Source organism: Lolium perenne, chromosome 5 (genome assembly GCF_019359855.2).
Source record: "Lolium perenne isolate Kyuss_39 chromosome 5, Kyuss_2.0, whole genome shotgun sequence".
Lineage (NCBI taxonomy): Eukaryota > Viridiplantae > Streptophyta > Magnoliopsida > Poales > Poaceae > Lolium > Lolium perenne.
Genome location: NC_067248.2, coordinates 125,329,659 through 125,401,458, shown reverse-complemented (window position 1 = coordinate 125,401,458; position 71,800 = coordinate 125,329,659). Strand labels below are relative to the sequence as shown.

Sequence of the window (71,800 nt, the reverse complement as noted above, 5' to 3'; positions counted from 1 at the left end):
ATGAAGCGACTTTCAACTTTCGCCATGAACATTAAAAGTAAAACTAAGAACACCAGTGTTCAATATGAAAAAGCGGAGCGTGTCTTTTTCCCACACAATGAATGCTAGGATCCGATTTTATTCAAACACAAACAAAAATAAAAGCACACAGACGCTCCAAGTAAAGCACATAAGATGTGACGGAATAAAAATATAGTTTCACTAGAAGTGACCTGATAAGTTGTTGATGAAGAAGGGGATGCCTTGGGCATCCCCAAGCTTAGATGCTTGAGTCTTCTTGAAATATGCAGAGATGAACCACGGGGGCATCCCCAAGCTTAGACTTTTCACTCTTCTTGATCATATCATATCATCATCCTCTCTTGATCCTTGAAAACTTCCTTCACACCAGACTCAAAACAATCTCATTAGAGGGTTAGTGCATAATCAAAAATTCACATGTTCAGCGAGGACACAATCATTCCCAACACTTCTGGACATTACCCAACGCTACTGAAAGTTAATGGAGCAAAGAAATCCACTCAACACAGTAATAGAGGCAATGTGAAATAAAAGGCAGAATCTGTCAAAACAGAACAGTCCGTAAAGACGAATTTTTTCGAGTCACTTAACAGGCTCAGATGGAAAAGCTCCAGTTGAATGAAAGTTGCGTACATATCTGAGGATCACGCATGAATTTTTTCAGCATTTTACGAGTTTCCTACAGAGAGATCAACTCAAATTCGTGACAGCTAAAAATCTGTTTCTGCGCAGAAATCCAAATCTAGTATCAACTTTACTATCAAAGACTTTACTTGGCACAACAATGCAATAAAATAAAGATACAAAGGTATTGCTACAGTAGTAACAAGCACCTTGACTTAAATATAAAACAAAAATTGCAGAAATAAAATAATGGGTTGTCTCCCATAAGCGCTTTTCTTTAACGCCTTTCAGCTAGGCGCAGAAAGAGTAAATCAAGTAACATCAAGAGAAGAAGCATCAACATCATAATTTGTTCTAATAATAGAATTAAAAGGCAACTTCATTCTTTTTCTAGGGAAGTGTTCCATACCTTTCTTAAGAGGGAATTGATATTTAATATTTCCTTCTTTCATATCAATAATAGCACCAACAGTTCGAAGAAAGGGTCTTCCCAAAATAATAGGACAAGACGCATTGCATTGAATATCCAAGACAACAAAATCAACGGGCATAAGGTTATTGTTAACCGTAATGTGAACATTGTCAATCCTCCCCAAAGGTTTCTTTATAGAATTATCAGCAAAATTAACATCCAAATAACAATATTTCAATGGTGGCAAGTCAAGCATATCATAGAGTTTCTTAGACATAACAGAAATACTTGCACCAAGATCACATAAAGCATTACAATCAAAATCATTGACCTTTATTTTAATGATGGGCTCCCAACCATCTTCTAACTTCCTAGGAATAGAAGCTTCATGTTTTAATTCCTCTTCTCTAGCTTTAATGAGAGCATTTGTAATATGTTTTGTAAAGGCCAAGTTTATAGCACTAGCATTAGGACTTCTAGCAAGTTTTTGCAAGAACTTAATAACTTCAGAGATATGACAATTATCAAAATCAAAACCATTATGATCTAAAGTAATGGGTCATTGTCCCCAATACTCTGAAAAATTTCAGCACTTTTATCACAAACAGTTTCAGCAGTTTCAGGCAATTTTACATGCTTTGTATTAGAAGTAGAAACATTGCCAACACCAATTATTTTACCATTGATAGTAGGAGGTTTAGCAACACGTGAAGCATCAACATTACTAGTAGTGGTAATAGTCCAAACTTTAGCTACATTATTCTCTTTAGCAAGTTTTTCTTCTCTTTCCCACCTAGCATGCAATTCAGCCATCATTCTAATATTATCATTAATTCGAACATGGATAGCGTTTGCTGTAGCAAATGACTTAATATCTTTATCTTCATTAGGCATAACTTTCAATTTTAAAAGATCAACATCAGCAGCAAGACTATCAACCTTAGAAGCAAGAACATCAATTTTACCAAGCTTTTCTTCAACAGATTTGTTAAAAGCAGTTTGTGTACTAATAAATTCTTTAAGCATGACTTCAAGACCAGAGGGTGCACTCCTACTATTGTTGTAAGAATTACCATAAGAATTACCATAACCACTACCACTGTTAGAAGGATATGGCCTATAGTTGTTGTTACCAAAATTATTCGTATAAGCATTGTTGTTGAAATTACTATTTTTAATAAAGTTCACATCAACATGCTCTTCTTGAGCAACCAATGATGCTAAAGGAACATTATTAGGATCATCATTAGATCTACCATTAACAAGCATAGACATAATAACATCAATCTTATCACTCAAGGAGGAGGTTTCTTCAACAGAATTTACCTTCTTACCTTGAGGAGTCCTTTCAGTGTGCCATTCAGATTAGTTGATCATCATATCATCAAGAAGCTTTGTTGCAGCACCCAAAGTGATGGACATAAAAGTACCTCCAGCAGCTGAATCCAATAGGTTCCTTGAAGAAAAATTTAATCCTGCATAAAAGGTTTGGATGATCATCCAAGTAGTTAGTCCATGGGTAGGGCAATTCTTTACCAAAGATTTCATTCTTTCCCATGCTTGGGCAACATGTTCATTATCCAATTGATTAAAATTCATAATGCTACTTCTCAAAGATATAATTTTAGCAGGAGGATAATATCTTCCAATGAAAGCATCTTTACATTTAGTCCATGAATCAATACTATTCTTAGGCAAAGATAGCAACCAATCTTTAGCTCTTCCTCTTAAGGAGAAAGGAAAAAATTTCAGTTTTATAATATCCCCATCTACATCCTTATACTTTTGCATTTCACAAAGTTCAACAAAATTATTAAGATGGGCAGCAGCATCATCAGTACTAACACCAGAAAATTGCTCTCTCATAACAAGATTTAGTAAAGCAGGTTTAATTTCATAAAATTCTGCTGTAGTGGCAGGTGGAACAATAGGAGTGCATATGAAATCATTATTATTGGTGCTAGTGAAATCACACAACTTAGTGTTCTCAGGAGTATTCATTTTAACAATAATAAAAATAAGTAAAGCAAAACCGAATTAAGTAAAGTAAAACAGGTAACTAATTTTTGTGTGTTTTTAATATAAAGAAAGCAAACAAGACAGAAAATAAAATAAAGCAAGACAATAAACAAAGTAAAGAGATTGGGTGTGAGAGACTCCCCTTGCAGCGTGTCTTGATCTCCCCGGCAACGGCGCCAGAAAAATGCTTGATGGCGCATGAAGCACACGTCCGTTGGGAACCCCGAGAGGAAGGTGTGATGCGTACAGCAGCAAGTTTTCCCTCAGTAAGAAACCAAGGTTATCGAACCAGTAGGAGATGAAGGCCATGTGAAGGTTGTTGGTGAAGGAGTGTAGTGCGGCGCAACACCAGGGATTCCGGCGCCAACGTGGAACCTTCACAACACAATCAAAATACTTTGCCCCAACTTAACAGTGAGGTTGTCAATCTCACCGGCTTGCTGTAAACAAAGGATTAAACGTATGGTGTGGAGAATGATGTTTGCTTGCAAAGAACAACAGAGAACAATCATTGCAGTAGGTTGTATTTCAGATGTAAAAGAATGGACCGGGGTCCACAGTTCACTAGTGGTGTCTCTCCAATAAGATAAATAACATGTTGGGTGAACAAATTACAGTTGGGCAATTGACAAATAGAGAGGGCATAACAATGCACATACATATCATGATGAGTACTATGAGATTTACTTAGGGCATTACGACAAAGAACATAGACCGCTATCCAGCATGCATCTATGCCTAAAAAGTACACCTTCGGGTTAGCATCCGCACCCCTTCCAGTATTAAGTTGCAAACAGCAGACAATTGCATTAAGTACTGTGCGTAATGTAAACAATACAAATATCCTTAGACAAAGCATTGATGTTTTATCCCTAGTGGCAACAGTACATCCACAACCTTAGGGGTTGCTGTCACTCCCCCAGATTCAATGGAGACATGAACCCACTATCGAGCATAAATACTCCCTCTTGGAGTCACAAGTATCAACTTGGCCAGAGCCTCTACTAGCAACGGAGAGCATGCAAGATTATAAACAACACATATATGATAGATCGATAATCAACTTGACATAGTATTCCATATTCATCGGATCCCAACAAACACAACATGTAGCATTACAAATAGATGATCTTGATCATGATAGGCAGCTCACAAGATCTAAACATGATAACACAAGAGGAGAAGACAACCATCTAGCTACTGCTATGGACCCATGGTCCAAGGATGAACTACTCACGCATCAGTCCGGAGGCGGGCATGGTGATGTAGAGCCCTCCGGTGATGATTCCCCTCTCCGGCAGGGTGCCGGAAGCGATCTTCAGAACCCCCCGAGATGGGGTTGACGGCGGCGGCGTCTCAGTAACTTTTCTCGTATCGTGGCTCTCGGTACTAGGGTTTTCGCGACGGAAGGATTATATAGGCGAAGGGGCAGATTCGGGGGACGCCCGAGGGGCCCACTCCATATGGCCGCGCGGCCAGGGGTGGGGCCGCACCCCCCGATGGTGTGGCCGCCTCGTGGCCCCTCTTCGTCTCCTCTTCGGTGTTCTGGAAGGCTCCGTGGAAAATAAGACCGTGGGTTTTTGTTTCGTCCAATTCCGAGAATATTTCCTGTGTAGGAATTCTGAAACCAAAAACAGCAGAAAACAGGAACTGGCGCTTCGGCATCTTGTTAATAGGTTAGTACCGGAAAATGCATCAAAATGATGTAAAGTGTATATAAAACATGTGAGTATTGTTATAAAACTAGCATGGAACATAAGAAATTATAGATACGTTTGAGACGTATCAGTAGCGCAGGCGGGGGCCACGGTAGGCCATGACGCTCTGGAGAGTCCGGCCGCGCCACCACAGCCGACGGCCGGCCTCGTTGAAGTTCGAACGAGGCGGGCCGTCCTCCTCGTGCCTGGCAAGCGCACTCTCACGCCGATTGATGAAGAAGTCATCCCAAGTCGGGTTGTAGTCGGGATGCCACTGGGGATTCCTCCGCTGCTCTAGCGTGAGATCGAAGTAGTAGTGGTTCGTGATGGCCATCTCGTGCACCACACCTAGAGGGACAGGAGGGACCGGTACGCCTCCGACGCTCAGCATCCAGCCGGTGGGGACGCGGTAGCCCGGCGGGCAGGGGTAGTTCAAGGCGCAAAGCGCCTCCCCTCCCGTGGAGTTAGAGATACGATGGAAGCCATGAGAGAGAGTGATTAGGTTTTGCAGATACGAGTCTAGATCTGATATGGAAATGGAGGCCAACCCTACATATAATATAGTGAAAAATGGCGGGAAGACGGAGGCGGGAAGCGGTGGAAAGCGCGGGAAGAAAACAGGAGGAAACGCAGTTTCACGGGAAACTTTCATCCTGGGTGGGGGCTCAAACCGGGTCAAAAGATGGGGGGCTTAATCTAGGGGAGGCTTATTTGGTGTTTGCCCTTTTATCCTGGGTGGGGGCTCAAACCGGGACAAAAGATGGAGGGATTAATCTGGGGAGGCTTATCTGGTGTTTGCCTTATCTGGGAGGGCCTTATCTGGGGGGGGGGGGGGGGATTATCTGAGGCATGCCGCTATATATAGCCCCTCCAGGGAGAGTAGAGAGAGCAGCCCGGGAGCAGAGAGAGGAGAGGAAAGATCCTCTACGGCGGAGCTTCTCGAAGATGTCTTAGATGGTCGGCCGTCTTAGACATCTTCAGAAGCTCCACCCGAGGCAACTCTTCCCGCAAGCAGGACTCCCGCCTGGAAGGTGCTGATATACATCCAACAACCAGTAGCTCAGGGTACAAAAGGAGGGGAGAGCAGAGAAAGCTTCCTGGGAGCTGGTGTACACCCGGCGACGGTGACTGGAAGGAAAGAGCCTCTCCGGCGGAGCTTCTCGAATATGTCTTAGATGGCCGACCGTCTTAGACATATTCGGAAGCTCCGCCCGAGCGAACTCTTCCCGCAAGCAGGACTCCCGTCCGAAAACTGGTAGTATACACCTAACAACGTTGTCGAAAGGGTTGGGAAATCTCCCGTGGCGAAACTTCTCGATGATGTCGTTGGTGCTCACGCCCTAGGATACCTTCAGAAGTTCCGCCTCGGAAAAATTTCCCTGCAAGCCCGTGAAATCTACTTAACTAGTAAAACAAGGCAACCATCTCCATTGTTAATATCTTACATACAGTAACATCATTACACAAAAATAAATGGGAAAGTGATTTCCATATTGAGATACACAAATTATGATCGCTTCGGCCGTAACCATGGAGCATCTTCATCATTTAACTTGATGCTTGGTTCTTCATCATTGTTTCTTTTTTCTTCTAGGTCTTAGCCATGAAGAATCTTCATCATTCAACAGGATGCTTGGGTCAGTTTTCACTTTGAAGGGCGGAATTTCATTAAACTTATTATAATCTTCTGACATGTCTGTCTTGTCATCTACTCCGACGATGTTTCTTTTCCTAGAAAGAACTATGTGGCGCTTTGGCTCATCGGATGCAGTATTCTTTTGATGATTTCTTTTTCTCGTTTTTGTAGACATGTCCTTCACATAGAAAACCTGAGCCACATCGTTGGCTAGGACGAATGGTTCATCCAAGTACGCAAGATTGTTGAGATCCACTGTTGGCATGCCGTACTTTTGGTCTACTTGTACCCCGCCTCCTGCTAGCTTGACCCATTTTCATCAAAACAAAGGGATCTTAAAAGTAGGTCCATAGTCAAGTTCCCATATCTCCTCTATGTACCCATAATATGTGTCCTTGTGCCCATTCTCGTCTGTTGCATCAAAGCAGACACCACTGTTTTGGTTGGTGCTCTTTTTATCTTGGGCGACAGTAAAATGTATTCCCATTTATCTCTTACCCTTGGAAAGTACATATAGTCGAAGATGGTGACCTGGCCAACCAGTACAGCGGATCTCCAACTTTGGTGTTATTCATGAGATGTGTCTGCCACCAACTGCCAAAAGTCTTCTTGTGTTCCCCTTTAATCCAGGAGTCAGCCTTCCCCGGGTTTTCGGAGCGTAGAATATTCTTGTGTGGCTCGCCCTCTTTCTGTGTGGCTCGCCCTCAGTATCACCAGGGTCATCTTTTCTGATTTTATACCGCAACGCATTGCATACCGGGAATTTATCCATATTCTCGTACTCCTCACCGCGGTAGAGGATGCAGTCATTAGGACATGCATGTATCTTCTGCACGTCTAATCCTAGAGGGCAGATAAGCTTCTTTGCTTCATACATACTAGCAGACAATTCGTTCTTTCTTGGAAGCATCTTCTTCATTATTAGCAGCAACTTTTCAAATGCCGAGACAACCACACAACTCTCTGCCTTCCACTTCAGCAATTCTAGTGTGCTGCCTAGCTTCTTCTGGCCATCTTCACAAGTTGGGTACAACAATTTATTGTGGTCCTGTAACATCTGCTCGAACTGCAACCGCTCCTTTTTTGTTTCGCAGCCTCGCCGTGCATCAGAAATGACCCGACCAAAATCTTCAGCGGGCTCATCTGGTTCCTTTTCTTCACCCTGGCCTTCTTCTTCATTGTCTTTCATTGCCGTATCAGCGTACTCAGGAAACATAGATCGGTAGTCATCATCGTTCTCTTCTTCATCGCCATCTTCCATCATAACCCCTCTTTCTCCATTCTTCGTCCAAACATTATAGCCAGACATGAAACCGGAATGAAGGAGGTGGCTCTGAATGAATCTTGAGGAAGTGTGATCCTTCAAATTCCGACAATCAACACATGGACAATACATAAAGCCATCACCATGCTTGTTCGCCTCGGCCACATCACGAAAAGAATGCACGCCTTTTCTATAAGAGGGTGTGCGTCGGTCACCATACATCCATGGATGGCTCATCTGCATCAAACAACTGTATATCAAACACAATCATGATCCTAAAATTAGTACCGCACGGTCCAAACGAGAAAATAGTTGCTAACCTTGTAGGACATGTGGAAATTAAGAGGATGAAGCTTAAGTGTGGCTCGGGCACCTCATGTCATGCTTGTCTAACACACATTTCAACAAACACCTCTAGTGCATACTAGCAAAAAAAAAGACAAGCACAAAGCCACACTCCTCCACCAACAAAAACAACAAGAGAGTGGGGAGGGGGGCTGCCATATATATATGGCTCGCCCATTTGTCACGGTTTGAGATACAACCCGGAACTAAAGGGGTAGCACCTGGTCGCAGCATGTGGCAGAACCCTTTAGTCCCGGTTTGTATCTCAAACCGTGACAAAAGGATTCTAACGAACCGGGACTAATGGGTACTGTACGCTTGGACGTTTTCGGGTCGACGTGGTCAGGCCTTAGGTCCCGGCCCAGGACACGGCCGGGACAAAAGGTGCATGACCAAAGGCCTATTTTCTACTAGTGTTGTGGGTCTAAAAAATTCGGTGACAGTGGACTATTTGCAGGCATCACGGGTGAACAGTGACGCCAAATGTGTTAATTGGACGTCCTTGGCTGGATTCCAAAACTAGCTAGTGACGTTCGTGTTTACTTTGTGTTGCCGATTTTGTGTATAACTATAACGTGCGGATTTTAGAACCCGTCGTGGGTTAAGGACCAACAAGTAGTGATGTGTCCGTTCTAGTGTTTGGCACTGCTTTTTTGGTACACAAGTACTACGCAAAAAAAAGCTTACCGGTGACGGACATGTTTTCCGTCCTGCTGACACGTCACCAGCATACATCCACTGGTAATGTGTACCCATTTGAAATGTCGTTAGAACCACGTATTCGTGACTATCAATTGCAGAAAAGAGCATCATCGATGGGCGTCCAATTGAAGAGGCGGGAATTCACAATAAAGTACTAATGACAATTATGTAACAAAATGATAGCCAGCAAAAGCCATATCTGACGAGGATGAACAATATTACCGTTAATTATAGATATTTTGTGACAGACTATTTGTTTCGACAACCGTCAGATGTGAAGTCATTAGTGACATACCAGTAACATAACCGCCTGCCATGAATAATGTACCTCTGGCAGTCTTACAACCGTTTTTTCATGGGTGGGGATATTCGAAATCTTCATTGACAATCAGAATTATCAGGTTGGCACTGATACCGCGTGACCAACGATGTACGTATTGTGGGTTATGACGTTTATATTAGATGTTGTTCATCACTTTTGATGTGACATGGTGTCGTGATTGTATTTAGTTATCCGGTCGTCGGTGCTTTACTTATCAGAGTTAAAATGAATCGAAATTATAAATCAAGGCTGGCTAGCCGGTTCCTATATAATAGTAAAATAATATTTTAGCATATTAATGCAATCCAACGTGATTCATTGTTCGATTTAGAGTAATACAATAATTTATCTATTATATACTAAAAGCATAATACAGGGCTCTAAAACAGAGACACCACATTAATCCACATCATCAGAATTATTTTAATAGTTAGATCTGAAATTTATGGCTAGGATTTAACGAAGTATTAATAGTTACGTAACTAAAAAGCAGTTCAATTTATTCAGCCTGACACGATCAATTGTGAAAGGAAAGTCCATATTGGATAAACGTGAAATAAAACTAAACGTATGATTGGTCAAAAGTGGTGCACCAGGAGGTACACACAAAAAATTGTCTCACGTGCGTGTAGTTCAAAAAAATATAGAGATAGAGTCCCTCTCATCTACGTACTGGCTTTTTATGGTGGGTTGCAGTTTATTGTTATTAGGAAAAAATAATATATCATGTCTGTGTTGTTTAAGGGAACAAAGAGACAATATCTATTTATATTACACGTGAAAGCAAAGATATACATGCACATTGTACTCCAATTTTTGAATCTACGTGTATTATGTGCGTATAAAAGAATATAAGGTGATCTCACAATTTATGTGCATGTCATCAGTATCGAATTTGTCGATCACATATGTGAATTTTCTGCCAAATTCTTTTCACTATATACATAATTAATTATAGATATGTACATTTGAATATATTCTAAATATTATACTAATAAAAGTAAAGCATGTTTAGCGGCTAATTTTTTTATTTTAACGGCTGAGATTAAAAAATATAATAAATAGTATGTACAACAATAAATATGTACACATGAATACCTGACACGTAAGTATAAAATAAAATTTTAGCCATGTAAAACAAAGATTGAAATAAATATGACCGAAACGTGCAAGAAAACAATTGGCCGGAGTACACCTGTATTTCATGGGCCGTGGGCGTGCAAAGGAAAGATTGCAAGAAATAGGATGGGAACATGTACCAAAAATCTGATTGGACTGCAGTATTTCATGGGACATGCAAAGAAAATCCGATTTACAGTTTGAAGGAAAAAAAGTACTGATCCTATTGTTTGTGTTCAAGCCATAGTAGCGTATCAAGATAAAACTCATATTTGAAGTAAAAAATGTGAAACTTATCTCCAAAAGAACCTAGCCGCGACCGTTAAAAAAGGAAACCACCTATTCCCTAGCTAGAACTAGAGCAAAAACATGGTGTGTCCATCAAATGGATATGGTAGAATAAAAGGACTTCTGAATCATAGAAAAAAAAAAGAATTCTTGCCAATGTGAAAGAGAATAAGAGAAAAAGATAGTACGCGATAAAGCATTTAATTAAGTTTCCAAAGATACAAATGATATATTTGCATGTAAGAAAACCCGATACAAGATATAAGTGACAATAAGGTAAGAAGAGTAGTCTCTTCGATAACACAGAGATATGAGTTTAATCATATGAGTACGTAGAAATAAACAAATCCTCCAAAATATGCAATTTACGCTATTTCAAATTTTCCAAGCATATGGGTCGGCATAAAATGAACAATTTGTGGCGAGTGTACATGAAAATGGACACTTCTAAAATTTCTAATCAAAAAAAGTCGGTAACTACAATATTTTGTAAGGGAAAAATATGTAAATAAAATTGAGAACAGAAGAAAAGTATAAAAAAGCTTGATCGGACAGAACAAGGATTTATTAAAGTAATTTAGAAAGTATTTTAGGGAAGATGTGATAAGGCATGAATCATTCAGTTAAGGAATAATATATTTTGGAGCAATAAAAATCCCGATAAAAAACACTCCGTCAAGCTTCATTGTAGTCAACAAATTCCTGAAATCTTTATTGTATTCATAAATATCACTATAAATCTTACAGTTGAGTCAATTTTTTTTTAAATGGCGTATTCTCCTACCATGTACACATTCAAAACAAAAACTAAAACACATACTCTCTTTAAATTTATGATTATCTTTTAAAATTTTAAGTTTGATTTACAGAAGTGAGGCGGTAATTCATGTTAATATTTAGTGTTGGATACGTCCATTTCACAATTAGTATTGAAATGGTTGGCGCGGTGTTGATTATTCCCCAATTAAAGATGGTTAAATTAAGTTTTCCCTATTTTTTATTGACCATGAATTTGTCATCACTAGAGCATATTAAATCTAATAGCACACATAGCTCTCCACAATTTCCAAACCATCTTTTTTTTGCAAAAAAGAGGCTAAGAGAACATTATAGTTTTATAAGATAATTAATTAATATTACTTCCTTCGATTTATAATAAAGGTCATGGTTTCACTTGGATCGGATAGAGTAGTTCTTTTGTATAAGTTAAATATTATGCCCTCGCATTTGCGAGGGCCACAATGCTAGTTATACTAGTAATACAATTCAGGCTGACGTAAAGTATAAATACACTCAAACTCACGCAATTGGTTTCTAGCACATATGCATACTCTGAACTAGTAGGCTTTGGCGCGGTGGCACGCCGCGCCCGTGCAGTAATCCATCTGAAATAGTGGGTTGTTTTAGCATTATGAAACTATTGTAGCGATTTCTGTGTTTTCTTAGCACAATTACAAATCGGTTCTATTGAATAGAAGCTGGGGGTAATTGTATGTAGAAAATTATTGTAGCACTTAGGTGGGCTTAAACCTGATGTCTAATTTGTTTGGCCTACCATTTTCCTCTCAGTTGGACTTTCATGGCTTAAAATGTGCTCCTAAACTGCGCTCAGATTGAGCATAACTAACAACTAACCATAATCTATTGATTCGTTCATTCCTTATTTTCGTGATTCTTCAATTAAAAGTCGGACAACGTCGGTCGCGTTGGTTGATGCAGGCATTGTATAAAGGTTTTTTTAGTTGTGTGAAAAGTAGTATATTTGAAAATTTGGCAGTTTATAATAAATAAAAATGTGGTATGGGGAAGGAAGATACTTCCGCTGAACCTTTTTATTGTTTGATTTCACAAGTGAGGGTTAGTAAATATTTTGCTACTAAAAACATTTTTTATTGATAGATAAATAAAATAACTTACATGCATTTTTATAGTCAGTTTAATTCTATCTATCTATTGATTTTCTATATCTAATCTGGCGCCATTATTGATTGGCCGCGAGTTATTTGCTTGATGTATATATATATATATATATCGAAAGCTATGGACAGACATTACATACAAGATGCAGCATTGTAGACGTTACTCCAGTAGAGGGTAGTATGTATAGGTTATAGTAGTGCAAGTAAGTATGCATGTCAATATACTGTCATGGATGGCTTATTTCTTGTTGTTACACGTATTGTTTGTGTGGCGGAAAAAGTGAAATGGGTTGGGACAGCTGCGACGATGATTCCTACCTGTAGATTTTTTCTTTCAAAAAAATACCTACAGAATTTTTAGTAAACATGTGCTTATATTGCTTAATATTAGGAAGGAGAGCCGAGCTTTCATTTCCTCTGTTTAGCATACAGGGCAGTAGTACCCAGGTATTCTTTCTTTTTCTGAGACAAATATGGGCATTCTTGGCAAAGCCTGGTGGTAGCCCGTCCAGCCCAGCAGCACAAACAATGTTTATACCTAGGCGTAAGAGCATCTCCACTCGTCCCCCCGACGAGGCCCCCGAGCGACGTTTTTTCCATCCGGACGGCGAAATTCGGCCCAGTCGCGCCCCCGGTTCCTCGTTTTCGTCCGGATTTGGCCCTTAATCCATCCGGCGAGCCCACGCCACCCCCGGCCCCCCGGGGCGCGCTCGGGGACTCCGGACGAAAGATTTTGGCGCGAAACGGCGTGTGGACCCGTGTAGTCGGCGACTGGAAAACCAAATCCTGTCGATTTTCCCTCCAATTTGCTTGCATATCCCCATTCCCTCCAATTTGCTTGCATATCCCCATTCTCTCCCGCCGAAATCCCCCAATCTCCTCGTCTTCCAGCTCCAGTTCCTGGCGGCGTCTTCTCGTCCACCACCACTCTCCTCCTCGTCTTCTCGTCCACCACAATGCCGCCGAAGGCGCCGGCGAGGAAGATGCGGGCGAAGAAGACGAAGCCGCCGGGCATGTCGAACGCCGAGTGGGCGGCGGACGAGCAACGGCGCGACGTGGAAACAAGCGCCAGGGCGGAGAGGGTGAAAAGAGCCGCCGCCAAGAGGTCGGCGGAGGCGGCCCAGGAGGAACAAGCGAGGCTGATCAGCATGGCCTATAGCGGCGGTATGTTCCCCGGCCAATGGCCGACGCAAGGTACAACAAGTTCCCCGTCTTCCTTCTCGTCTTCGCTGTACTCGCCGTCGCCGACTGCCGTGTTCCAAGAGGGCGCCTACGTCCAACCGTCCAAGCCCACACCGTCGCCGCCCGAGGTTGACGTCGGCGGCGGCGGCCTGTTCGAGGGCACCTCGCCGGCCCTGCGACGAGGGCCGCTCACGTTCGGTGCGATGGCGGCGCCGAACGAAGAGGAGATCCACGAGATGATCACCTCCGGCACCACCGCCGCCGCTGCGAGCCCGGGGTTCTTCATGACCGCCGCCGCTGCGTGCCCGGGGTTCTTCACGCAAGAGGAGACGAGGGCGACGGCAGCTGTGGCGGCGCGCAACGAGCATCGGGAGGATGTTGCCGACGGAAGCCAAGCCGTCGAAGAAGAAGGCGAGGAAGAAGAAGAGCCAACTCAATCCGCCGCCAACCTGTCGAAGGGGAAGAAGAAGAGGAAGAAGGACTCGCCGCCTGCCGAACCGCGTATCAAATGGACGCCGAAGGAAGAGGAGTGCCTCGCCGAAGCTTGGATGACCGTGTCCACGAACGGCATAATCGGGGCCAATCAGTCGTTCGACACATATTGGCTTCGAGTGAAGCAGGCGTACGAGGAGCGCAAACTCGTCGATCCCTACTTCAAGAAGACGAACATGAACGTGTTCCGGGGAGACAAGGCAATGGCCACCCATTGGGGGCTCATGCAGACGGCGTGCAGCAAATGGCACGGCATACAGGAGGAGTGCGAGAAACGGCCGATCAGCGGCCACGACTTGGAGCAAAAGGTATGCTCCGTCGACCCTGCATCACCGAGGTACATCGTCGTTAGCTGACCCGTATCGCCGTGTTCTTTTTTCCCCAGCTGCGCCGAGCTTTGGACATGTACACGGACGACACCGGCCTGCAGTTTAAGTTCCTCAACGTCTACGCCCGCCTCGAGAACTGCGAGAAGTGGAAGGAAGTCCGCACGACCCTCTCGAAGAGCAAGACCGAGCAGTACAACCCCGACGCTCCGGCGGCAAGCGCGGCGGAAGGGCGCCCTGAACTCGGCCAGAAGAAGCTCAAAGAGCTCAAAAAGACGGGCAATCCCGCCGACAGGATGCAGGCGTCGATCGACAAGTGCTGGGCCGACTTGAGGACGCACGCCGACGGGAGGAACGACAAGTTCGACGGCAGGTGGCGGGAGATGCTCGCCAACCAAGGCGTCCGGATCGCCCTGCTGAAGACGACGGCGGCGGCGAAGAAGAGGAACACAGACTTGGCGTTCCTCATGGGCGGCGGCGACATGGAACTGATGGACGAGGAGACGAGGAATTGGTACCAGGGCCACCGCAACGACATCCTCCGAGCCACTCCGGCCAGTCCTTCGTCGTCTCCGCCGGCTCCTACCTCGTCTGCCTCACCATCTACCTCGTCGACTGCGGCTGCTTCGACGTCCACTGCCGCTGGTTCATCATCCGCCGCCGCAGCCGCTTCGGCCACGACGTGTGAGGAAACTGGTCCGTCGGACGAAGCCGTGCCGGCCGGGACTGCCGACGAGCCTGTTTCCGTGTAATTTCCCTCCGATCGCCGATCTGTGGCTGATCCTTTTGCTCCTTTTGCCGATCATCTGGCCGTACTTGTAGCGCGGGACGGCGGTTTGTTTGAATTTAAACTCTATCCGCCGAACTCCGGGTGGACGACTGGAAATACGGTACTCCCCACGCCTTAATTTCGTCCAATCCGGAGGTAGTTTCGTCCGGATTTGGGCGTGGGGAGCCCAAACGAGTGGGGATGCTCTAAAGCCCAGTCTAGTCCAGCAGCAGAATCAGTTCGTTGTTCTGATAAAAAAAAATCAGTTCGTTGTCCTCCTCGGTCGGCAAGGCGGCAGCCATGGCGGTCGACGGTAGTTTAGCTCAGCAGCGTCGAACCGGCGACTGAGGGGCGGTGAGCAGCGACCCTCCAGTGAGTAGCGGTAGCGAGCAGGCGAGGGTTCCCACCACCCAATCGACCAGACCCAAAGTGCCATGCGGCCAGGTAGCTAGCTAGCCAGCTAGGGCTAGAAGCGGCAAGCCGGTGACCCAGTCCCTGTCTGTGGGCACCTCCTTCTCAATATTTCTGCTGGCTGCTTCAAGCCTGTAGCTGCTCCTGGATGCAAGACCGCCCGGAGGCACAGGCACATCCATACAGGTAATTTACTTTCCCCATTCCCCAAATTACTTAACATTGTCATCTTGATTCTCAATAATAATCCCTCTATAGGTTATAGTAATTGAAATTATTAGTTGCCAATTTGGTAGCATGGCCAACTCAATCTCAATCAACTGTAAACACAATCCATTGTTGTTTACAAACTGAAATTTAGGTACTACGTAGCCATGGTTTAGATTTTATTTTAATTGTGATCTTCTTTGGATTGGTCAGCCCAACAAATTCTTTGTAGATCTGCCACAAGAATTAGCGCCTTTACATACCCATGGCAATTTGTGTTAAAAATGGGTGGCCTATTCTATTTTAACAGTAACATTCCCATTTTTCCAGGATACTATTATGTTGACACGCATACATATATATATGAATTTGGATTCTTTTTAAAAGGCACCAAGTACTGCTAAAAGAGTAGGAATCAAATACCAGTAAAAAGCATGCATTACAATGCAAGATGAATCCAATTGTACAAACTATGCGCACACCAACAAATATAATATTGTGAATGATATATACAATATACTGTCCTGAGTAAATCAAAAGCTTGGACATAGCCCATCAAACTGACGTTTTCTATAGGAGGTAATTACCATACATGAACTGTTCATGGCACTAAAAGAGCGAGAAAAGTACTTGCCAAGAGGAGGGAAACTGTAAGAAACAATCTGATATGTCTAATTACAGTAGCAAATTAAATTGAGAAAGTAACTCTATGAAGAGTTTGTCCTTGACTCTTATCGATTGTCATTGCATAAAAATTTAAGACGTATTTGATACTGCCAACATTGCGAAGTAAAAGTCTACCTTGAAGCAAGAGCATATATTTAGCACAATCTATGGAATGCAAGTATGTTGACGAATGTGACTGCCAGTACGAATCTCTGCCTCAGGAACCCAATCACCTAGTTGTGTTACAATCAAATGTGTCCAATTGCATAGACCCATTGACTGATAAATAGTCCTCAATAACATAATAGGCACACCAAGCTTAAGCTGGATCTTCTGATGAGCAAATAATCTGGAGAATAAAGGAGGTGAGCATCAACAACATAGTCCATATATTTAGAGATAGTGCCGAAATAATCATACACTATGATAAGGGCTAAGCCCAAGGATGTGCCCGATCTTCACGGATTTGGGTGGATTTCGTGGGGGAGGTGGAAGAACGCGAAGAACACGACGAACACGGAGGGGATTCGCGGGATACAAACTCACACACACACACATCGGTTTGTCCTCGTTGGCCCGAACCACCAACTCGATAGAGGTTGCAGGAAAAGACCTTCCGGTAGAAGTCCCGCAAAGAGATCGACGAATCGAACCCGAGAGATCTAGAAGGGTGAAAAGACCGGAAGGTTGATGGAAGTGCAAGAAAAAGACCAAAAGGTAGAAGTGCAAGCAAAAGATCAACAACCAGTAGAAGTCACCAAAGAGTTCCACAAGGATTCGGTAAGGAGATCGAGTGATACAATATCTAGGATCTATGGTTTCCCTCAAGGGGGTAAGAGCAAAGCTCAAGTTCTTCTTGGTTCTAATTCTACCCCTAATTCGTGGCTGGGGCAAGCCTATATATAGCCCAGATCTGGGAAGGGGTAACTTAGTCATTTGCGAAAAGTACACAGCCACAGGATTTGAATGAACGGCCCAGATGTAGTTGACTTTGAGGGGGGCCGGCAGTGCCGGTGGTCCTGGGGCGGCAGTGTCGGCCTGGGGCGGATCTTGGCATCGACGGCGTCAGACCGGCAGTGCCGGCGTGCTTGGACCGGCAGTGCCGGGGTGCTTAGGCCGGCAGTGCCGGGCTGTTTCGGCCGGCAGTGCCGGGGTGCTCCGGGCGGCAGTGCCGGCCCTGGGTTGTTCCCTCCGTTGGCAGCGCTCCTTCTTCTTCTCCGATTCCTTGGTGCGTGAGCAGCGTTCCTTCTTCTTCTCCAGTTCCATGGTGAGCTTGGTACCTGATGACACATAGAGCATTTGCATGAGGTATCATTCCATCCAATGAGGTGTTCGATGCATATGTTGAAAGGAGCGAATTCACCTCTTGGTGTATGGCTTTGGCCCGAGCTCGTGTCATTGGGCCACGAGGAGGGCTTGTCGGTCTTGAGGAGGAGGTATCCAAAAGCCATCCCGTATCATCTCCCCCCCCCCTTGGAAAAGAGTCGTCCTTGACTCTAGAGTGTCATCATCTCCTTGACGTGGCATCCTATCCTTGATGTTGATGGCGTACTTGGTCTTGAGTGTTGTACCCTTGACGTTTATGAAGCACGTGTCTTGGTCCGTGGCGATGGTTGTTGGTCGTCCATGTAGTCGAATGTTCTCCCTAAGCAACATTGTATGCATGTGTGAAGCATTTTAACCGTTCTAGAGCATGGCTTGCATTGATCTAAAGGATGAACTCTAGCTACCACATCAAAAGTTTGAGCATTGGTATAGGGGTTGGAAATGGACTTAGCTTGAAAACACATGGGGTGTTGTATGCATTGAAGCTCGATGTCTCTCATCATCTTGTTGTCATGGTGGTGTGTGGGGAGCATGGCAAGTGTCTTATCTCGTCCCTTCTTCTTGGCATTGAGGCGGGTAGCTTGGCGACGTACATGTTCTTGTATGATTGCTCTTGTGTCTTCATGTAGTTTCTTCATGGTAATGGCGTGCTTGTTGAAGTCCATGTTGGTTCTCTCATGAAGAATTGGAGGTGGGGTGTTGCTTCCGAACAAGATCTTGGATAAAAGCAACTTTCGCATAGAAGAATCGAGTATGCCAATTTTGTTTTCCTTGGATAAGAAATCATCATGCGGAAGGAAATCAACCAATTCTTTTTCAATGGAACACTTGGCAAAAATGGGAACAAATATTGTGTCGATGTAGTCAACCTTTGGTAGGACAAGGAGTGGTGTATAGTGAAGTTTCATTTTCAAGTCATAAAAAGCGTGTTGTGTAGCGTTGTCCCAAACAAACGGAACATTCAAAAGGCAAACAATGGTGCTAATGTTGTTCGTAGGGCTAGTATGGAAAATGTCAATGGCATGGAAACTTCGAGCTTGCGCAATTGTGGTTGGCGTGGGCCACTTATGTATATCCTCAAAGTTTGAATAATCCACTTCAATGCCAATGGAGGAAACCGCAAATCCAAAGGAAATCAACTTTTTGTGTGTAAATGGCCATAAGATGCATAATGCTTCTCTCACATATATAATATGATCCTTGAGATTTATGGGACACATGAGGGTATCCTCAAGGTTTACAATGACACTCTTGTCAACAAGATGTTTTAAGACATGTTGCATAAGACGCAAAAAGAGTGACAAGGAAATGGAACAACCCAAAGGCATGACAAGAATCGTCGAAACCACACTTGGCCTAAGGTTTTCATGAACATACCCGTGTGCTTGACGCTCATGAGTTTGACGTTGCCTTTCTTCTTGGTCGTCGGGTTTGGTGCGGTAAGCGGTACATGTTGGTATTGTGGCGCCTTGCATGCGGTCTATGTGGTGCTCTATGCCTTGGAGGGGTTGTAGTCCTAGAGGAATATTGTTGAGGAAGACATCTTGAGACTCCTTCAAAAGAGACAACAAAGACGAAGAAAGTGTTGTTAAGTTGTTAGTCTCCGTCTCCGAGGATGGTCCCTTGCAAGTGAGCACATAGTGCAATTTGGTGGATGGGTTGTGGTTCACTTCTCTCATCTCACTCTTGGTGGCTAGGAGGACACTCGTCATTTCGCTCACATATGGCTTGTGGCGCTCACTCTCTTTTTGGTGGATCACTCTCTCACCTCTCATCTCACTATTGATGGTAGCTTCCTTAGCCCTCGCTAAAGCCTTTGCATTGTCCGCAATTACTTGGCTAGGAGTCATTAGGCGTAGGATGTAGGTCTTGTCGTCGACCTTAAAGCTATAGGCATTTGTGTAGCCATCATGGTTTGCTTTCTTTTCATATTGCCAAGGGCGACCAAGTAGCATGTGGCACACGGTCATTGGGACTACGTCACACTCAACGGTGTCTTGATAGGCGCTGATGTTGAAGGATGTTTTGACGATGTGTTGTATCTTCACATTTCCGTTGTCACTAAGCCATTGTATATGGTAAGGATGGTTGTGCTTCCGGAGCGGAAGGTTGAGCTTGGAGCATAGTTCGGTGCTTGCAAGGTTGTGGCAACTACCTCCATCGATGATGACCTTGATTGACTTGTCATTGATTTTGGCTCTTGTTTGGAAGATGTTGCACCTTTGGTCTTCATTGGAAATTGCATGGGTTGTCAAAACTTTGGTCACCACAAGTGATGGGCTTGCATCATGCTCGCATAAGACATTCTCATGGTTTTCCAACTCCTCATCTTCAAGTGTTGTTGCGGCTTTCACCAAGGCTTCATATGCATCTTCACTTAAGTAGTCCACATTTCCATCATTCCGAGTTATCATGACTCTTGTGTTTGTGCACTCAAAAGATTTATGTCCTTGGGCACCACACTTGAAGCAAGTGATGTTACTAGATCCGGTGGAAGCTTTGGTGGACATAGTTGATTGCTCCGGCTTGAAGCTTGTTGTCTTGATGACACTTCTTGCTTGCTTTGGAGGATCCTTGGAGGCAATTGCACTTGTATTCGTGATGCTTGAAGAGGTATTCGTTGCATTTCTTGCGGCGAAGAAGTTCTTGGACTTTGCACTTGCTAAGTCTTCTCGCACTTGGCGCTCGACCCTTGTAGCTTGATGAAGTAGCTCAACCATGTTGGTGTAAGGCAAGAATTCCACTATCCTCTTGACGGGAATGTTCAATCCATTCAAGAATCGTGCCATTGTTTGCTCTTCTCGCTCATCCACATTCGCACTCATCATGGTCATGTGCATCTCCTTGTAATATTCCTCAACGGACTTGAAGCTTTGCTTGAGTTGAGTGAGCTTGTTGAAGAGGTCACGTTTGTGGTGGGTGGGCACAAAGCGGGTGTGCATGACTTCTTGCATCTCTTCCCATGTGTCAATGGGCTCTAAGTCTTCCTTCTCACGCTTCTTGTTTACTTCTTCCCACCAAACATTTGCATATCCCTCAAATTCAAGAGATGCCATGGCAACTTTCTTTGCTTCGGAGAAGTTGTGGATGCGGAAGATCTTGTCAACCTTGAGGACCCAAGACAAGTATGCATCGGGCACTACAAGGAAAACAGCTACTGCCGGTGCACCAAATATGGCTACTGCCGGCGCACCTCAGCCCGCCGTTGCGAACGGGCCGGTGATAACTGGTCACTGCCGGCGCATCACCATGTGCGCCGGCGGTTGGTCAGTTACTGCCGGCGCACCAGCCCAGCTTCGCCGGCAAAAGGCTTGTTCCACCGGCGCACGTGCCGCTGCGCCGGCAGTAGTGCTGCCAGCACTGGCGCGTGCCATGTGCGCCGGCAGAAGGGCATTGAGGTGCGCCAGCAGTAATATTCGAAAATTCAATTTTTCCACTTTTTCCAGCATATTACAATTCATATTTGCATATTTATACAGCAGTATATATTTACAACACAGTTCATATTTATAGACCAGTACATGCAATATGAGAAGCACATAGAGAGCCAAGTCTCATTTCTGTATCAATACAACACATGTGCATATGCAACACCGAAGGACGAAGTTTCACAAAGTTAGAAGTCTCGGTACATAGTCGTCGCAAGTGTCGTTATACACCTCACATAACCTAAACTACAATCACATAGAACATGACCAACATGGTCACGATGACCATCATCACGAAGGCCATGGTCTTCAACCGGTTCCTCCTCATGTCCCTCATCTCTCCCGCTAGATAACGGGCGTATCTTCCTTCCGCCTCCACCCTAGTAGGGTATCCCTTGTAGTTGTTGCCGCTGAAACGGTGCACCTGTCTCCGACAGTCCTCCCAGTCATCGTAGACTCCAGGAACCCTCCCCTTGTACACGACATATGTCGTCGGCATCTCCATGCACAAGACAAGTAAAACGTTAGTACCAATGCAATGAACAAGTGCCAACTCAAATAAGAGACAAGTAGTATGAACTAAATAGCATGTGCCTCATACTTTGTTGGTCGAAATAAATAATAACATACATGGATGGGGTCAGCGAGGCTAGGTAGGATGCACAATAGATTGATATTTGTGGCCATCACACCAAGCCTCACTGGCCCCACCCCGGAGTGTACAAGTGACCAAACATTTTAATCATCGGCCAATGCAATTAAGAAGTGCGAACTCAAATAAAAGACAAGTAGTACGAATTAAATAGCGTGCCTCATACTTTGTCGGTCGAAACACATATTAACATCCAGGGATGGAGTCAGTGAGGCTAGGTCACAATAGATTGATACTTATGGCCATCGCACCAAGGCTCACTGGCTCCACCCCCGAGTGTACGAGTGACCGAACATTCTAATCATCGGCGAACTCCAAATACGAGGCAAGTAGGGGTCGAGTAAATGCAAATAATTATTAAGGTATCTACGCCATAATCTTGAAATATATAGCAAAGTAAATGAAACTATAGACACATGTTCACATGCACATCCATACAACTAAATAAAAGCAACAAGTCGATTCTATGGGAATATGTAGCAAGTATTACAATACGGAAGTTCAAAGACATATCGTTCAAGCTTTAGCAATAGTGTTCCCGTCGTATAGGATCAGGTTGTACGCCTAGGGGGGAATGGACGGCAGCCCTCAAGCGTGTTGAACGGCCTCTCATTACGCGACATCTCCAAGCGGAGTTCTATCTCGTCATTAGGTGGTAGACCGTAGCCGTAGAAGAACTCGCCAGACCTTTTGTTGACATCCTGCACGAGTATCGTGCAAATGAACTGCTGGATGCGACCCCAGTTCTTCCTAATCTCTCTATCATGGGCATCCGCCATGTTTCCAAACCTCTTTCTGAGATTCTCTGGCAGCAACATGTCATCTGCGTACTTTATGTACTCCTGCATCTGAAGGATGGCGTACCACGCGTCCATCCCATTGTCTTCCTTCGACTGCCTGAGGCAGGGGAAGTTGGTTGTGTGGGTTAAGACCAAGCCTCCTCGGGATTTCCTCTCTACTTTGAGGGGGCCTGCCTTGTTGGCGAAGCCGGTGAGAGCATCATTGAGAAGGGCCCTGATGTGGGAGTAGTCTTTCTTCTTGTCCCTACCCGAGTCGAGATAGACTGCATGCGAGTGTTGCGGGTGCACGACGATGAGGGTGCAGAACTTGTCTCTGCGGAAAACACACGGATTAACCTTTGGAAATGCAAATGGAGATATAGGATAGAATGGTGATGGGTACTAGCGAGTGATTACTTACTCGGGGAAGTAAGGGATGAGAATGGTGCCCTTCTTAATGTTCGCCAGCATGAAATCCTCGACCTGCTGGGTGGCAATCGCCCGATCCCCAGGGTTGCAGATGATGCTCTCCCGCATATAGAAGGGGTCCATTATCGCGATGGTCGGCGTCCCCTCCTTAACGATCTGGGAAGACAAGCTAAGAGCAACTAGGCGAACCACACTAAAGTGGAGCATTTGCATGCGAAAGATGCTGAAGATGTCATTGAACCGGATGAAGCACAAGTCCGCGGGGTACTTCTCGACGAAGTTCATGCCAGTTGGCACCTTCGCCACGAAGAGAGGGTAACTAGGATCTTTTGATTTGAGAAGCTGCTTCTCCAAATACTGGACTTGGTTATGCAAGCTCGCCATATCCCCGGTGAGTAACTTGAGGACATGCTTCGGCAGCATCGGTTCACCCAAGTGATGCAGAGGTCGCCAATTGTTTGGCAACTTGTCAAGGAGTGCCACCTTGTCCTAGTCTTTGGTCGCCGCCTTGTCTTTGGCGTCCTTCTTATTTGGCCTCTTCCTCTTCTTGGGTTGTACTGGACCATCTTCCATCGCCGTAACCGTAGCACGGAGTGTGTTTGGGCTCAGCATCTTTTTGACGGCGGCGGCGGCGACCTCCTTAGGATTTTCCTCCTCAGCCGTTTCTTGAGAATCGAACAGCTTCTTGGAGCACACATATTTCGAGACCGGCGCATCCTCATGGACAACTTGTGAAGACGTAGGAATATCCCATTGGAAGTCGTCACGTTCGTATTCCTCGGCCTCTGGCGCCGCTGGCTGTTGTGGTGGGGCGCTGACCACCGGCGCAGCTGGCCGTTGTGGTGGGGCGCTGACCTCTGGCGTAGCTGGCCGTTGTGGTGGGGCGATGACCACCGGCGCCGCTGGCTGTCGTGGAGGGACGCTGACCTGCGGCGCCGCAAGGTGCTTGTCTTTGCTTGTCGTCGACCCCGAGTAGGTGTTGATCCTAATTAGGGTCTTCGGCCATAGCAGTACCCAACCCTTCAGTGAGGCCAGATTCAACGGGCTATCGTCATCGGCACCATGCGGTTGATTAGGAGGAAACAAATCCTCATAGCCCGGTAACGCCCGATCCACTTCAACCCGGTAAACGTCATCCTCCATATCTCGTGTGTGCCACTTCTTATCCAGGGGCCGAAGGATGGACCCCCTCGCGACGTCTTTGAGTTCGTCGTTTACTCTCATCAGGAAGGTGCACGGCGTTGAGAGCGCCTGCGAGAACATGTGTATGGCGTTAGAGAGAGGGCAAGGATGACGAAACTAATATATTAACTTGATGTACACATTAGTTAATTACCGTGAGGGCGTTGAGCTCAGCTAATGTCGACGGGCCGGCACATGCGGCGGCGGGCGTGCAAGTGACGGAGGGGCTGCTACCCGGCATGGACGGTGAATCCCTAGCACCAACGACATTGCCGGCGGCCGGAGGAGTCTCCATTATAACATTGTCATTGCCGGCGGACGGCGGCGCCATCGATTTGCTGCCGTCGAAGCTAACCACTTGCATTTTCGGGGGGGGGGGGGGGGCTTGTTTGCCACCCTCATACCACGCGTGTAGAGCGTTGAAATCTGCTTGGACTGAAGCGGCGACTTCAGCTTTGACTTCAGGTACGAGCGTAGCTTTGAGTTGCGGTACCAGTTGCGGTACCAAACCAGCTTGGACTTGGGCTAGGATTGACTCCCTCATTTCCTCCGCCTCCCGCTGCTTCCTCTCATTGCACGCATTTTTATCGGCCGCAGACGACAAGCCGTAGTGACCATGCTTGTAGCCTGTACCGGCGCCAGCCACACGACCTCTATGCGGCCTTCTCGTCGGTGAATGCTCATTAACGATGTTTAGTGCCCGTACGAGAGGCTTGTCCCAGGCTACCCTGCCCGTCGACGCCTGGGAGGAGGAGCCTTCGTCACATTGAGAAAGTTTTTGTCTTTCTTCTTCCTGCGGAAGAAACGCGAACCATTTAGAAATGTTGCTACTATTATATGAACGATACTTGATCTAATTAAACCGGTAAATTGCTTACCAGTTTTTTCTCCAACGCCAGGACCTTCTTGTCGTTCGTGAACCAAATTATGTCGGTTACGACCTTCGGGTCCGTGACAAGTTCCCCGATTAGTTTCTTCTTATGGTACCGGGACTTGATGAATCTTCTTTCAAGCGGGTCCTTGTACTTGAGCCAGGGGTTCTCAATGCCGGCATTTACATACGCCTCGTCCTCCTTCGCCCAATAGGGCTCCTTTCCCTCGTACCCACGGCTCCCAAGGTTGTGGTTGCCGATGTTAAGCTCCCGCATTTCCTTCCCCCACAACTTGCGATTCTTGGTTGCTTGTAGCTCTTCATTGGCCACAAAAGCATCAAAGTCCGCCTAGGAGACATGCGGAAAGGCGGAGTGGACCTCTTCAAAACCTTTGCCCTCAGCAATCAGCTTCCGCACCATGTACTTATAGCTGCTGAGGTGTTTGGTGAACTTCAGGAGGGCTTGTGAGTTCACAATGTTGTTGGTTTGATGACTGGAGGCGTAGTCACCTAGGAACTTGTATCGTGTGTGCAACCTCGCAATAAGCTGGGCTCGCAAAGGCGCTTTTTTCTCAGCTCGGAGGTCCGTCTCGTTGAGATTGACGACCTCTCGGAGGATACATGCCAGTTGGTTGCCGTACCCCTTGGCAACATCCTTAGGCTTACCGGCAAACCACTGGCGGGGTCCACCTCTTTTATTGTGTCTCTGTCGGCGGCGACCGTGTTTTGGCGCCTTGCCTTTCGCGGCCTCTTGGAACCACTTGTCCCGGTGCCACTACTCCCGGCGGCGCCGCTAAGATCGTCGTCGCTTGTCTCGCCGCCACCCCCGGCGGCGCCGGTTGCCTCGTCGCCGCTTGGCGCGTAGGTACTACCCCCCGCGGCGTCGCTTGCCTCGTTGCCGCTTGGCTCGTCGGCACTACCCCCAGCGTCATCCTCCATCTCATGGTCCTCGTCGCCGCCAACACCAGCGGCCTCGGCATCCTCCTCCGTCCTAAAGAAGTGCCTATTGTAGTGCTCCTCTAATTGTTCTTCAGACGCCATGGTGGCTTGCACTAATAGAAGATGAAAAAGAGTTAGAATTCACGGAAAAAATCGGCATGACCTTTGCTAGAAATTGGTCATGCCGAGTGCTATAATTGCCGGAATGGAAATGAATCGACATTCCGGCACTCAATAGCAACTCAATCCCTGCAAATGTACAGAAATGCAAAAAGAAGACCATATACTTTAGCACCATTTCATTCTTGATCATTTAGTGTGGAGAGCAGCACCATTGCATCAGCATGCACAGCACCATATACATCAGCATGCACAACACCATATACATCAACATGCACTTAATCATTTGATATACATCAGCATGCACTTAACATCAGCAGCACCATGCCAGTAGCATGCATTTCATTTTCAAACCAGAGAACAAATTCAGTAGCATGCATTTAACCAGAGACACAAAATCATTTTATATGCATACTGAATTCCTGACACAAAATCATTTCATAGCACTTACAGTAGCATAAAATAGCACTTGTTCTTACAGTAGCACCAGCTATGTTTAACAGTGTACATCAGTTGACAGCATCCATTTAAAACCAGAGAATGAACATAGCACTTGTTCTTTTTAAATGAACCGGAGAATGAACATATCACTTGTTCTTTTTAAATAAAGTAAACCTACTGCTAGTGAATAAATGTGAGGTATGCCTAACCCTAACACTTGCTACTGGTGGCATTTGATGCTTAATTAGTTTTTATGTATTCAAAAATAAGAAGCAAATACCAATGAATTTTTGCATATCAACCAATGAATTTTATATATCAACCAATTCTTGGCAGTAGGCATTTAAATGAAGAACCACTACTGCATATATAGTAGCAGTAGCAACTACTGCATTTTGCATTTCATATAAACAAATCTACTGCATGCATTTCATTTTCTATTTTCAAACCAGAGAACAAATTCAAACCAGTAGGAGTAGCATGACCATTTTTTTCATCATTTTTTTAAATGAACCATGCATATCACAAGCAATTTGAACCAGTAGCAATTTATGGCAAGCATGAGCATGAGCAAGCATTTTTGCATTTATGGCAAGCTTGATAATTGCATATATAGCATTTTTTGCATCCAGAGAATGAATTCATTTTAGTGCTCTCTCAAAATTTCAAACCAGAGAATGAATATGAGTGCATTTCATCATTTGCTACTGCATTTCATCATTTGCTACTGCATTTCATCATTTTATTTCAAACCAGAAAATTTCAAATTGATGATTTAAGTGCTATTGGTCAGTATGATGGTTGGTATTGGAAAAGCCTGATTGCTGTTTGTTCATTCTGTATGAACCCTAACATTGAAAAAGCCTAAATCATCAATTTTGCTGTAGAAAAAGCCTAACATTGAGTAAAACTAACTAATCAATCTAAGTACTTAACTCATATAGACAATGATGTGCTTAATTCTTCAAATTTGAATTTCAAAATTGACTCTTTCACCTGCTATTGCATTTATTTAATTCTTTAACATGAATATATAGCAAATTGAGCATGAGCAGTAGCAAATTGAGCATGAGCAGTAGCATTTCAACCAATTAATAGGGCAGTACAGGGCCAATCAGGGCATCAAATTTGCAAGGGTACAGGGCATCAAATTCAATTTTATATGAGTAATACAAGAATCGGCGCAAGAATTCAACTACTGCAAGAACAACGGCGCAGAGAGAGGGAAGGAAGAGGGGGATGGAGAGGGAAGGAAGAGGGGGTTGGAGAGGGGAAGGAAGAGGGGAAGGGAGAGAGGTTCTTACCAACGGCGATGGTGGCGACGCCCTGCTGCTCCTCTCCGCGACGGTGACCGGCGCGCAACGGCCTCCTCCTCCTCTCGTCGACGGTGGCGACGGTGGCCGGCGCGTGACGCCCTCCCCCTCCTCTCCGCGGCGATGCCCTGCTCCTCCTTGCGCGGCGGCTCCGGCGTGCTGCGAGGTCGACGACTGCGCAGGGGCGTGCAGAGAGGTCGACGACGGCGCGTCGGTGCTAGGGTTCGGCGTGTGCTAGGGCGCGTGAAGAGGATGTGACTGGAAGAGGATCGACACACGCGTGCGGTTAAGTCCCCACTATAGCCGGACCCCTTACTGCCGGCGCACTACACCTATGGTTCGCCGGGGACAAGTGTAACCCCCGGCGCACTAAGGCCCTGGTGCGCCGGCAATAACCTTGGCACGGCTATACCTGGGACTTGTCCCTGTGCCAAATCAGGCCTGGCCATTTCCATTTCCTTTTTTATTTTCTTTTTCTTCATTTCCTTATTTCCTTTCTCTTTCTTTTATGTTGGTTTTCTATTCCCCCAAATCCTATACTATTTTATTTCCTTCTCTTTTCTAGATAATAACCAAGCAATATGAGTTAATTATGCATTACAAAAAAATATGAGTTATATATACATACACAAAATATTGACCAACACAATATTAATTAGTCATACATAAAATATTGGCCATGACCATATGAGTAGTTATGAATTACACAAAATATGAGTTATAGATTGCAAATAAAGTTTTACATCATCGATTGAGAAGAGTGTTTCACTTTCTTCTTGCTTTTCTTGCTCGTCGTTGAATAATTTAGCCCCGTGTCGTGACTTCTTCTTTTGAAGGGTCGACCTGACCTCGGTAGCGTGGTCCTGCTTCTTCTTGTGGTGTATGTTGTGTCTTCGTCCTCGGATTCTTCCATCATTGGGTCTCCGACTTGTCCTTCGAAGTCTTCCTCGTTGGCGACTCCATCCATTCCGACGATGGTCCTCTTGCCTCTCCTCACGATAACACGGCTAGGCCTGGATGGGTCGGTTATGAAGAAGCATTGGTGCACGTGTTCCTCGCCGCACCCATGGCTCATTCTGCGCGGTGGCGTTCGTGGACTTTGATTTGTTGGCTTCGGGTAGAAACATGGTGGTGAAATACCGGTCTTCTTTTGTGATGCTCTTAGCCCATCTGATACGGAACATCGGCACTTTCTCCCCAGCGTAGCTAAGCTCCCAGATTTCCTCGATTCTTCCGTAGTATCTAGTCTTTACGTCACCCGTCCAGGAATCCATCGTCACCCCTGAGTTCTGGTAAACACTGTTCTTGTCTTTTTCTTCCGTGTAGAATGTGTACCCGTTGATATCGTACGCTTGGTAAGTCATGATGTTGGGCGCGGGGCCATGTGACAAGGCCAATACTAGTTTATCCTTGTCAGAATCCATTGGTGGGGGATTAGCATCAATGTGGTCTTTGAACCAGCGCGCGAAAGAGGAGTTGTGCTCTCTGTATATTTCTGCTTCCGTCATCATCAGCTTGCCACTGTTCTCTATCATGGTTTTGTGCTCTTTGAACCAAGGATCGATCAAGTCAATGTGTTGTAGTGCTACTAAGTTGGCCCTGTCAAAGTCGGAAGTCCGACCAGACATGTGCACGTGCAGTTCCTTCCTTCCATTTTTGTGGCCTACTCCCTCGAACCTGCAGAGGTGCTTGTTTTGAGGCAAACCAACAGGGTCCTCGATGTCTAGATAATTCGTGCAGAAAGAGATGCACTCTTCGGTGAGCCAGCCCTGGACGATGCTTCCATCCGGATGTGACCTGTTACGAACGTATCCTTTAATGACCCCATTCATTCTTTCAAACGGCATCATGTTGTGTAAGAATGCCGGCCCTAGACTGACGATATCATCCATGATATGGACCAACAGATGGACCATCACGTCAAAGAATGCAGGCGGGAAGTACATCTCAAGCTCACATAGGATCACCACGATCTCTTCCTGGAGCCTTGCGAGTTTCTTCACGCTTATCGACTTCCGAGTTATGACGTCGAAGAAGTTACAGAGCCCAGTCAGCGTTGCACGGACATGGTCATCCATTATACCTCGGATTGCAACCGGAAGAATCTGCGTCATCATCACGTGACAGTCATGAGACTTCATGCCGCTGAAGTTTCGTTTCTTGGGGTCCATGTATCTGCTTATTAGCCCGGAGTAACCGAAGGGCACTCTGACTCCTAGAAGGCAATTGAAAAATTGATCGACCTCGGCCGGACTAAAAGTGAAGCAGGAGGGGGGACAGTAATAGTCCGGCTGCTTAATCCTTTTGCGCTTCTGACCGCCGTACGCCTCCTCCTCCGACTGTCCCTCTTGGGCCGCCGGGATCTGAAGCTCTTCCCTGATGCCCAAAACTTTCAGGTCGTGTCTTGCTTTCGGCCCATCTTTGGTCCGGTCCGGCATGTTGAGAAGAGTGCCAAGCAAGCTCTCGCACACGTTCTTTGTAATATGCATGACATCAAGGCAGTGAGGTGTATCGAGAATTTTCCAGTACGGCAAGTCCCAAAACACGGACCTCCTTTTCCATACACCAATGAGCGGCGTCGTTTCCTTTTTCTTCTTCTTCTCTCCAGGCTTTTGACGAATCTTTCCCGGCGCAGGGCACTCCTTCCAACCTTTCAGTAATGTATCGATCTCTTCGCCGCTCTTCTTACGTGGAGGTCCTCGGGGTTCATTTGTACCATCGAACAGATCTCCACGCTTTCTCCACGGGTCAGTCTTCTGTAGCCACCTTCGATGCCCCATGTAAACTGTTTTCGAAGAGCCGGGATCCTTACCAAGCTGCAAAAACATCGTCTCTTCCATGCACCTGACACATGCCTTGTGTCCATGGCACACCTGGCACGAAATGTAACCGTATCCGAGGTAGTCCTGCACCGTCGTGATCAACGCGGCTCTCAAAGGGAAATATTCTTCCGCGACGGCGTCCCATGTATCTACCCCTTCCTCCGCCCACAACGTTTCAAGCTCCTCCTTTAATAGTTCGAGATACATGTTGATATCGTTTCCTGGCTGTGTCGGCCCTTGAATTAGCATACTCATCTGTATGTACTTCCTCTTCATGCACAGCCAGGGTGGGAGGTTGTAGATCCATACAAACACGGGCCATGTGCTATGTGTGCTGCTCTGGTTTCCGAACGGATTGAATCCGTCCGTGCTCGCACCCAACCTGATGTTTCTGGGATCTGTCCCAAAACTTCCGAATTCATTGTCTAATGCTTTCCACTGGCTTGCATCCGAAGGGTGCGTCAGCACTGAGTGCTGATACGTCTCCGACGTATCGATAATTTCTTATGTTCCATGCCACATTATTGATGTTATCTACATGTTTTATGCACACTTTATGTCATATTCGTGCATTTTCTGGAACTAACCTATTAACAAGATGCCGAAGTGCCAGTTGCTGTTTTCTGCTGTTTTTGGTTTCAGAAATCCTAGTAAGGAAATATTCTCGGAATTGGACGAAATCAAAGCCCAGGGGCCTATTTTTCCACGAAGCTTCCAGAAGTCCGAAGACGAAACGAAGAGGGGCCACGGGGTGGCTAAACCCTAGGGCGGCGCGGCCCCACCCCTGGCCACGCCAGCCTGTGGTTTGGGCCCCCCGTGCCGCCTCTTGACCTACCCTTCCGCCTACTTAAAGCCTCCGTGACGAAACCCCCAGTACCGAGAGCCACGATACGGAAAACCTTCCAGAGACGCCGCCAACGCCGATCCCATCTCGGGGGATCCAGGAGATCGCCTCCGGCACCCTGCCGGAGAGGGGAATCATCTCCCGGAGGACTCTACGCCGCCATGGTCGCCTCCGGTGTGATGTGTGAGTAGTCTACCCCTGGACTATGGGTCCATAGCAGTAGCTAGATGGTTGTCTTCTCCCCATTGTGCTATCATTGTCGGATCTTGTGAGCTGCCTAACATGATCAAGATCATCTATCTGTAATTCTATATGTTGCGTTTGTTGGGATCCGATGAATAGAGAATACTTGTTATGTTGATTATCAAAGTTATATCTACGTGTTATTTATGATCTTGCATGCTTTCCATTACTAGTAGATGCTCTGGCCAAGTAGATGCTTGTAACTCCAAGAGGGAGTACTTATGCTCAATAGTGGGTTCATGCCTGCATTGACACCTGGGACAGTGACAGAAAGTTCTAAGGTTGTGTTGTGCTGTTGCCACTAGGGATAAAACATTGATGCTATGTCTAAGGATGTAGTTGTTGATTACATTACGCACCATACTTAATGAAATTGTCTGTTTCTTTGCAAATAAATACTGGATTGGCTTATGATGATAAAATGAAGGTGGACTTTTTAGGCATAGATGCAGTTGGATGGCGGTCTATGTACTTTGTCGTAATGCCCAATTAAATCTCACTATACTCATCATGATATGTATGTGCATGGTCATGCCCTCTTTATTTGTCAATTGCCCAACTGTAATTTGTTCACCCAACATGCTGTTTGTCTTATGGGAGAGACACCTCTAGTGAACTGTGGACCCCGGTCCAATTCTCTTTACTGAAATACAATCTACTGCAATACTTGTTCTACTGTTTTCTGCAAACAATCATCTTCCACACAATACGGTTAATCCTTTGTTACAGCAAGCCGGTGAGATTGACAACCTCACTGTTTCGTTGGGGCAAAGTACTTTGGTTGTGTTGTGCAGGTTCCACGTTGGCGCCGGAATCCCTGGTGTTGCGCCGCACTACATCCCGCCGCCATCAACCTTCAACGTGCTTCTTGGCTCCTCCTGGTTCGATAAACCTTGGTTTCTTTCTGAGGGAAAACTTGCTGCTGTGCGCATCATACCTTCCTCTTGGGGTTCCCAACGAACGTGTGAGTTACACGCCATCAAGCTCTTTTTCTGGCGCCGTTGCCGGGGAGATCAAGACACGCTGCAAGGGGAGTCTCCACTTCTCAATCTCTTTACTTCGTTTTTGTCTTGCTTAGTTTTATTTACTACTTTGTTTGCTGCACTAAATCAAAATACAAAAAAATTAGTTACTTGTTTTACTTTATTTAATATCATGCATGTTTTTATTTCACTAGTTTGGCATAATGGACAAGAATGAGCTTCTATTTCTATTTTCTGATTTAAAACATGGATTGTTTGATGCGAAAATTAAAAAACCTATGGAATCTTATTTGCATGCTGGTAGTAATATTAGTATGAACGCTTTGAGCACCATTGTTGATAATAATATAGAAAGTTCTAAGCTTGGGGAAGCTGGTTTTCATGATCTTTTTATTCCCCCAGGCATTGAGGAGAAAATTTACTTTGATGATACCTTGCCTCCTATTTATGATAATGATATTGGTCTTTTAGTACCGCCTGTTATGGAGGATAAATTTGATTATGATTACAATATGCCTCCTATATTTGATGATGAGAATAATAATGATAGCTACTTTGTTGAATTTGCTCCCACTACAACTAATAAAATTGATTATGCCTATGTGGAGAGTAATAATTTTATGCATGAGACTCATGATAAGAATGCTTTATGTGATAGTTATATTGTTGAGTTTGCTCATGATGCTACTGAAAGTTATTATGAGAGAGGAAAATATGGTTGTAGAAATTTTCATGTTACTAAAACACCTCTCTATGTGCTGAAATTTTTGAAGCTACACTTGTTTTATCTTTCTACGCTTGTTGCATTATGCTTCTTGAACTTGTTTATTTACAAGATTCCTCTTCATAGGAAGCATGTTAGACTTAAATGTGTTTTGAATTTGCCTCTTGAAGCTCTCTTTTGCTTCAAATACTATTTCTTGCGAGTGCATCATCAAAACTGCTGAGCCCATCTTAATGGCTATAAAGAAAGAACTTCTTGGGAGATAACCCATATGTTTTTACCTACAGTACTTTGTTTTTATTTTGTGTCTTGGAAGTTGTTTACTACTGTAGCAACCTCTCCTTATCTTAGTTTTGTGTTTTGTTGTGCCAAGTTAAGCCGTTGATAGAAAAGTAAGTACTAGATTTGGATTACTGCACAGTTCCAGATTTCTTTGCTGTCACGAATCTGGGTCTACCTCCCTCTAGGTAGCTCAGAAAATTAAGCCAATTTACGTGCATGATCCTCAGATATGTACGCAACTTTCATTCAATTTGAGCATTTTCATTTGAGCAAGTCTGGTGCCATTTTAAAATTCGTCAATACGAACTATTCTGTTTTGACAGATTCTGCCTTTTATTTCGCATTGCCTCTTTTGCTATATTGGATGAATTTCTTTGATCCACTAATACCCAGTAGCATTATGCAATGTCCAGAAGTGTTAAGAATGATTGTGTCACCTCTGAATATGTTAATTTTTATTGTGCACTAACCCTCTAATGAGTTGTTTCGAGTTTGGTGTGGAGGAAGTTTTCAAGGATCAAGAGAGGAGTATGATGCAACATGATCAAGGAGAGTGAAAGCTCTAAGCTTGGGGATGCCCCGGTGGTTCACCCCTGCATATATTAAGAAGACTCAAGCGTCTAAGCTTGGGGATGCCCAATGCATCCCCTTCTTCATCGACAACATTATCAGGTTCCTCCCCTGAATATATTTTTATTCCATCACATCTTATGTGCTTTGCTTGGAGCATCGGTTTGTTTTTGTTTTTTGTTTTGTTTGAATAAAATGGATCCTAGCATTCACTTTCTGGGAGAGAGACACGCTCCGCTGTAGCATATGGACAAGTATGTCCTTGGTTTCTACTCATAGTATTCATGGCGAAGTTTCTCCTTCGTTAAATTGTTATATGGTTGGAATTGGAAAATGATACATGTAGTAATTGCTATTAATGTCTTGGGTAATGTGATACTTGGCAATTGTTGTGCTCATGTTTAAGCTCTTGCATCATATGCTTTGCACTCATTAATGAAGAAATACATAGAGCATGCTAAAATTTGGTTTGCATATTTGGTTTCTCTAAGGTCTAGATAATTTCTAGTATTGAGTTTGAACAACAAGGAAGACGGTGTAGAGTCTTATAATGTTTACAATATGTCTTTTATGTGAGTTTTGCTGCACCGGTTCATCCTTGTGTTTGTATCAAATAACCTTGCTAGCCTAAACCTTGTATCGAGAGGGAATACTTCTCGTGCATCCAAAATACTTGAGCCAACCACTATGCCATTTGTGTCCACCATACCTACCTACTACATGGTATTTTACGCCATTCCAAAGTAAATTGCTTGAGTGCTACCTTTAAAATTCCATCATTCACCTTTGCAATATATAGCTCATGGGACAAATAGCTTAAAAACTATTGTGGTATTGAATATGTAATTATGCACTTTATCTCTTATTAAGTTGCTTGTTGTGCGATAACCATGTTCACTGGGGACGCCATCAACTATTCATTGTTGAATTTCATGTGAGTTGCTATGCATGTCCGTCTTGTCTGAAGTAAGAGAGATCTACCACCTTATGGTTAAGCATGCATATTGATAGAGAAGAACATTGGGCCGCTAACTAAAGCCATGATCCATGGTGGAAGTTTCAGTTTTGGACATATATCCTCAATCTCAAATGAGAAAATTATTAATTGTTGTTACATGCTTATGCATAAAAGAGGAGTCCATTATCTGTTGTCTATGTTGTCCCGGTATGGATGTCTAAGTTGAAGAATAATCAATAGCGAGAAATCCAATGCGAGCTTTCTCCTTAGACCTTTGTACAGGCGGCATAGAGGTACCCCTTTGTGACACTTGGTCAAAACATGTGCATTGTGATGATCCGGTAGTCCAAGCTAATTAGGACAAGGTGCGGGCACTATTAGTACACTATGCATGAGGCTTGCAACTTATAAGATATAATTTACATGATGCATATGCTTTATTACTCCCGTTGACAAAATTGTTTCATGTTTTCAAAATCAAAGCTCTAGCACAAATATAGCAATCGATGCTTTTCCTCTATGGAGGACCATTCTTTTACTTTCAATGTTGAGTCAGTTCACCTATTTCTCTCCACCTCAAGAAGCAAACACTTGTGTGAACTGTGCATTGATTCCTACATATTTGCTTATTGCACTTATTATACTACTCTATGTTGACAATATCCATGAGATATACATGTTACAAGTTGAAAGCAACCGCTGAAACTTAATCTTCTTTTGTGTTGTTTCAATGCCTTTACTTTGAATTATTGCTTTATGAGTTAACTCTTATGCAAGACTTATTAATGCTTGTCTTGAAGTGCTATTCATGAAAAGTCTTTGCTTTATGATTCACTTGTTTACTCATGTCATATACATTGTTTTGATCGCTGCATTCACTACATATGCTTTACAAATAGTATGATCAAGATTATGATGGCATGTCACTCCAGAAATTATCTGTGTTATCGTTTTATCTGCTCGGGACGAGCAGAACTAAGCTTGGGGATGCTGATACGTCTCCGACGTATCGATAATTTCTTATGTTCCATGCCACATTATTGATGTTATCTACATGTTTTATGCACACTTTATGTCATATTCGTGCATTTTCTGGAACTAACCTATTAACAAGATGCCGAAGTGCCGATTCTTTGTTTTCTGCTGTGTTTGGTTTCAGAAATCCTAGTAAGGAAATATTCTCGGAAGTGGACGAAATCAAAGCCCAGGGGCCTATTTTTCCACGAAGCTTCCAGAAGTCCGAAGACGAAACGAAGAGGGGCCACGGGGTGGCCAAACCCTAGGGCGGCGCGGCCCCACCCCTGGCCGCGCCGGCCTGTGGTTTGGGCCCCCCGTGCCGCCTCTTGACCTACCCTTCCGCCTACTTAAAGCCTCCGTGACGAAACCCCCAGTACCGAGAGCCACGATACGGAAAACCTTCCAGAGACGCCGCCAACGCCGATCCCATCTCGGGGGATCCAGGAGATCGCCTCCGGCACCCTGCCGGAGAGGGGAATCATCTCCCGGAGGACTCTACGCCGCCATGGTCGCCTCCGGTGTGATGTGTGAGTAGTCTACCCCTGGACTATGGGTCCATAGCAGTAGCTAGATGGTTGTCTTCTCCCCATTGTGCTATCATTGTCGGATCTTGTGAGCTGCCTAACATGATCAAGATCATCTATCTGTAATTCTATATGTTGCGTTTGTTGGGATCCGATGAATAGAGAATACTTGTTATGTTGATTATCAAAGTTATATCTACGTGTTATTTATGATCTTGCATGCTTTCCGTTACTAGTAGATGCTCTGGCCAAGTAGATGCTTGTAACTCCAAGAGGGAGTACTTATGCTCGATAGTGGGTTCATGCTCGCATTGACACAGGGACAGTGATGAGAAAGTTCTAAGGTTGTGTTGTGCTGTTGCCACTAGGGATAAAACATTGATGCTATGTCTAAGGATGTAGTTGTTGATTACATTACGCACCATACTTAATGCAATTGTCTGTTGCTTTGCAACTTAATACTGGAGGGGGTTCGGATGATAACCTGAAGGTGGACTTTTTAGGCATAGATGCAGTTGGATGGCGGTCTATGTACTTTGTCGTAATGCCCAATTAAATCTCACTATACTCATCATGATATGTATGTGCATGGTCATGCCCTCTTTATTTGTCAATTGCCCAACTGTAATTTGTTCACCCAACATGCTGTTTGTCTTATGGGAGAGACACCTCTAGTGAACTGTGGACCCCGGTCCAATTCTCTTTACTGAAATACAATCTACTGCAATACTTGTTCTACTGTTTTCTGCAAACAATCATCTTCCACACAATACGGTTAATCCTTTGTTACAGCAAGCCGGTGAGATTGACAACCTCACTGTTTCGTTGGGGCAAAGTACTTTGGTTGTGTTGTGCAGGTTCCACGTTGGCGCGGGAATCCCTGGTGTTGCGCCGCACTACATCCCGCTGCCATCAACCTTCAACGTGCTTCTTGGCTCCTCCTGGTTCGATAAACCTTGGTTTCTTTCTGAGGGAAAACTTGCTGCTGTGCGCATCATACCTTCCTCTTGGGGTTCCCAACGAACGTGTGAGTTACACGCCATCAAGTGCTCAATCCGCTCTTCATCATTCAACACTGCCTCCTTTCTTTCAGCGTGCCAGCGCATGAGCTTTGCTTCCTTGCGGTCCGCGTAGAACCGTTGAAGCCGGGGGGCGAGCGGGAAGTACCACACAACTTTCCGAGGAGCTTTCTTCTTCCCTTTCTTGTACCGTTCAGCTTCACAAACAGGACATTTGGTCTTGTCCATGTGCTCCTTGCGATACATGATACAGTCGTTGATGCAGGCGTGATACTTTTCGTGGGGTAAGTCGAGAGGGCACGTGATTCTCTTGGCCTCGGCTAGACTACCAGGACACGTGTTCCCGGCAGGAAGGAGATCTTTCACGTATTCCAGGATGTCGTCGACGCTTGTGTCCGTCCATCCGTGTTTCGCCTTCATCTGCAGCACATCGAGAGCTACTCTCAAGCGAGACTCCCCCAACCCGCGACCTGAGTCGTACAACGGAGCATTCGAGTCTATCTCGAGGTGCTCAAGCTTTGATTTCCGCTTGGCGCCTTTCGTCTTTTCGAGAAGCAGATCTTGAAGATGAGGATCCCGCACGACTGAAGCTAGCGGCACCTCTTCGTCGTCGTCAAGGTTATTGTCGTCGTCAAGGTTATCGTCCTGTGCGACAAACTCTTCATCGTCATCAATATCATGATGACCTCCTTCTTGCCGGCCATTATTACCACCTGCCGCCGTCGCCCCATTGACCTCCGCGCCATCATCACTCATCCATTGAGTGTGTCCATGCATGAAACCATTAGTGAGCAGGTGCCCCTGCAATTTGCCTGAATACGGGTCAAACCATTTCCCTCGTTTGCATCTCTGGCACGGACACAATACCTCTGTGCGGTTATTTTCATACATGTCGATGATCGCGTGTTTCAGATATCTCATCACGATGCTTTCACTCATCTCGATAACCATTATCGCCTGCATGGTAAGATTACATAATTGATTAGAACCATGCATCCGTCGGTAGTTTTCACGGAAAATTTCGGCATGACCTTCCTACACGGTAGGACATAGGAGCGCGTAAATGTGCCGAAACGGAAACTTAAAGAATCAACATTTCGGCGCAACGTTGGCAACTCATTTTCAACGCCAACACACACAAGCACAAGCACAACATATATATATGCCACACACGAGAGCTTTGCTTCAAATGTCCAACATACGTCGATTTCATTCCTCAATTTGTTCATTAATCACCTATTTGTTTGATATATTCGTCAACGAGATCGAGACGTCGCGCCGCTACCACGGCGTATGGAAGCCGACTTTCTAGATCTAGATCTAGATTGAGCGGTCAATGCGGGATAGTAGATCTAGATCTACATAGGGGGATGTGGGAGATGCATGTAGGAAGGGAAGATTTGCTCAAAAAATATGATTTTGTTTGGTCAAATTGGTGAAATTGGGGATAGAAATGGGCAAAAATGAGCTGGGATGGGAGAAGGCTCGGGTTTGTGTGGAGGAGTGGAGTGGTAGTAGTGGGGGGAGTGGTTGTTGAGCAGAAATAACTGCCCAGGTTACTGCCGGCGCACCAGGGCATGGGTGCGCCGGCAGCACATAGCCCTTTTGGCTATATCACCCCCGGGCCAGGCCCAAAAATCATTGCCGGCGCACCAGCCCAGGGGTGCGCCGGCAATAGCGCATTTTCCGCCGGCGCACCCCTGGGCTGGTGCGCCGGCAATGATTCTTGGGCCTGGCCCGAATCGGCCGCGGCCATGCCAGGATTTTTCCCCGGCGCGTCTTTTCCGGAGGTGCGCCGGCAGTAGTCCTGCATCGCCGGCGCGGCTGCAAAGTGGTGCGCCGGCAACTGTTTCCACCGGCGCATGTCCAAGGTGGTGCGCCGGCACCATTTGCCTCCACCTATAGGCTTTTTCCTAGTAGTGGGGGTCTTCTTCTCCATGGAACCTGGACATGGTGAACTTTAGTTTCCCAAAGATTTCTTCTTCATTGCGGTCATGACGTCTAGGAGGTGGTCTTTCTTCATCATGTTCTTGACGTTGTGGACGAGGAGGTGGTCTTCCATGACCTTGATCTTGATCATCATTGTTGCGGCGGTGTCGAGGCATCACACTTCCTTCACTTGATGCTTGGTGATGACTTGATTCCTCATTTCTCTCCCGAGGAGGTGGTCTTCTACCATGAGGTCTATCATCATGATGGCGGCGATTATCTTGGCGTGGAGGGCGTGGCGCCCCATCTCTTTGAGGTTGGTCAACATTGATGATTTGACGCTCTTGATGCGCTTGCCTTTGTTCCCCTTCATGAATGCGTTGTCTTCGAGCTTGAGCTTCTTGTGTTTGTCGTTGTCGTTCTTGTGCTTCAAGTGCTTGTTGTTCATTGCGGATGCGTTCTTGTTCCCTTGCACGCACTAGCTCTTGATCATGTCGAAGGCGTTCTTGCTCTTGTTGGAATTGAGCATGGAGATTCTCTTGTTGAAGGCGCTCTTCTTCAAGGCGTTGACGTTCTTGGACAAGTCGAAGTCGTGCTTGCTCCGCTTCTTGAGCTTGTTGTTGAAGCACTTGAGCATCAACATTATGGTGGCGTGGGTCTTCATTGGAATCATGGTGAGACGGTGTAGGAGCTCGTGACCTTGAACTTTGAGAGCGCGAAGACCTTGAGTGGTGTCTCCTATTGTCTTGGCGGTTGAGTGTGTGAAGAATATTGTCCAACGCCGTCTTCATATCTCTTGTTTCTTGACCTTGTATGGTGAGTGTTGCTTTCAACTCTTGGCCTTGAGCTTCAATCTTCTCATGGAGGTCTTGAACTTGGTTATTGAGATCTATCCTTTGCACTTGAGCTCTTTCTTCATAGCGGACGGCGGTATCTTTCATCATTGCTTCGAATTCATTGAGCTTGGAGTGGACGGCTTGAGTAGCTATCCAATGTTGGTGACGCGTCATGGGTAGTTGGTTCCCTTCTCCACTAGACATGGTTACAACTAAAACAAGAACTATGTGGTGGGTGGTTAGGAAAAACTACCAAAAGTGTCAAAACTTGCAAACCAAAATCGAAAAGGTGTTTCAAGTCGGAGGACAACCGATATGTATGCACACACACAAAACAAAAACTCTATATGGTGTTAGGTATGGATGTGGAAAGCCAAATGGAAGAACCAAACGAAGAGTCTATTGTCAAAAGTGGGTAAGATCCAAAAGTCACAAGTCAAAAGCGGTGATCACAAAAGGCATACACAAGGTGGAACACACGCGTGGGACAAAATGGGGTTAGCGCGACTTATGAAATGAGCACGAACAAAATTGGTCCTAACGAAGACTACTAGCTCGGTGTCACGCCAACGCAAGAGAGACCGTGGCTTGGTTGCAAAATTGAGAAGCAACTAGATTTGCGCAAGACGCCTCTCTTCTCTTTTCTCTCTTTTGCTTATAAGCTTTGGACTCTTTTGTGTATAGGTGTCACTCACACTCTTTTTTCTTTTTGTATTTTTCTTTCTTTTTTCTCACTATGCAAGGATACTACTATCTATGTAAGTATGTCACACTTCTTTTGCTTATCTTTTCATAACGAGCTTACTTCGTAGCTTTGCTCAACACACGCACACCCTCACGGTCGGGACGCTTGCGCAATGCTTCGCAACACTAGAAAGCCACTCTCGATAGGAAAGGTACGCAAAAGAGGCTAGGGCTACAAGTTAGGAGGCAAGTTATACCACTTGATGATGGTGGCCGACGATCTTGAACTTGCTATGGTGGTGGAGGTGTCAAATGAACCGCTTGGATACTCGGGGTGCCGTCGTCGTTGTCGATGTTGCGGAAGCTTTGTGGTATCTGAAATGGTACTCAAACCGAAGTCCAAAGACAAATTGGAAGTGCCAAAACGAAAACGAAGGGAGCTGTGGAAAATTCGGGGCCAGCGGCAGTGCCGGCGTCTGGGGGGTGGCAGTGCCTGCCTCAGCGGCAATGCCGGTCCTTCCTGGCGGCAGTGCCGGCCTGGTTGTGGCTGTTCGTCGATTTGGCGGAAAACTGACCCGAAAATCTTCGATTTCGTGGGAAAATTGGCACAATCCGGTGGGAAAAGTTGGGGGAATTGTAGATCAACACCAAGGACAAGTTTCTATTGGACCAAAACCACCAAAAACTCAACAATTTGTCAGATCCAACCAAGGCCAATTTAGGGTTTTTTGGATTTTCGAAAATTTTCTCAAGAAAATTTTTGGGGGTGTGGGGGTCAAATCCGTGGCAACCAAGGAGCTCTTGATACCATATGATAAGGGCTAAGCCCAAGAATGTGCCCGATCTTCACGGATTTGGGTGGATTTCGTGGGGGAGGTGGAAGAACGCGAAGAACACGACGAACACGGAGGGGATTCGCGGGATACAAACTCACACACACACACATCGGTTTGTCCTCGTTGGCCCGAACCACCAACTCGATAGAGGTTGCAGAAAAAGATCTTCCGGTAGAAGTCCCGCAAAGAGATCGACGAATCGAACCCGAGAGATCTAGAAGGGTGAAAAGACCGGAAGGTTGATAGAAGTGCAAGCAAAAGACCAAAAGGTAGAAGTGCAAGCAAAAGATCAACAACCAGTAGAAGTCACCAAAGAGATCCACAAGGATTCGGTAAGGAGATCGAGTGATACAAGATCTAGGATCTAGGGTTTCCCTCAAGGGGGTAAGAGCAAAGCTCAAGTTCTTCTTGGTTCTAATTCTACCCCTAATTCGTGGATGGGGCAAGCCTATATATAGCCCAGATCTGGGAAGGGGTAACTTAGTCATTTGCGAAAAGTACACAGCCACATGATTTAAATGAACGGCCCAGATGTAGTTGACTTTGAGGGGGGCCGGCAGTGCCGGTGGTCCTGGGGCGGCAGTGCCGGCCTGGGGCGGATCTTGGCGTCAACGGCGTCAGGCCGGCAGTGCCGGCGTGCTTGGACCGGCAGTGCCGGGGTGCTCAGGCCGGCAGTGCCGGGCTGTTTCGGCCGGCAGTGCCGGGGTGCTCCGGGTGGCAGTGCCGGCCTGTAGGTGGCGGCAGTGCCGGTCCTGGGTTGTTCCCTCCGTTGGCAGCGCTCCTTCTTCTTCTCCGATTCCTTGGTGCGTGAGCAGCGTTCCTTCTTCTTCTCCAGTTCCATGGTGAGCTTGGTACCTGATGACACATAGAGCATTTGCATGAGGTATCATTCCATCCAATGAGGTGTTCGATGCATATGTTGAAAGGAGCGAATTCACCTCTTGGTGTATGGCTTTGGCCCGAACTCGTGTCATTGGGCCACGAGGAGGGCTTGTCGGTCTTGAGGAGATGTCCAAAAGCCAGCCCGTATCACACTATGATATCCTCGGACACTCTAGCAAGCACAACTTTGCTCATCTCATCTGCTCTTGTATTTGTTGGGCATATAATCGCATGACCAGCTAGATATGACCCATCATCATATTTCGGACAGAAATCATCCTACACGCTATCTATTATAGCTGACATATTTTCAGAAGATGGTATCAAAAGTAAATCACGAGGTATAACAACTCAACAAGGTGCCAACTCACCTCCTCTTGTAGTAGAAGGTACGGTGATATACCAAACTCAATCCGCAATCCCTTTGTTCAAAAAAAAATCCGCAAATAGAGGTGACTTGTCCCGTCCCCTCTCGAAACATCTCGCTGCTACAGGAAAAGGCGAAAAGGGGGCGAGGTAGGTGTAGGTGCCCACCGCCGGCGAGGCCGCGGTTCCCCGTCGCCTCCGAGCGCCGTTTAGGCGCCGGCAGGTGTTGGGGAACTCGGTCCTCCGTCCGGTTGGGGGTAGTAGTACTAGTTTTATCTAGTTTTCAGCTTCTTGGCGGCGGCGGCGAGGCGAGGATGGCACCGCCGCATAAGAATAAGTCCCTCCGGCTCCTTCCTCGTGCTAGCGACGTCAGCTCCGGCGGCGTTGGCGGGCTGGTGAGGGCGGGGCGTTCTGGATCTGCCGGTACAGCTCCTCGGCGCCCTGGTTTTGGAGTTCGTGGGTGGCTGCCCGTGGCTTTTCGCACATGCGACGGCGCACTCCCCTGGGAAGAAGATGGCGGTCGTTGGCTCGCGGTTGTGGCAGGTGGATCTGGCTGCTCCTCGAAGGGTCACTGGATGTGTCCCCAGATCCGGAGCTGGAGAGGTTCGGGGAGCTCCTCCGGGATGGAGGACGTCTCCGGCCGATGCGACTTACATGAGCTCATCCTGCTCGATGGAGTAGGTGTTTACTGCGGTTCGAGAAAGCCTTTGTGCGAGGGACTTCTTCAGTTCCTGGGGTACTGCTACCGGGTGTTCCATTCTCTACTCCGGCAGCTCCGGCAACGAAGCAGGGGATTGGCTCACGGTGGCGATGGAAGTTGCAGAGAAGACGGAATGCTTGGATCTATATTTTCTTTTTCTTCAGGTCTTCTCTGTATTTTGTTGGCGGTTGCAGACCAGGCCATATCCTTCCTTTGTTTTCTACGTATTTGTACGTGTCTGTACTATGTATCTGTTTCCTTGACGTATAAATACAAGTAGCGTATGCCTTTGGGCGTACGTATTCAAAAAAAAAAAAAAAAAAAGAAGGTACGGTGATATTGCCGAAATTTAACACCAAATGTTCGAAAGAACAAATGAGAATGACCAGTACGACTACCTGGGGGCAACAATGAAGCTACTCCTGAACACTAGCAGCGGGTTAGGTGGGCCGTACTGGGTTGTGGCCATCCTTCTCTCCATTTTTCTCTTAGGATCTGGCATTATTCAGCCCACTAGCAACAGATAGCCCACATATCGGCCACTCTCTATTGAACTGCCCAGACACAAAATAAGTACCACCAGATGAATTTGCAACAATATCTATAATCTAATGATAGAAAATCAACTCGCCATTGTTTAATCTTCCGTAAAAAGCTCGTGATCCTTTTAAAAGCATTCTTATCATATTGCATTTCTTCGAAAATAAGCTAGTTGCCCAATAATCTCCACTCAGTATAGGCCAACGGCGCAAATTAAATGATGACAAAAGACCCATTTTTCTCAAATATGAGAATGAAAGCTTGAGGTAACAGGACGTGCAAATATTCTGCAGGAATAACAAGCTGTGGGTTGCCCAAGGGTAAATAATTTCGAACTGAAATATCATCATCCATGTAGGGATTTATACCTTTCGAGCAATCTTGGAGCATCAGTGACACTATAAATAAAATAGTAGAACAATATAAAAAGATGTCTAAGTTGTAGAGATGTAGCTCATGTAATAGAATCATCAAATATAAGAAATCATTCATTATCATCACCAACCAAGCCTCTAGCCTAACAAGCCTCCTTAGAAGTAGAAAAAATCGAGCATCACGTGTTCTTAAATCAACAAAGCTCTATGCAGCATAAACAACATTGAGTAGCATTTGTAGGGAAAAAATCGTCAGTACTGGAGTGTACATGCACTACCAGAAAACGTCAAGTCCTTGACGGGGCTGAATTTCCTTGACGGGCCCGAGCGGGGACGTGAAGAAAATACATTTTCTTTACGGGCATAACAAGACACTCAAGTAAATTGGTAATAACTTGATTGGTACAGAAAAGACGTCAGGGTAATGCCTAATTAAAGTGACGCAAAGTTGTACTCGTCAGGTTAATACGTACCCTCCAGGTCAATGTTATTAACTTGACGGGGATAGCCCTCAACTTAATTTATTAGAGGGTATTATAAAGAAAAAACTTAAGCGAAATAAGACAAAATGAGGGATGCATAGTTTGCAACTTACAGCAGAATTCTATGTAAGAACTACTTATGTATCTAAAAATAATTTTTTGGGGACTTTCCAAATTAAGTTATAAAACACCTACAATTCAAATTTGAATTACTTTTCGTAAATAGGCAAAAACTCCTTTAAATCTGTGAAAGTCTCTAGAAAGCACTAAAATTCAATCTTTTTTCCGAAATAGGTTAAAAATGGTCGGCGTGCCTATTCATAGAGACGGGTTGAATCTTTCAAAACTCTCATTGGTTATTCTATATAATAAATAATATGAATCTAAAAATGATTTTTGGTGACTTTTAAGATAAAGTTATAACACACATATAGATTAAATTTGAATTACTTTCGATAAACCAGCATAAAGTCATTTAAATGTGCGAAAGTTCAAAAATCTCATTAGAGGCACTCCTATCATTAACTATGTTTTATATTGCAGGATGATTACTCTACAGCTGCAAGTGTTGAACATCCTGATGACTGGGAGCAACGACCATTTGATCCAGCCATTTTATACCAGATAAATGGTGGATTGCCCCATGGGCGTCTACCAATGGGAAATGGCATTGTTAGTAAATCTGTGGTTCAGGCTGCTGCCAAATCAAAGAGCATTAGGCCATCAAATTCTAGTTCCTACCGAGCTATATATCGTGAAAATCAAGAGCTTCGTCTATCTCAAAAAACTATCTTGAGTGAAAATCAAGAGCTACATCGAAATCAAGAACTTCACCGCCAAGTGATAGTGGTATGTTCTTGTTTTGTAGGCCCCTAAATTGGTAGACTAAATTCTGAATAGCAAGTATCTAATGGCTACTTTCCAAATGTAGACCCTTCTTGAGAAGAGTAATTTACCGACACCACCGGAGCTTCTACAAGTTCGTGCACACGCACAAGAACAGGTAATTTCATTGCCTCAATGCAATTTGAAACTCATTTACACAAATAACCATGATTAAGACTCATCAAATTTATTTAACCTCTGCTCTATGTGGTTGTCGCAAAGGAAACTTAATATGGCAAGAACAAATGTATTTTTCTATCTTCTAAAAGATGGTTTCATTTCTAAATGTCCAAGAACTGATGCTTAAGTATTACTTTAGATTTTAAATTATGTGTTCTTTGTGGTGTGATCTAATATATTTCTAAATGCGATAACAAGACCTGTTGGGTTGTGTGCATGCGGGTCACACATGTTGACCTAACACAGATTCCAAATTATTGTGCAGAATACCAAATCAATGAGCTCAGTTTTGATGTCCAGTGACCTTTTACTACTATTCTGATATTGTCCACTTAGTTGTTAATGGCAACTGAAAATTCTAAGTAAGTTGGAACAACTTGCAGGCTATGGAGGATGGGACTGACTTCTCTCATGTGTCCCCTCTGTCTAAGAAGAATGCTGTTGGAGATCCAGACTATGCAGATGGCGGTGCAAACAATGTCCATGATGGCCGCCAAAATGGTGATGGCCAGAACCAAGGCTCCGCAGATGCTGGTAGCAACAATGAACATAATGGCGACCTAGACCAAGACCCTGCGGAAGGTGAAATTGTACCTGTGGTTCTAGGTCCTTCTACAGAGTTGTGATGTGTAGTGAAGATTATGGAGACCATTGAAACGTTATCTCGTAGTCGAATTGTAGTTCTGCTTAGATGGTGAACGTTTACTTGTAGTTAATGTTGCTTTTAAACTGCTTTGATTTTAGGGAACGTTTTGGATAACATTTCCAATATGCACGTTATGGTAACTACTTCAGTGTTGAACAAATGCAAGAGATTGTGTGGAATCTGCTATGCTAGATGGATTTTATGTTTGTATGTTGGTTTCATGATATTTGTATGGCGCTTTTTTTGCTCAATATTGGCTGTCAAATATCAATTTATACAAATAAATTTGTGTTGATTATTGCATTTTTCCTCGCATGTTGCTGTCAGGTTTTTTCTTGTGCCAGCTATCAGGTACTGTACCACATTCTGGCATATAGAAAACCTGACGTTTGTAAATTGTCAAGTTTAATATCTTTGTCTATTTGATCACGCCAATGATAAGCCTATCCTTGACCGTGATATATCATCAGCCTTTCTAATTACTGTGATGGGGGAGTTTACGTCACGTTATGTCCCTCAAGTATACTTTTTCTGATCGTTTTAGCACGCAAGGTTAAATCCAATCCCTGCCTGTGACAAACCGACAGCCTTTTTATTTTTGTGACGGGAAGATCGCGTCAGGCTAACTTAACCTGACCGGTACAGCTAACCTCAGGCTTTATGCAATCCTCCACGGCCATTCCCGTCAGGCTTACAAACCTGGCGGCTATCGTCAGGCAAATCTGAATTTGCTCGACCAACGATACCTGGGAGACAATGCCTGATGCCTGCCCGTCAAGTTATTTAAACTTGACGGTAATAGTCATTTCCCTGGCGTCTTTTGGCTCTCAGGTTCTTGCCGTTCTCTGGTAGTGATGATAGATGCGACCATCTGTTGAACCGAACTTAGAAGTATGTTGTCTTCTTGTCCATACCTTATATTAAATGCTGATGCATCAGCATGGATCTGATTCACACTAAACCAATTGGTATGCATAGTATTAAATCTTGAAGGACTGTCGACCAATTCCTGCAAGTGGGTGTCTTCATGATATATTGTTCTGTTCCTGTTGGGTATGTGAACAACTAATCTTGAGACATATGGTTCGCAAAATGTATACTATCATTCCTCACATGCAAACAACTATCTGATTAAAACCAGTCTCAAATTATGAGCAAAACAAACATGAAAAAAGCCACAGCAAACTTCAAGTCAGCACGAAGCATCAACTAACATCAACTAAATAAAAAGAAAACAAACATATATGTTGGAAAAATTAAGAACAACAAACGTCATGCACTATCAATTGAACAAGAAGGAAAGAACATATGTATGATGAATAGAATAAGAACAAATCTTTAAGGAGGTCAATAAACTCTGTTGATATAGGAAACTGCATGCGCCTATAACAATCTGCACTTATGGAAAGGAAGTTAATGAATCGGAAATCACGTAGCAAAAGCATAAAATTTTGAAGTAGGCCAAAAAAGTTCTTTCTTAGTAGGAAGGTGAACAACAGCCGAAGCACAAAATGGTATAAGCATGCCACACAAAAGAAAAGATTATTCAAGGACAATAAAAGAATAGCAGCAACAAACAGGAATACAAAACATCACCTGAAAACAGATATATAAAACAAGCTAGAAACAAACCTAAAGGAGCTGCATAAGAAACACACGAGGAAGAGAGCCTACTGCAGGCGAAGCAAGGAAACGCTAAAATTTCACGAGTAAACATTGTCAAACCTGCCTGGTAGGTTCATTAATTACTATTTACAAATTTATTTTTATTCCATGCAGCTAACACAGTAAATTGTGGTAAAGCATTTGAAAGGAAGAACAAAAGCCACTCAAAGGAGAGAGTAATTGCTAACCCGCAGGCAGCGGGTGCAGGGACCCAAAGAGGAAGAAGAAATCGAACATAGAAGAAACTGCCTGACTTAATTGGAACGGAACTCAACCCGCAGAGCAGAAAGCATGGAAGAAAGACCCAACAACAAAGAGCCTAGTATAAGCAGTATGCAAACGCATACAAATACTTATGCGCGGCAAATAAAAGCACGGAAAAGCACCTTCAGTATCCACCTATGGACGCTTCCCACGAAAAATCTATATGGTGACACGGTTCCTGCTGCACAACAAACACTGCCATAGGAGAAGGCAACAGCGAGCCCACGTCCGACGACACATCATTTAAAAGGCGCAACGACTGCAGGGGAACAACAACAGAAAGCAACAAAAACCCTGATTGGTGCACTATCTGCACATCGTTGAAGACGCATCAGATGTAGATGAGACAACAACTGGTAAAGCCATGGCAGGAAAGTGCACCAAGGAGCTCCTAGGATGCAACCAAAAGAAGAGAGTACACAAGAAGCAACACATACCAGGTGAAGAAGCAGCAGGCCTCTTACCAAAACGGATCTCCAACCGTCGAGAGATGACCCCATCAAGGCTAGCAGGATGCGCATAAGAAGCACCATGAGAAGAACTGAAGAAGCATGCAACAGGAGAATCAGCTGGCCAAGCTGCAGCCGATCTGAGATTCAGTTTTCCATCAAGAAGTGAGACAAGGAAACACAATCTAAGAAGCAACGGAAGCAACGAAGCAACACAACAGAAAAAGGGAGAGCATCACAAAGAATATATCTAGGAAAAGGAAACTGGAATTTGTTCTCCGAAATCAAGAATAGAAGGCTGTACAACAAAGAGAAATCCCAGTTCATCCATCCTCATCCATCCACAGGAAGTAAAAGTGAGAATGGAATAGATCTTGGGATTCGCTGGACCTTGGAGGTCATCGGAGATCTTGTACTTGAACCCGGCGGTCGGCCCAACCTGCTACTCGGCGAGCTCCTTCTGCAGATCCACACCAACCAGAGCCCACCAAACCCCGGCGACCACCATCCATCCTCTCCTTTGTGTGGCAGCAACGAAAGTAGAATTGCCTCTATGATTGGTTCTTCCATCATCTGTGTATGCATGTGAGAAAGATCGTGAAGGAGAAAAAGACATGAAAGGGACAGATAAAGATGAAGGATAAGCATGAAGGAAGGAAGATGAGAAACTGACCACGACTGTCCTCTAGAGAGAAATCTTCTGAGACAAGAAGAAATAAATGCCTAGAAGAGCAATCGACTGAATGGTAAGCGCATAGAAAATCTTGTTGACTTGCTAGAAAGAAGAGAGAGGGAAAAAGCTATGAGTACCATAGCACTAATCTTAAAGAAAAGAGGAGAAAAGAGAAGGAAGGGGTGACCGGCTAGCGCAGAAGCAACCGGGCAGCAACAACGCTACCGGCTACAACAAGGTGAAGAACCTGAAGCAAAGAAAAGGCTAAAGGAAAAAAAACAATGACCAACCAGTCAAAATAAGGCCCACATGACAGTGTGCATACTCTAAAGCAAGATAGGTCACAGACCTCAGCAAAGAAGTAGCAAAATGTAGCTTGACTGCCAACGAAGTAGTCACGCTGTCAACCAAGCATTGGCCCAATAAAAACAAACTCCTGCACAATGAATCCAAACTGCACACGCGCCAGCTTCCCATTGCACAAAAATGTTCGATTGTTGTGGATCCAGGGATCTATCAACCTTTATAATAGTAAGTATACCGTAACTACCACTTGTGATATACAAGTATCACCTCAAGTTTGTAGGTGTTTGACACGAAAAGAAACGAAATACGCGGGCGTGCCAGTGTACCAAAATACACAAATAAAAAGATAGGGAAATATGCATTTTATTAATCTCGTCACGAGAAACAAAATTACAATATCCCTATGGATGCGCTCCGTGGCCTGCTGGCGCGGCCAACATGACATTGCGATTGTGGAGTTCTGGTTCACGGGGCCTCGAAAAGCTCCCGCTTAATTACGTCCGCGGGTCAAGCCCACAGACTACCTCCGATTAAGCTGCTGCAATGGTCGTCGTCTTTGAGTCTCGTCTTCTCCAAGAAGATTGTGGTGGTGAAGTGGAAGAAGGTCGGAACGGTGGAGCCGTATATCCGTTGCTCCGGCGATGCATAGCCGTATGCCTCCGGCTTGTCGATCTCCGACGATGAAGATGTGGGCGGCCTTCGCCTCGTCGGCGTCAGGCCTGGTGGTGTCCGCCTTGTCGGTGTCGGACTTGATGAATTGACTTTGCCTCGTCGGCAAAGCAAGTGGTAGTTTGGTTCATCGGAAGAAGACAATTCAGTGGAGTATGACTACGCCTCGTCGGCGCATGGACATGTCGACGTCGATGATGATGTTGACGTAGATGTTGGAGTAGACTCGATGATGACCCTGGAGAGCTTGACCAGTGCATACATTGCAGGTGCCCGCCGGCTCGCGGCGGTCTGATGCCACGCGTAAGCATCGGTGTGGACGACGCCCTGCCTCAGGGGACGGCGCCCCGTCGCGAGGGGACTCCGTGCAGTTGTTGATGTAGACGGTGCCCCGCCGCGAGGGGAATCTGTGTAGGTGTCGATGTAGATGGTGTCCCTCAGCGAGGGGACTCCGTGTAGGTGTCGATGTAGACTGTGTCCCGCCACGAGGGGACTCCGTGTAGGTGTCGATGTAGCCAAAGAAAAATGGTGATAATGGCGAGAGGGCTCATCCCTGAAGTAGACGGGGACACACATCGCTTTGAAGCATGCATGCCCGGTGGTTGCCTAATGCGGCGCCGTCGGTAGCGGCAGCCTCGGCATGGAACACATCGAAGGTGATGGGCATGCAGCGTCCCAACGAAAGGACTCCGACACGCACCACAACTCCAACATCAGCTTGTGACGTGAAGCAGCAAAGAACTCAGGCAAGTTCATTGTGCATGAACTTCTGAGAGCACGTATGCATGCATCCATGCTCACGTGGAAAGAGCCTTAGCTCTACCTTGGCTCCTATTTGTACGGTGCAACATACATGCTCATAGGATGCACACGTCTCAGCACTAGCACCATCCAGTGGCTATGGCCGACGTAATTCTGGGTATGCGCCGCCCCGTGATGTAGCTCGGCCAGCGGACGGCCGACCGACTCCCCTACGTACACCACACCAAGAGGTGCAGCGACGCCAGGTATATCTAGACTGAGACGACGACCGCATAGCTATCGAGTTGCGCGTATACAGGCTCATGACAACACCATGCATGTGCGCTCGATGATGTTCCGGGGACTTCACAGAGTGTCCCCCAGCCAAAGGTCTAGAGACGACGTGGCGGCGATCCGCCGACTCCATGAGACATGGACGGCGTGCCGTCCTTCAGCTCAACCATGAGCTATGCCAGGTGGACAAGGATGGCCGTTGCGACCATGCCATGGACGGTCGCAACCGCGATCGGTCAACCACGATCCACTAACGGCGCCTCCGTTGACGGATTCCGTTGTCCCCACAGGCGAGCATGCTAGGATCAACGACATCGCCCCCAGCGGCGGTGTATAAGGCTCGGTACCACCCAGCGATGTGGCCCAAGTAGTGTTGAGGTAGATGAGGGCGGACGTAGATCGGCCACCGCCGACCCGTTGATAGCGCCTCTTCCTACGGGATACACGCCTCGCAAGATCACTTGGAGACATGGCGATCACTCCATGGCGTCGGCCGCGGCTCGGCTGACATGGAAATCGGTACCACCATGCTAGATGCAAAGAAGAAAAAGATATCAACATTAGTGTTGCTCCTCACCATTGACGAAGACGACCGGCATGATCTCGTTGATCTCCGGCGAGCTTGTTAGCCTGCGATGCACGCGTGCTCCTCACAGCGCACACCAAGTCGCGCTATCCTCTTGGCCACTGCACGAGAGGAAGGCGAAGTTCGGTATGGGGCAGCGGCATGTAGCCCACCGCCGATACAACAGCGGGTGCTGCTTCCGTGGGTCATCGTTGTCGTGCTACCGACTCACTCTAGCGCACATGGGTAAGCCACAGCCTCCTTGCTGCTGCACACAGCGTGCTGCCACCAGGAGCGCACCCTCCTCATGGAACCTGCTGAATAAGATAACCTGCTGAAGAAGATATTTTTTTTTAGATATGGGAGCATGGCCCCGGCCTCTGCATCAATCGATGCACACAGCCCTTTATTAATAAAATAAACGTCAAAGTCAAGTGCTTATTACAAGGAACATGTCTGGTAAACAAATATCACTAAAACAAAACGGATCGAAGCATCTGCAGACGAATATAAGACCAAAACTATCCATCTAGAATCCTGCTAATGTGACGCCATCCAGTAGCCTGGAAATAGCAGTCCTGAGTGACCTCCAGGAGCCGGTTGCATCCAGTAACCATAGTATCCCGCTGGTCCGACGGGAGCAGATATGCCCATAGTTGTAGCCAATGCGCCGCACGAAGAATAACCTGCAAAAAATTTGTGCCCCTTTGTTTATTAAAGATGATATCATTCCGGCTAGTCCAAATCGACCAACAAATTGCCGAAACACCAATTCGAATATAAGCTTTGTCCCTCTTACTCACTCCATTTAGCCAATTACCAAACATATTAGTTACATTAGAGGGTGGTGGAATATTATATGTAAAGAAAATCATTCTCCAGACAATTTTGGCAAAAGGACAATGAAGAAACAGATGGTCAACAGTTTCATTATTGTTACAAAAACAACATTTTTGACTTCCTGTCCATTTTCTCTTCATCAAATTATCCTTAGTAAGTAAAACCCTATTACTTAGAAACCACATGAAAATTTTAATCTTTAGAGGAACCTTAATCTTCCAAAGGTATTTCCGCAAAAATCTAGCATGTCCATTCATCATATCAAGGTACATTGATTTGACAGAGAATAACCCAGATTCATTTAGGTTCCACACAAAAGTGTCTGTTTCATTGGATAAATGAATAGACATAAGCCGCTGACACAAGTGTAACCACAAATTGTATTTGTATTCATTGAAAGTTCTTCTAAAACCAATATTCAGCGGTGAGTGAGCCAAAACCGAAGAAACCAACTCATTTTTCCGTTGGACAATATTATATAACGATGGATACTGTAAAGATAAAGGGTATGCGCCCAGCCAAGTGTCCTCCCAAAACCGCACCGTCATCCCATTACCAACTTTGAACTTCCCTCTCTTAAAAAATTCCGGTTTAACCCGCATAAGCCCCTTCCAAAAAGGAGAATCTGTAAGTTTGGCCTCAACTTGAGCCAACGTTTTGTTTTTGATATACTTATTATGAAGTAGTTGTTGCCACATTCCTTGTTCATGTAATAGTTTAAAAAGCCATTTGCTTAAAAGACATATATTTTTTAGTTCAAGTACCTCAATCCCCAAACCCCCTTGATCCTTAGGTCTACATACTATGTTCCATCTAGATAATCTATATTTCTTCTTATCCTCCTCCTCTTGCCAAAAAAAGCGGGAACGGTAGTAATCCAGTCTCTTCCGCACCCCTTTAGGAATTTCTAAGAATGATAACATAAACATCGGTAAGCTCGTAAGTACAGAATTTACAAGCACCAAGCGGTCTCCATACGACAACATCTTGCCCTTCCAGCATCCTAACTTCGAAGCAAAACGGATCTCCATCGGATTCCATTCAGAATTGTGGAGTCGCCGGTAATGAATGGGAACCCCTAAATAACGGAAAGGTAAAGTCCCAGATGCACACCCAAAGATATTTTTATATTGGTGTTCCAATTCTGTAGCTTTACCAAAGCAAAACAACTCACTCTTATGGAAATTAATTTTAATACCAGATAGTTGCTCAAATATGCATAGAATGAGTTTCATATTAACCGCCTTAACTAAATCGTGTTCCATGAACAAGATAGTATCATCAGCATACTGCAAAACTGATACCCCTCCCTCAACTAAATGTGGAATAAGGCTTCCAACTTGATCCTCCTCTTTTGCTCGAGCTATCAAAATAGCCAGCATATCGGCAACAATATTAAAAAGAATAGGGGATAATGGGTCCCCCTGTCTCAGCCCTTTGCGTGTCTGAAAATTATGTCCTACATCATCATTAACCTTAATCCCCACACTTCCTTTCTCTACAAAACTTCTAATACGCTCGCACCAAATATTATTAAACCCCTTCATCCGAAGCACTTGCTGGAGGAAAGGCCACTTCACCTTGTCATACGCCTTCTCAAAATCAATTTTAAAAAGGACTCCATCCAGTTTTTTACTATGTAATTCATGAATCGTTTCATGTAAAACCACTACTCCTTCTAAAATATGTCTTCCTGGCATGAACGCAGTCTGAGATGGTCTCACAACTTTGTGTGCCACATCTGACACACGATTAGTGGCTACCTTAGTGAATATTTTGAAGCTGACATTTAATAGACAAATAGGTCTATATTGCTGAATTTGTATAGCATTTTCTTTCTTAGGAAGTAATGTAATAATCCCAAAATTTAGTTTAAAAAGAGGGAAGCCACCAATTTGGAAATGTCCAAACAAGGCCATCAAATCCCCCTTAATTATACTCCAAAAATTTTGGTAGAATTCTGCCGGGAAACCATCCGGTCCCGGTGATTTGTTGTGTTCCATTTGATTAATGGCAGCCAACACTTCATCCTCTGTAAAAGTTTTTGATAATAATTCATTTTCCTGGACAGACAATTGGGGGATATCATTGATGCGATCCTCCATCATAATCATTGAACTATCTTCAGGAGCTCCAAAGAGCTTCTTATAATACTCAGTGATATAAACCTTCAGATTTTCGTCACCAACAATGGTCCCTTCATCTTGTTCAAGTTGGAAAATTTTCTTCTTTCTATGTTTTCCATTAGCTATTAGGTGAAAATATCTCGTATTATTGCCTCCCTCCTGTATGTGTTTGATTTTAGCTCGTTGAGCCCATTTTATCTCTTCCTCTCTTCTAAGCTTATTGAGTTGTTCATTTGCCTTTCTCAATTCAGCCCTTTCCTCATCATTCAGAGGACATGACTCGGCCTGAATATCAAGGAAATCAATAATATTAAGCAAGCGTTCCTTCTCCTTTTTATATTTTCCACTCAAGTTCTTAGCCCAACCTCGTAAGAGTCTCCGTAGATGTCTAATCTTGTTTTGCCAAGTTATAATCGGTGTTTTACCGGCTGACACCGCTGCCCACTCCCGTGCAACCAAATCATAAAAACCTTCTTGTTCGAACCATGAAAGCTCAAAAGAGAACCGTGCATTATTCCCTAAATGAGCGTGATCGCCCGAATCAATTAGAAGGTGGGTATGATCTGATCCTGACCGAGACAGGGCTCTAACCGATACCAAAGGAAATTTCTGCTCCCACTCCACACTTGTGAGAACCCGGTCAAGTTTTTCAAAGGTAGGAGTAACCCTTCTACTAGCCCATGTGAATTGCCTACCCGATAACACAATTTCCCTAAGATTTAAGTTTTCAATGATGGCATTAAACATAAAAGGCCACCTAGGGTTAAAATTATCATTGCTCTTATCTTCTGGTCTCCGAAGAATATTAAAATCTCCCACCAATAAAATTGGTAAAGATACATGATCACATATTCTCACCAATTCCGATAAAAATTCCGGCTTTCTCGAATCTTGGGCAGCTCCATAAACAGAAACCAAAATCCATTCGAAACCATCTTGTTTAGAACGGAGGTGCAATTTCACACAGAAGTCACCATTATCCACGTTCTTAACCAGAAGGGTTGAAGTATTAATGCCAACTAGAATGCCCCCGGATCTCCCACAAGGCGGAAGACAAAACCAAGCAAAGTCAGCGTCGCCGGCCAGACTACTTAAAAAGGATTTTGAGAAATTTGAACGGCCTGTCTCTAACAAAGCAATAAAGTCAAGACGATATTCCCGGATAGCTTCCTTAACAAATAGGTGCTTCCCCGGATCCTTAAAACCTTCGCTATTCCACGACATACCCCTTAGACCTGTCATCTTAAGAATATTGTTTTTTCACTCTAACTCTAGTACTCCGCCGCAAATTATTCTTATCATACAACCTTTTTTTCCTCTGTTTTTTTTGGACTTTACTCGTTACCGGTATGTCTAGAATGTGTTCCCCAATCAGATCGTCGTCATCAACTAAGTCTTCACACAAATTTGAAGCCTTGCTAACAATCAAACATTGCGGCCTATTTTCATTTATAAGTGTAGTATCATCACTTGTCTGTAACATGGTAACAGACCTATGCAACTCATTCTCAAGTATTAATTTAGCTGACTTGATCTCCTCATCCCTCGAATTTCCCAACGAAACACCCAAAGAACTAGCATTACGAATTATTCGTTCAGGCGAGAAAGATAAAAACGACACACTTTTATTCGGCGACATACCTGTTGTACCCAGAGTGGATCGACGCTGAGCAGCATACATAGCCCGCTCCATTTGCGTCTGATCCACCGTAGCCTGCGCCCCAATTCTTGCGCTTGCACGCACATCTGAAGCCTTTGGTTCTGGAATGCCTCCAAAAGCTATAATCTCTTCTCGTGTGAAAATTCTTTTTCCCTCTGTCCCCGCTTCAGCACATACATGAGAATCAGAACTAATATTCATAGAATTAACAGAGAAAGGTTGCTTCAGTTTGGTTGATTGATTCGAAAAATCTCCGGAGATCGACGTACCTCGGGAACAGCCAAAACCATGCATGTTGGGTTGTGTCTGCATACCCTGAGAGCCACGCCAAACTGGCCCAGAGTGAGACCGCCGCGGAGACGACCCAGCAGCCTCCGACAGTGGAGGCGCCACGGTCGGCCCGGCCACAACTACCTTATGGCCCGCCTGGGTTCTCGCCGTCGCCGCCAAGACGGCCTTCTGGCCCGCCTGCGCTCCGGACATCTCAGCGATTGACGTCGCCTTTGCATGGTCTGCATGCCTCGGTTGGTGATCCCGCAGCGATGATCGACGTACTTCCTCCTCCAAATGTGCCTTGTCATTCAAAATCGGCACTGTATGGGTGCTCAAAAAATTTCGTCCTCCATGCTCAGCACTAGACATAGGAGAAACAGCAGTATTAAAAGCCGGTTCAAGATAAATCGGACTAATTGAAATAGATGCAAAACTAGAACTTGAATACCTCAATGTACTCTCAACGTGTTCAGTTTGCATGGTCACAGGGGTCTTGTGAGTATTATGTTCCTTCCCCAAGCCATGTGCCAAAACAGAAGAAGACTTTGTAATCCCTGTACTTGTTTTGTGGGCTGAAGATTTGTTTGTGTCATCTTTATCAGTCTCATTACTGGAAATGCTCTTTGATCTTTTAGTTTCTCTGTTAGATGCATTACCACTCTGCCCATTGCCACTGCCCCCAACATCATCATCATGCTTTGGAAGATCAGTCATTGTCACATCTGCCGGAGCTGATCTTTGTAATCCTTCTACTTCAAAACGTAGACGAAAGAAATCATTTTTTATTTTTAAGTCCCAAGTATTAGGTATCAAAGTGGGATCAAGACATGTAACCAGAATACGCAAAACTTTGTTGGCCCTTGTGAAGACAATATCCAAATCCTTCGTTTTCCCAAAAACATCACCTATAGTCCACATTGCCAAAAAATCATTTAGTGCCACAGGAGGCAGCTCATACACACGAACCCACACATCCTCAGGTGTCCAAGCTGGCTGAACAAAGTGCATATGAATAGGAGTGCCTGGTACCTGGAAACGGCCAAAACGCTGCACTCTCACTAAACCATGCTTGCTCGGAAAATTAACTCGAAAGATATTCTCCTCCACCATCTGCACCTCCCATTGGTACTGTTCATCAACATCCACTATCCATCTCAGTTGTGTTACAATTTCATCGACAGAGAGAGATCCTCCAGTAATTTTTACTCGGCCCAATCTAGTGTTTTCAACACAAGGTCTTACCGAGTCTGAAAGAGGAAGTTCCCAAAATGATAAATCCGGATGACCTAGACCGTACATAGCAATTCTTGGTCTCGGTGCTTTCAATATGGGACAATCGACAGTGGCATGACCTGATCTCTGACAACAGTCACAAAGAACTACAGAGCAATCATTCACACAATGTCCGGGTTTTTTACACCGATAGCACGTAGGACCTCCCTTCTTCTTTGTTGCTTGTGAAGCACCACCGGCATCAGAGCCACCATCCGAGGTCACACTCCTACCCTGATCATCAAACTCTGCCTGTATATTAGAAGCATCAAGAGGACTTTGCTCCATAACCTGATCTTGCTGAATGTTCGAAGCACTTGGAACCTGCGCTGACTGTGAAACAACCTTGGGCACATAAGATTGTCTAGCAGCAGTATTAAGACTAGGCTGAACAACTTCCCTAATGTATTGATCTGTTGGCTGAGAGGAATTCCTAGATGAATTAAGTGAATCTCGCTGAGTTGGACGATCAACAACTGTCTAGCCAAAGCCTCCGCTGTTTCTTTAACTAGCATTTGCTCCCTAGCCGATAAACCGCCACCATTGAAAGAATTTCGGTTGGACTCATACCTTCCACCATAGTTACTGTTTGAAAACCTCCGATTATTGTAACCCCCATTGTTACCTCCAAAACTGCGCCGGCCATCACCAGCGCCAAAGTTTGGACGGAAACCAGGTTCCTGTTTCCACCCCCAAAGCTATTGGGACGAATATCACCTGCCCTGAAAACGCCATCACCATACACGTTGGCGTTAGCTTGCCGATCACCGTCCCCATCGTGCTCATGCGTGCCGCTTGGTCCCCCTTGCTCGAAGTGAGGACGGCTGGGATTGGGACCGCCGTCCCACCGACCGCCACCACGCCCTCCAGAGGGCAGACCTCGGCCACGATTATTCCCCGCTCCGCCCCGGTTAGCCATGGCGGCTGCAAGGATACCCGAAGACGCGACAGTTGGGTGTGGAATTGATTTTGCCGAACCAAAACCTAGACGATGTCTCCTGCCGCTATCAAAACGCAGCAGTCGACCGTCAGGATTGGAAGAAATCGTTCGCCCCAGGCCCAGATGGCCCTGCAGATGGGTGAAACGATCCTTGCCCGAAATATTATGGCCCTGTTGGCCCAGATAGACGCGCCCAGAATTTTGAAAAACAAACGCTCGATCGTCAGAAGGAAGGGCATGCGACGACGGCGATCGACGACGGGTTGCCCTCCACTCTTTCTGCATCTTCCGCTTCCTCCGGTGAACCAGGATCCACTCCGCCGCATTGAAGGATTCCAGGGCAAAAATCGACGGCGAGAGAACCGGTTGAACAAAGGACGTCTTCTTCTTCGTCTTGATCCTGCTCATAGATGACAAACAGACATCAGATTGAATTGGAGACTTACCAGATCGAAGGATTTGGGCTGCCTCCCGCTGCCTCCGTTTCTTCTCTTCTCGACGTTGAATCGCAGACTTCTGCAGCTCTGTCAACGTGCAGTCTTCCTCCACCGGCGTTGCACAGAGGTAGGAGAGAGGCCTTCCCTCCGCCGCCGGAGAGACCACCGTCGGCACGCCGTCGCAGTCTTCATCGCCGGTATTTTGGGACAGCGCCCAGAATCGCCCCAGATTCGCCTGTAACGTCCCTCCGGAAAAAACGGTCATCCGGTCAACTGCATCGTCTCCGGCGCCGGTCGTCCTGGTTCGCCGACACTGCTCCGAGTGCATGCTCTCCGCCGATAGGCAGAGCCCCGCAGCAGGATACGTGCTGCTGGGTGATCATCTAGTGCTCCCGGACAGATGCGTTGTCGATGATGCCGGCCGGCGCAGCTCTCGCCCGAGCCTGCAGGCGTGGCGCTGTCCACCGGTGACGGCTCGTGCTTGCCGTTGCGAGCTTAGACAGGGAGGTTGCAGCATGGAAGCGATGCCAGCCGGCGCGGCTCCGCCTGAGACCACCGCCAGCCACGAAGGCCGCGAGGTTCTGTTCACCTCCTCTGGTCTGGCTCGTGGATATCCCCTTCTGGGTCCCGCCGCGGCATGCCTCCAATGGACGCTTTATATAGGCAGTCAGGTCGGTTGGAGGAGTTCAACTCCCGCAAGTCACGCGCCTCCTAAAATATTCGTATCCGACTCAATCCAAACTGCCATCTTAAACGGAAGTACACGCGAAACCCTCTAGCTCAGTCCTTCACGCGCACGTAGATGGTGCAGCGGCCATCAATCGACCAGGCTATTGTTGAAACTTGAAAGCCCATGAGTTACTCACTTAAATCAATCACAAACAAAACTGGCCCGTACGTACAGGTCAAAATATATAGGAGTAGCTTAATTAAACAATTGGGCTAATCAAATCATTAGGCCATCCAAGTACTGTCATACGTGTAGCGATGCGTGGATCACTTCACCTGTGCATGTATAGTACACGTGGATATACTCCACGTGTATTTTTATGTATATTGGCACAACATATCGTCGAACAAATGCCCCCACACCAAGTCAGGTTTGAGTGGAAAACATCTCGAACTTAGCTTGGTGTAAAGAATTTTCTTTCGACGAATCGGACGCAATTTAAACCAATGTTGTCCATGTTTTCCTCTCGGAATATATTGGTACAAAATACCATCAAACAGTAGGTCAACAAGTTCGAATGTATGTGCACAATATTATCACATGAATAGATCATCAGCTTCACATGGCTGATAGCTTCATATCGTATCTTCACATGGATGATACCCCATCCATATCTTCTTGAGGATGATATCCTCATATGCCCTATCTTCACAACGTCTTCTACTGTTGCGAGAAAAATAAAAGAAGATCGTGCTACAAATAATTAAGCAACCACGTGATGTAGAAGTATCAACAACATTCCCTAGCTCAGAATATATAATATTCAATTTGATACATCAGAATAGGAAGGTAGAATACGAAAGAAAATGCTTCCAAGCAACTACAAAAATGTTAAGAATAGAAACCATAGACCCCGCCGGCCGTCAGCGACCACTCTAGGAGCATAGGAGGCGGCCGGGTCTTAAACATAATCACATAATGGCCATATCACATGATATGCCCCTGCAAAAATAAGTTAGACGCATCTAATTTTTCTTTGCATATTTACGTGGCTTGGGGCTTTCGAATAAGATCTGATCTTACCTACGAACAAGAACCACAACGTTGATACAAATGTTGTCAAGCAACCAATTGTAAATTGAATCTTAATTATGGTGGGAGATACAGACACCTGCAAAGCCACTTGTGCAATGCAACTTGCACGTCAAGCATGGAGCAAGTATCATCTGCGCGGACATGTAACGTTAGCCCGGACCGCTTCATCACACCATCCCGCAAGATGCAAAGTACACGAAAAGTAAGCGACAACAAAAGCATCAACGCCCACAAAACTATTGTGTTATACTCGTCCAACAGATCTACGTATAGACACGGCTCTGATACCACTGTAGGGTTCGTAGCATGGAAAACAAAACAAAAACTACCGCAAGAACCAATAAAACCAAGATCCAATCTATGGAAAAGCCAAGATACAATCTATGAAATCTATGCAACGAGATAGATGAGAAACTAACCCTCGTAGATCGAAAGTATTAACGACATTAGATCTCATGGTTGATGTAGATGTTCACTTGACGAACTCCGGTTCGTGTTGAAGTTCTTTCCGGTGCTGCGATCTGGTAGCACTTCCGTACTCGGTCACACTACGGTGTCGATGTAGACGTCCTCTCCCCGTTCCAGCGGGAAAGCGGGTGTAGTAAATCCCCTCGGAATCCCAGCAGCACGACGGCGTGGTGGTGGTGGTGGAGGAGGACAAAACATACAGGGCTTCACCAAGCCTACGCAGGAGGAAGGAGGGAGAGAGAGAGACGGCTAGGGTTGGGGGTGGAAGGAGTTGGCTGCGCACCTGGCCCCTCCCCTCTTTATATAGGGGAGGGTGCGGCTAGGGTTGTCTTGGCCCCTCCTCCAACCCTAGGGCCGGTGCACAAGGTTGGGGGAACTTGCCTCCCAAGCCCCCCCCCCCCCCCCTTGAATCTAGGGATTCTCCCTTATCCCTTGGGGGGTTGGCCGGCTGGGCCTTGAGGGCATTGTGCGCCTGGCCCATTAGGGTTGGGCTTCACCCCCTCGGCTCATGTGGCCCATCTTGGGGTGGTGGGCCCACTAGTGACCCCTCCGGAATCTTCTAAAAGTACTCTGGTCAACCACCGAAATAATCCTAAACTTTTCGGAAACCCGGAATGAGACTTGCCTTATATGAATCTTATTCTCTAGACCTCCTCATGATGTCCTGGATCCAATCCGAGACTCCGAACAACATTCAGTCTCCATCTCATATTCCATATCTACTTAAACAACATCGAACCTAAAGTGTGTCACCCTACGGTTCACGAACTATGCAGACACGATCGAGACTCATCTCCGATCAATAACCAATAGCGGGACCTGGAGATCCATAATTGCTCCTGCATATTCAAAGATGACTTCCTGATTGAAAGAACCATAAACATACGATACCAATTCCCTTTGTCTCACGATATTTTACTTATCCGAGATTCGATTATTGGTATCTCCATACCTACTTCAATCTTGTTACTGATAAGTACTCTTTACTCGTTCTGTGATATGACATCCCTTGTTACATAGTCACATACTTGTAAGCTAATTGGATGCCATTCCACCGAGAGGTCACAGAGTATATCTCTCTGTCATTTGGATGGAAAATCCCACTCTTGATCCATGCACTTCAACTCACACATTCAGAATACCCACTGCCACCATTATAACCACCCAGTTACGAAGTGGCATTTGATGTCAACAAATTATTCCTCCAGTGTTGGTGATTAACATGATCTCATGGTCGAAGGATTAGGTTACTATGTATTTGAGAGCTTATAACAAAATTAACTTAATGACTTGATCTTATTGCTATGCTTACTATGGGTGTGTGTCTATCATATCATTCTCCTAACGATGTGATCTTGTTATTAACTAGATGATGCCCCGCGCGTTGCTGCGGCACATTTGTTCAAATTAGGTGGCATATAGATATAAGCTTACAAAGGGAAATAACAAAGAAAATGGACAAAACATTAGTGTTTCAGACTATGAAACAAACACTTCTATAGTCCTCTGGGTAATTATGTACTAACCAAAGGATGAGCCATATCATCTAGTTGTTTCACTCAAACATTGAAGTAAAAGATGATAATTTATAGGTCATAAGCAAACATGGAAGATGGCACAATATCGCTTCTAAAATTGGTATTACTATTTTGTCAAGATCATTACGCTAATTATTTATTGCTTTTCCTAACACCAAGGTCAACATATATGCAAGCAATCATATCTTACTTGGGGACAATTCTGCAATTGATTGAACTATAAAATAGAAGAAACAAATAATTAGTTGGTTAATCCATCTGAAAATAGTGAAGCTATTGCACAAATGATTTGTCAAGATGTTTCATAGTAACATGACCACTTTCGTTGTCCACCAGTAGTGCCCTGTGTCTCCTGAAGTAGGACAGGCTTACAAAAGTAACATTAGAAAAAGAGTTCTTTTGTGGTACCCCTAAATCAATAATAGCCCTCCATTTTCGTCCATCCAAAGGCCTAAAAGAAGTCATACTACTCTAAAACGTGAGAAGTATCTATAATAATAATATCTAAATGAGAGCAACCCACTAAAAGTAACTAGATGGTACCCCGCGCGTTGCTGCGGGAAATCTAAAGAAATGTTCGGTTCATGTTTTGTGGAAATTCATAAAAGCAATACATTTCAGCACATGCATAAATGTAACCTGCATCTGAAATCTCACAAACAAAACTGAAGTGTACGGTATATTTGGCTGCTTCGGAGTAGCTGAAGTGTAACTCAAAGTTACACAGATATAACAAAAAGTTGCATGGGTGTAGATTATACTTGAAACACACTCACCAATCACACGTGTTGGAAATGAAAAAACGACGAATCACCTTCAAAGATCAAGCAACCTAAATCATGCAAAACATTGAAACTGTTCATCTTGCAACTATTCAAGGATAGTCATATCAGAAATAGTATGTGTCTGTATAAATGAATATCATTATGCATGCACAATTTATTTTAGTGATTTGGATGTGATAATATTAAGAGACTGTACGGGCAGTCCAGATTCAAGAAATGGATAGGCTTATCATGGACACTTTCCACAGATGAACAGATCTTAGATAATTCATATGAAGAAACATGGGCATCAAGTGGATAGTGGGAGACATAACCTTTCATACTTGCAATAACAGTGCTGCTATACATAGCGATGATATTAAGATCCTAAAGTACGAACTGAGAAATACACCAGGATTAGTGATACTGATGAGATATATTTTGAGGGCTTTGTACTGGCCACGAGGATTAGCTTAGGATACGCACAACATAAACAATGCTAGATCACTGAACTGCATATAGTTGGTTAAAAGTGAGGTCATTAATTAAACAAATAAGAGGATATAAGATAAATAGAACACGCTCGAGAAAGTTGACTGGAGGCCTGTTGTAGGCCAAGAGATCTGCTATAGGGAACCTGTTAGAGGAACTGGTTTTATTTGATCCAACCACATTATAGTTACAATAATAAATAGCTTTGTGCGAAATTCAGTTGTGTAAATTTAGATCATCTAAATTTTGTTGGGAGAAGGAAAAATGGGTGAAAAAAATTCAACAGAAGTCTGTTGTAACCCTTGTGTTGCTATTAAAAGCAATTCAATATAAAATTCGGTCAGCCTCAAAACCAGAATCGATCAAGCAAAACTGAAATAACATGAGTATACGCAAAAATGAGAATACCTAGAGATTGACAACGGAGGACTGGAGGAGCCGCTGAGTCCTCTCTAGAGAATATCCAAAGTTTCCTACAACTCCATTCCAGACTCAAATCCACTGCAATCTCAGTTGCCTTTGTCCAAATCAGGATTACTCGTAGGTGAATAATGTTTTTTAGCCGGCATTAGAGCACGCTGGTGGCCACAATCACCACAATCATTAATCACAACCATCTCGTTCGCTAGCCGGCCGGCAACAAAGAACGCTCGAGCAGATGCATCAAGCTGCCGGTGTTTCTAGTACAACATGAGGCCATAAAAAATCCCAGCGCCGAAACGTTAAACTGCTTGTGCTCTCTTCGCAGGATCTCAATCGGATGCCGATGGGAAGACATGCTGATGCATGATCCAGGTAACGGAGAACAAAAAGAGAAGATGAGAGCCACCCAAACTTAAGCAGGACTGCGATTTTGCAACTGCACATGTTGTGCTATAATAACCACGACAGAGGATTTGGTTCCACATATTGCACTCCTTGTCAGATCTAAAACGAAAATAGAAACATCAAGAGCGGCAACAACAAAATAATAAATCATGTGTAGGTTTCTTCTGCATACCTCAAGGTTAGGCGATGGCCTATAAGAACCCAAAGAAATCTTCAGAGAGCAAATTGGGAAGCCAATGAAATCCAAAGAATTCAGGAAGGCCCAAGTTAGGAGCAGGCAGAATCCAATTGAATCGAGCGGTTTTCCAGCGGGAGCTCAACCTGCGAGATAGGGAACATATATTGAACGGTTGATGGATTGAAAAATAAAGGAGAAAATAGAACGGGGAGCAGCCAGATACCAGCGTGGAGGTCGCTTGCCGTGGTGCTGGCGCGAGCAAGCTGCCATGACCATGATTGATTGATTGATGCGGATGCGGATGGCAGATGGCAGATTGCCTGCTTTTTAACATAGAGGCGACGGCAGCGGGCGTATGAGTTCCATTGAGCATCTTCCACTCTTTGAATGTGGGATTTGTGCGTTTTGATGAGTATTAAGCCGCCGCTGCGCATTGGTGGCCTGGCTGGGAGGAGGATGAACGGTCACGGCGGTCAGGAAGAGGAACAGAGAGGTTAAATGATGTTTTCTTACATATTAATAGTCTGCCTCCTTTTAATTTGGGCGAAGCGAGGAGAAGGCGACGCTGTGCGCGGGTAACAGAATAGGAGGTGACGTGGCTTCACCAGAATTCAGGAAAATAAGGTAGTGGGGAGTTCCTATTTAGAGATAAAAGATTCTCTCAACATGCAAGACATCCACCTCATCAGACATCTCTAAGCAATCATAGGCTGCCACCTCACTTCAACTCTTCCACCTCAGCTAGCTAAGATAACTATTCGGTTGGCAGTCCACAAGCTGATTTCCCTTCGCATTCGCTACATGGAAAGTCTCCTGCCTCCCACTTCACCTCAGATCTTTAGTTACCTCCGAATCTACTTTCCTTCATTGAATATTGGGCGTCTCAAATTCTGCACTACCGCAGACATGAGGAATTGAGGAGACGCTCCTCTTCTTGGCCTTTTACTTCACTGCTATATATAGGATCAACGCCAATTGCAGCGGTTGCATTCTATTCAATCTCATACTGCTCCTCCTCCTACCGCTCACCACTTACTTGCGTTTTTGTGGTTGTGATTTGCATAAAGCTTAGCCGACCAACAGGAGGTCTGCTGGAGCCTGGAGGCTCGGCACCAGGGAAAAGTAACAGCAGCAGTGTATGTTGTCTCTCTTTGCTCGTGTGTGGATACTCATTTTCCCTCCATTGCCCTTAAATTTCAGAATGGTTGGTTGTTTTCAGGAATTTGTCATCTATCGGCTTGGCATGGACAGTGTAATAGTTCATCTCTACTTTGTTCATGCTTTATAATATTAATTGAGCAACTTTTGGGTGAAGTAAATCAGACAATTATTTCCATGGAGCTAGGGGTAAGTGGCTGTTTATATCCCTTTTCCTTTTACTGAATTGTACTACTACTACTGGTTGTTCATCTCATCTCTCCATTCACCACTGACGATGGTTTCCATTCTCTTCTCCCTTTATGCTATCAGATGAATCTACAAGGTAAAATTAAGATTATTTGCTTATGAGGCTCACCTTTTTGGAAACTGCACTTCATATGGATTGCTGTTCTACGGCAAGTACAAACAGAGAGCAACCCACTAAAAGTATTTCTCTCAACATGCAAGACATCCACCTCATCAGACATCTCTAAGCAATCATAGGCTGCCACCTCACTTCAACTCTTCCACCTCAGTTAGCTAAGATAACTATTCGGTTGGCAGTCCACAAGCTGATTTCCCTTCGCATTCGCTACATGGAAAGTCTCCTGCCTCCCACTTCACCTCAGATCTTTAGTTACCTCCGAATCTACTTTCCTTCATTGAATATTGGGCGTCTCAAATTCTGCACTACCGCAGACATGAGGAATTGAGGAGACGCTCCTCTTCTTGGCCTTTTACTTCACTGCTATATATAGGATCAACGCCAATTGCAGCGGTTGCATTCTATTCAATCTCATACTGCTCCTCCTCCTACCGCTCACCACTTACTTGCGTTTTTGTGGTTGTGATTTGCATAAAGCTTAGCCGACCAACAGGAAGTCTGCTGGAGCCCGGAGGCTCGGCACCAGGGAAAAGTAACAGCAGCAGTGTATGTTGTCTCTCTTTGCTCGTGTGTGGATACTCATTTTCCCTCCATTGCCCTTAAATTTCAGAATGGTTGGTTGTTTTCAGGAATTTGCCATCTATCGGCTTGGCATGGACAGTGTAATAGTTCATCTCTGCTTTGTTCATGCTTTATAATATTAATTGAGCAACTTTTGGGTGAAGTAAATCAGACAATTATTTCCATGGAGCTAGGGGTAAGTGGCTGTTTATATCCCTTTTCCTTTTACTGAATTGTACTACTACTGCTGGTTGTTCATCTCATCTCTCCGTTCACCACTGACGATGGTTTCCATTCTCTTCTCCCTTTATGCTATCAGATGAATCTACAAGGTAAAATTAAGATTATTTGCTTATGAGGCTCACCTTTTTGGAAACTGCACTTCATATGGATTGCTGTTCTACGGCAAGTACAAACCGAATGGGATACCACGAAATTAGCATGAGATTATTCTCATGAAAAGTGGAGAGGATTAATTTATTTACTATTGAAGATTGCATGAGCTAGATATTATTGCAGAACAGGTTGCTAACATATTGCAAGTATGTATTTTTAGCACTTACTTCAATTGCTTGGTTTTGGCTTACTTACCATTTTATCAGATGAAACTTTAATTTTAGTTTTTGTTACGAGAAAACACAAAAGAAATCTTTGCATTTTATTTTATTGAAAAGATAGAATTTGTTAAACACCCAAGAAGGTTTACAACGTTGAAAATTAATTTTAGTGGCCATCTCCCGAATTAAGTTTCCTTATTCTTTGCATGAGCCGTTTTGCTATTTCCTACTTTATATAGAAACTATTTAATTTTTGTTTTTATGCCAACAAGGGGGGAGTCATGCCATTGGTAAAAGGTACCATAAAAGAAGCCTATAAAAAATGGAAGGTCTGTGCATTTCATACCTTTCCATGTACTATGAGTGGTAAAAGGTACCATAAAAGAAGCCTAGAAAAAATGGAAGGTCCAACAGTAAGCATTTTAGGGGAAAACAAATTGCAAGACAGTGGAGTTATTAGACGCAAAAGGGGAAAAAGTATAAATCTAAACATAATCAACATGTACTCATATAGCCTTGAAGTACAATTAAAAGAAGCAACTCAGAATAATATCTACACACTAAGGTTAAACCTCGTTAGCCTAAAACAGTTGTAAGCTGGAAGTTGAGCCAATTATCAGAGAATCGATAGAAACCAGTGGTTGCACTCACCTGACTATTATACCTTCAGAAATAATCAAAAGCGTATAAAATGTTAGCAACTTCAGTAAAATAGTCTTTCGAGATCAGTTGCCGTGAGCATGTTTGAGAGTGCACAAAGTTGCTAGAAGACGAGAATAAATTCCCGTTGTTGGTCACATATGAAGATAGGTTTTCAACAAACTCCATCAATATAATCTGACGTGGATAAATTTCTATGGGTGAGGCAATGGATTATATTGAGGGCCTTGGCGGACTTGAAGGTTGGACTATATTGAATTCATCTTCGGATGCTCATGCCGTGGTAGCTAGTGTAGAGATCCTGCATATTTCTCTTAAATCTGAAAACTGAAGTAAATAATTGCAGGACGACCGCGCAGTGACATGACGCTAGATTTGATCATGTGAGAGATTACAAGATAAGGCAGAGGAGCAATACCTTAATTTGTTCTCTGGAATATTTCTCTTGTCACTATAGGAGCTCCGTTAGGGAGATTGGAAGATCGGGTAGAGGAGAACGGGGGTTGATTTCTCATTGGTATCATCATCATCTGCACTATTTACATGGAAGCCAACGCCTCAAGAATCATGATTCAGTTGCGTTGACCCTTCCTCTTATTGCCTTGCAAGCAGTGTAGTCCTTTCTTTCGTTGCCTTGCAGGCATCAATGATGGAGAGGAATGTTGTGAGGGCTGGAGGCATGAACATGGATTGGAAGGATGGAATGGGAAGGTGGACATGGGAGGGGATTATAAAAGATAAGACTGAAAATTATTGGTGGGAGAGGTGCGGCCATCCTTGATTAGGATGAGAAGGGGAAAAGACATGAGAGCAGTTTCTTTAAATATCTGGTGATTATCATGCAAAAAATAAAACAAAAAAGATATTTATTTGTTGAGGTGGCATCTTGATGAGGTGGCATGCTTACATGTTGAGAGAATTACACTTAGTGGGTTGCTCCAATTTAGATATTATAGATAGCATCCAATGTTCATGATCAGAAAACCATGATCATCAATTAATCAACAAGCTAGTTAAACAAGAGGCTTACTATAGACTCTGGTTTGTTTATAGAACACACATGTATTAATGTTTTCAGTTAATAAAATTATAGCATGGGATGCAAATATTTATCATAAACACAAAAATATAATAATAACCACTTTATTATTGCCTCTTGGGCATATCTGCAACACTCTGTTCATGTCCCCGTCCCCCGTCGGAGCTCAGCTCGCGCGCTCGACGTCGACGGAGAGAGCGCACTCCCCTCTCCCTCCTCCACCGGTCATCCGGATCGAAAGCCGTTGTCCAGGCCCGACAAGGGCGTCATCAACAAATGTGAGGTCTGGGAGTGCAACCTCGTCGACACCTTCCCTCTTATGCTCCCATCACGACATCCATAGCCTCCACTAGCTGCTTTATAACTAGCACGACATCTTGTGTTCACAAACTGTAGGCACTTGTGGTAGCTACCGGTCGTTGAAAAAACAAAGCAGAAACGACGGGAGCAAGAAGAAGAAGAGAGCGGCGCTCAAGGATACGCGGTCGACCGCCGACCGCCTCTGGCCCTAAAGAAGGGTACATACAGTTTGAGTAAATCTCAATAATCTCAATCAATGAGCAGATGGTATAGCAAACCAAGTACTGGTTAACTTTCTGGTTAACAACCTTAGCATTCTTCTAAGATCTGTGGATGCTATAGAAAGTTGAAACGTCCGCACATTCGCATGAGCATGTAAAATTGATTGTATATAAGCATCAGGTTTCTGTGAAGGTTCAGATAGGTCTAGAACAAAGATCAGTGTTAGAGCATCAGGTTTTTTATTGTATATAAAGGTTCTGAAATTTAAATGTCTTTTACACAGAAATTCAGTTTAAATGTAGGCTGAGTACATAATAATGCTTAAATAGTTGTCATTCCCATGCCACTATGGTCCATGTGGTTTAATATGAAAGCCGGGTTACTACACTCATGTGGAGAGAGTATTAAACATCTCGTATTCACTGTATGTTGTTTATGTCTACTGATAAATGAAAAAAAAAACTAAAACTGTGGCATGTATGGTTGTCTTGGACTGATTTTT

The 71,800-nt window shown here is 44.8% G+C and overlaps 3 protein-coding genes and 4 long non-coding RNA genes across 7 annotated transcripts; 3 read left to right on the top strand and 4 right to left on the bottom strand.

Annotated features, from left to right (window-relative positions):
* The first annotated feature begins 12,912 nt into the window (after positions 1-12,912).
* LOC127303554 (uncharacterized) lies at positions 12,913-15,344 on the top strand. The gene is made up of 2 exons (XM_051334274.2): positions 12,913-14,350; positions 14,428-15,344. The coding sequence occupies exons 1-2, from the start codon at positions 13,325-13,327 to the stop codon at positions 15,118-15,120; spliced, it is 1,719 nt and encodes a 572-aa protein (XP_051190234.2). The 5' UTR covers positions 12,913-13,324; the 3' UTR covers positions 15,121-15,344.
* Positions 15,345-16,486: 1,142 nt separating this feature from the next.
* On the bottom strand, positions 16,487-44,652 carry LOC127299828 (uncharacterized). The gene is made up of 2 exons (XR_007850697.2): positions 44,519-44,652; positions 16,487-16,770 (listed from the first exon to the last, which is right to left on the bottom strand). It is a non-coding gene; the product is annotated as an uncharacterized lncRNA (long non-coding RNA).
* Positions 44,653-46,173: 1,521 nt separating this feature from the next.
* LOC127299827 (uncharacterized) lies at positions 46,174-48,008 on the top strand. Its single transcript, XM_051329871.2, has 3 exons — positions 46,174-46,365; positions 46,448-46,519; positions 46,965-48,008. Exons 1-3 carry the CDS (start codon positions 46,174-46,176, stop codon positions 47,205-47,207), a joined length of 507 nt encoding a protein of 168 aa, XP_051185831.1. The 3' UTR covers positions 47,208-48,008.
* A 1,795-nt stretch (positions 48,009-49,803) lies between these two features.
* LOC139831019 (uncharacterized) lies at positions 49,804-50,388 on the bottom strand. The gene is made up of 2 exons (XR_011744924.1): positions 50,279-50,388; positions 49,804-50,178 (listed from the first exon to the last, which is right to left on the bottom strand). It is a non-coding gene; the product is annotated as an uncharacterized lncRNA (long non-coding RNA).
* A 7,366-nt stretch (positions 50,389-57,754) lies between these two features.
* On the bottom strand, positions 57,755-60,867 carry LOC127299826 (uncharacterized). Its single transcript, XM_051329870.2, has 2 exons — positions 58,201-60,867; positions 57,755-58,113 (listed from the first exon to the last, which is right to left on the bottom strand). Exon 1 carries the CDS (start codon positions 60,727-60,729, stop codon positions 59,533-59,535), a length of 1,197 nt encoding a protein of 398 aa, XP_051185830.2. The 5' UTR covers positions 60,730-60,867; the 3' UTR covers positions 57,755-58,113; positions 58,201-59,532.
* Positions 60,868-65,870: 5,003 nt separating this feature from the next.
* Positions 65,871-66,951, bottom strand: LOC127299825 (uncharacterized). Its single transcript, XR_007850696.2, has 3 exons — positions 66,658-66,951; positions 66,429-66,577; positions 65,871-66,355 (listed from the first exon to the last, which is right to left on the bottom strand). It is a non-coding gene; the product is annotated as an uncharacterized lncRNA (long non-coding RNA).
* Positions 66,952-67,220: 269 nt separating this feature from the next.
* On the top strand, positions 67,221-70,832 carry LOC127304799 (uncharacterized). Its single transcript, XR_007853536.2, has 4 exons — positions 67,221-67,570; positions 67,654-68,505; positions 68,589-68,716; positions 68,840-70,832. It is a non-coding gene; the product is annotated as an uncharacterized lncRNA (long non-coding RNA).
* The last annotated feature ends 968 nt before the right edge of the window (positions 70,833-71,800 follow it).

Bases quoted from the DNA above. Each gene is read 5' to 3' on its own strand.
- LOC127303554 (XM_051334274.2), top strand. From the start codon at position 13,325: ATGCCGCCGAAGGCGCCGGCGAGGAAGATGCGGGCGAAGAAGACGAAG. The intron at 14,351-14,427 runs GTATGCTCCGTC...TTTTTTCCCCAG, and splicing joins GCCACGACTTGGAGCAAAAG to CTGCGCCGAGCTTTGGACAT.
- LOC127299827 (XM_051329871.2), top strand. From the start codon at position 46,174: ATGGGAAATGGCATTGTTAGTAAATCTGTGGTTCAGGCTGCTGCCAAA. The intron at 46,366-46,447 runs GTATGTTCTTGT...TTCCAAATGTAG, and splicing joins TTCACCGCCAAGTGATAGTG to ACCCTTCTTGAGAAGAGTAA. The intron at 46,520-46,964 runs GTAATTTCATTG...AACAACTTGCAG, and splicing joins GTGCACACGCACAAGAACAG to GCTATGGAGGATGGGACTGA.
- LOC127299826 (XM_051329870.2), bottom strand. From the start codon at position 60,729: ATGCACTCGGAGCAGTGTCGGCGAACCAGGACGACCGGCGCCGGAGAC.